The sequence below is a fragment of the Oncorhynchus gorbuscha genome, linkage group LG19 (genome assembly GCF_021184085.1).
Source record: "Oncorhynchus gorbuscha isolate QuinsamMale2020 ecotype Even-year linkage group LG19, OgorEven_v1.0, whole genome shotgun sequence".
Taxonomy (NCBI): domain Eukaryota; kingdom Metazoa; phylum Chordata; class Actinopteri; order Salmoniformes; family Salmonidae; genus Oncorhynchus; species Oncorhynchus gorbuscha.
The window spans coordinates 45,454,903-45,526,991 of NC_060191.1; the positions used below are offsets into that span (position 1 = coordinate 45,454,903).

The 72,089-nt window shown below is 43.8% G+C and overlaps 5 protein-coding genes across 5 annotated transcripts; all 5 read left to right on the forward strand.

The window, feature by feature from the left end:
• Positions 1-10,437: 10,437 nt before the first annotated feature.
• LOC124004902 (olfactory receptor 11A1-like) lies at positions 10,438-11,370 on the forward strand. Its single transcript, XM_046313722.1, has one exon. The coding sequence runs from the start codon at positions 10,438-10,440 to the stop codon at positions 11,368-11,370; it is 933 nt and encodes a 310-aa protein (XP_046169678.1).
• A 17,003-nt stretch (positions 11,371-28,373) lies between these two features.
• Positions 28,374-29,306, forward strand: LOC124004903 (olfactory receptor 11A1-like). The gene has a single exon (XM_046313723.1). It carries the CDS (start codon positions 28,374-28,376, stop codon positions 29,304-29,306), a length of 933 nt encoding a protein of 310 aa, XP_046169679.1.
• A 1,018-nt stretch (positions 29,307-30,324) lies between these two features.
• LOC124004904 (olfactory receptor 52E4-like) lies at positions 30,325-31,527 on the forward strand. The gene is made up of 2 exons (XM_046313724.1): positions 30,325-30,393; positions 30,503-31,527. The coding sequence occupies exon 2, from the start codon at positions 30,508-30,510 to the stop codon at positions 31,525-31,527; it is 1,020 nt and encodes a 339-aa protein (XP_046169680.1). The 5' UTR covers positions 30,325-30,393; positions 30,503-30,507.
• Positions 31,528-46,513: 14,986 nt separating this feature from the next.
• LOC124006427 (olfactory receptor 56A5-like) lies at positions 46,514-48,091 on the forward strand. Its single transcript, XM_046316437.1, has 2 exons — positions 46,514-46,582; positions 46,692-48,091. Exon 2 carries the CDS (start codon positions 46,697-46,699, stop codon positions 47,714-47,716), a length of 1,020 nt encoding a protein of 339 aa, XP_046172393.1. The 5' UTR covers positions 46,514-46,582; positions 46,692-46,696; the 3' UTR covers positions 47,717-48,091.
• Positions 48,092-60,890: 12,799 nt separating this feature from the next.
• LOC124004646 (olfactory receptor 52K2-like) lies at positions 60,891-62,466 on the forward strand. Its single transcript, XM_046313310.1, is given in 3 exon segments — positions 60,891-60,959; positions 61,069-61,557; positions 61,560-62,466. Coding segments are annotated over 2 exon segments (1,017 nt in total). The 5' UTR covers positions 60,891-60,959; positions 61,069-61,073; the 3' UTR covers positions 62,093-62,466.
• The last annotated feature ends 9,623 nt before the right edge of the window (positions 62,467-72,089 follow it).

Genomic DNA, 72,089 nt, shown 5'->3' on the forward strand with positions numbered 1-72,089 from the left:
ATTCTAATCTTTGGTGACTTTAATATTCACATGGAAAAGTCCACAGACCCCCTCCAAAAGGCTTTCGGAGCCATCATCGACTCAGTGGGTTTTGTCCAACATGTCTCTGGACTGTCACAGTCTTACACTGGGCCTAGTTTTGTCCCATGGAATAAATGTTGTGGATTTTAATGTTTTTCCTCATAATCCTGGACTATCGGACCACTATTTTATTATGTTTGCAATTGCAACAAATAATCTGCTCAGACCCCAACCAAGGAACATCAAAAGCCGTGCTATAAATTCACAGACAACACAAAGATTCCTTGATGTCCTTCCAGATTCCCTCTGTCTACCCAAGGACGCCAGAGGACAAAAATCAGTTAACCACCTAACTGAGGAACTCAATTTAACCTTGCGCAATACCCTAGATGCAGTTGCACCCCTAAAAACTAAAACAATTTCTCATAAGAAACTAGCTCCCTGGTACACAGAAAATACCCGAGCTCTGAAGCAAGCTTCCAGAAAATTGGAACGGAAATGGCACCATACCAAACTGGAAGTCTTCCGACGAGCTTGGAAAGACAGTACCGTGCAGTATCGAAGAGCCCTTACTGCTGCTACACCAAACTGGAAGTCTTCCGACCAGCTTGGACCACCTAACTGACAGTACCGTGCAGTACCGAAGAGCCCTTACTGCTGCTCGATCATCCTATTTTTCTAACTTAATTAATTAATAAGAACAATCAGAAATTCCTTTTTGATACTGTCGCAAAGCTAACTAAAAAGCAGCATTCCCCAAGACAGGATGACTTTCACTTTAGCAGTGATAAATTCATGAACTTCTTTGAGGAAAAGATTATTATTAGAAAGCAAATTACGGACTCCTCTTTAAATCTGCGTATTCCTTCAAAGCTCAGTTGTCCTGAGTCTGCACAACTCTCCCAGGACCTAGGATCAAGAGAGACGCTCAAGTGTTTTAGTACTATATCTCTTAACACAATGATGAAAATAATCATGGCCTCTAAACCTTCAAGCTGCATACTGGACCCTATTCCAACTAAACTACTGAAAGAGCTGCTTCCTGTGCTTGGCCCTCCTATGTTGAACATAATAAACGGCTCTCTATGCACCGGATGTGTACCAAACTCACTAAACGTGGCAGTAATAAAGCCTCTCTTGAAAAAGCCAAACCTTGACCCAGAAAATATAAAAAACTATCGGCCTATATCAAATCTTCCATTCCTCTCAAAAGTTTTAGAAAAGGCTGTTGCGCAGCAACTTACTGCCTTCCTGAAGACAAACAATGTATACGAAATTCTTCAGTCTGGTTTTAAACCCCATCATAGCACTGAGACGGCACTTGTGAAGGTGGTAAATGACATTTTAATGGCATCGGACCGAGGCTCTGCATCTGTCCTCATGCTCCTAGACCTTAGTGCTGCTTTTGATACCATCGATCACCACATTCTTTTGGAGAGATTGGAAACCCAAATTGGTCTACACGGACAAGTTCTGGCCTGGTTTAGATCTTATCTGTCGGAAAGATATCAGTTTGTCTCTGTGAATGGTTTGTCCTCTGACAAATCAACTGTAAATTTTGGTGTTCCTCAAGGTTCCGTTTTAGGACCACTATTGTTTTCACTATATATTTTACCTCTTGGGGATGTTATTCGAAAACATAATGTTAACTTTCACTGCTATGCGGATGATACACAGCTGTACATTTCAATGAAACATGGTGAAGCCCCAAAATTGCCCTTGCTAGAAGCATGTGTTTCAGACATAAGGAAGTGGATGGCTGCAAACTTTCTACTTTTAAACTCGGACAAAACAGAGATGCTTGTTCTAGGTCCCAAGAAACAAAGAGATCTTCTGTTGAATCTGACAATTAATCTTAATGGTTGTACAGTCGTCTCAATGATCATGATGATGTAAACTCAGCAAATAAAGAAACGTCTTCCCACTTTCAACTGCGTTTATTTTCAGCAAACTTAACATATGTAAATATTTGTATGAACATAACAACATTCAACAATGGAGACAAAAACTGAACAAGTTCCACAGACAAGTGACTAACAGAAATGGAATAATGTGTCCCTGAACAAAATAAAAGTAACAGTCAGTATCCGGTGTAGCCAACAGCTGCATTAAGTACTGCAGTGCATCTCCTCCTCATGGATTTGCCAGTTCGTGCTGTGAGATGTTACCCCACACTTCCACCAAGGCACCTGCAAGTTCCCAGACATTTCTGTTGGAAATGGCCCTAGCCCTCACCCTCCGATCCAACAGGTCCCAGACATGCTCAATGGGATTGAGATCCGGGCTCTTCGCTGGCCATGGCAGAACACTGACATTCCTGTCTTGCAGGAAATCACTCACAGAACGAGCAGTATGGCTGGTGGCATTGTCATGCTGGAGGGTCATGTCAGGATGAGCCTACAGGAAGGGTACCAAATGAGGGAGGAGGATGTCTTCCCTGTAACGCACATCGTTGAGATTGCCTGCAATGACAACAAGCTCAGTCTGATGATGCTGTGACACACCGGCCCAGACCATGACGGACCCTCCACCCCCAAATCAATCCCGCTCCAGAGTACAGAAATCGTTGTAACGCTCATTCCTTCAACTATAAACTTGAATCTGACCGTCACCCCTGGTGAGACAAAACCCCGACTCATCAGTGAAGAGCACCTTTTGCCAGTCCTGTCTTGTCCAATGACGGTGAGTTTGTGCCCATTGGCGAAGTTGTTGCCTGTGATGTCTGGTGAGGACCTGCCTTACAGTCTGAGCACTGATGTTATGCAGGTGAATGAGGACCCAAAAGCGACTTGGCGAAAACAGAGTCTTTATTCCAGTAAAGGAAATAGGCAATACTCCTAGACAAATCAGAGCAGAAAACAAAACATAAAAAACTAATTCCACTCGTAGTGACGAGGACAGACTGGAGACTCGACCATAAACTGTAGGTTGCCTCGGGAAGGCACCGACCGTAGCAGACTCAGACACCTGCTCACACGCAGCATCTGAGGGAAACAAGACACAGCACGGCGAACAATATACAAGGATCCGACAGGACAGAAACGGAAGACAAGGGAAGAAATAGGGACTCTAATCAGAGGGCAAGATATGGAACAGGTGTGAAAAGATTAGATGATTGAGTAGGGGAATAGGAACAGCTGGGAGCAGGGACGGAATGATAGAGAGAAGAGAGAGAGGGAGGGAGATAGAAAAAAGGGAACGAACCTAAAAAGACCAGCAGGGGGAAACGAACAGAAGGGAAAGCATAATGACAAGACAATATAAGACAAAACATGACAGTACCCCCCCACTCACCGAGCGCCTCCTGGCGCTCTCGAGGAGGAACACTGGCGGCAACGGAGGAAATCATAGATCACAAACGGTCCAGCACGTCCCGAGAAAGAACCCAACTCCTCTCCTCAGGACCGTAACGGAAAACGATAAAAAGGGAAACTAGGGTACTATTCTAAAAAAAAAAGAGACACGGGTAGAGAACTGAAAGCTTTAGAGCAAACAGGACCAAACAGGCCAGGAGAGTAACAACTAGGGACAGACTGAGACACAGCAAGGGCAGGAACAAGACCAGGAGAGATGCGGTGGCAGGGAACAGACTGAGAACCAGCAAGACCAGGAGCAGAAGCAGAAAAAAAATTACCAGACTTATTCTGCGCGCAGTCCGAACACGCAGCCACGAAACGGCGCGTGTCACGCTCCTGAGTAGGCCACCAAAAGCGCTGGCGAATAAAAGCAAGAGTACCTCGAACGCCGGGATGGCCAGCTAACTTGGCAGAGTGAGCCCACTGAAGAACAGCCAGACGAGTAGAAACAGGAACGAAAAGAAGGTTACTAGGACAAGCGCGCGGCGACGCAGTGTGCGTGAGTGCTTGCTTAACCTGTCTTTCAATTCCCCAGACTGTCAACCTGACAACACGCCCAACAGGAAGGATCCCCTCGGGATCGGTAGAAGCCACAGAAGAACTAAAGAGACGGGATAAAGCATGAGGCTTGGTGTTCTTAGTACCCGGCAATAAGAAATAACGAACTCGAAACGAGCGAAAAACAACGCCCAACGAGCATGACGCGCATTCAGTCGTTTGGCAGAACGGATGTACTCAAGGTTCCTTTGGTCAGTCCAAACGACAAAAGGAACGGTCGCCCCTCCAACCACTGTCGCCATTTGCCTAGGGCTAAACGGATGGCGAGCAGTTCGCGGTTAGCCACATCATAGTTACGTTCCGACGGTGACAGGCGATGAGAAAATACGCACAAGGGTGGACCCCATCGTCAGTATCGGAGCGCTGGGACAGAATGGCTCCCACGCCCACCCCCGACGCGTCAACCTCAACAATAAACTGTTTAGTGACGTCAGGTGCAACAAGGATAGGAGCGGATGCAAACGCTTCTTGAAGAGATCAGAACAACAATCATACGACCGGTGAGGAGGAAGGGAGTTGGTTCTGGACCGACTGAAGACCGTGCGCAGACCATGATATTCCTCCGGCACTCCTGTCAAATCACCAGGTTCCTCCTGAGAAGAGGGGACAGAACAAACAGGAGAAATAGCAGACATTAAACACTTCACATGACAAGAAACGTTCCAGGAAAGGATAGAATTACTAGACCAATCAAAAGAAGGATTATGACACACTAGCCAGGGATGACCCAAAACAACAGGTGTAAAAGGTGAACAAAAAATCAAAAAAGAAATGGTCTCACTATGGTTACCAGATACAGTGAGGGTTAAAGGTAGTGTTTCACATAATATACTGGGGAGAGGACTACCATCCAAGGCGAACATGACCGTGGGCTCCCTAACTGTCTGAGAGGAATGTCATGTTCCCGAGCCCAGGCTTCGTCCATAAAACAGCCCTCCGCCCCAGAGTCTATTAATGCACTGCAGGAAGCTGCCGATCCGGTCCAGCGTAGATGGACCGATAAGGTAGTACAGGTACTTGACGGAGAGGACCGTCTAGTAGCGCTTATCAGTCGCCCTCCGCTTACTGATGAGCTCTGGCCTTTAACTGGACATGAAATGACAAAATGACCAGCGGAACCGCAATAGAGACAGAGGCGGTTGGTGATTCTCCGTTCCCTCTCCTTAGTCGAAATGCGAATACCCCCCAGCTGCATGGGCTCAACACCAGAGTCAGTGGGGAAAGATGGTAGTGTCGGAGAGAGGGGAGACACAGTTAACGCGAGCTCTCTTCTATGAGCTCGGTGACGAAGGTCTACCCGTCGTTCAATGCGAATAGCGAGTTCAATCAAAGAATCCACGCTGGATGGAACCTCCCGAGAGAGAATCTCATCCTTAACCTTAGCGTGGAGTCCCTCCAGAAAACGAGCGAGCAACGCCTGCTCGTTCCAGTTACTGGAGGCAGCAAGAGTGCGAAACTCTATAGAGTAATCCGTTATGGATCGATTACCTTGACATAGGGAAGACAGGGACCAGGAAGCTTCTTTCCCAAAAACTGAACGATCAAAAACCCTTATCATCTCCTCTTTAAAGTTCAGATAATCGTTAGTGCACTCAGCGCTTGCCTCCCAGATAGCTGTGCCCCACTGCCGAGCCCGACCAGTAAGGAGTGATATGACGTAGGCAATCCGAGCTCTCTCTCTTGAGTATGTGTTGGGTTGGAGAGAGAACACTATATCACACTGGGTGAGAAAGGAGCGGCACTCAGTGGGCTGCCCAGAATAACATGGTGGGTTATTAACCCTAGGTTCCGGAGGCTCGGAAGACCCGGAAGTAGCTGGTGGCACGAGACGAAGACTCTGATACTGTCCTGAGAGGTCGGAGACCTGAGCGGCCAGGGTCTCAACGGCATGCCGAGCAGCTGACAATTCCTGCTCGTGTCTGCCGAGCATCGCTCCCTGGAACTCGAGAGTAGAGTAGAGAGAATCCATAGTCGCTGGGTCCATTCTTGGTCGGATCCTTCTGTTATGCAGGTGAATGAGGACCCAAAAGCGACTTGGCGAAAACAGAGTCTTTATTCCAGTAAAGGAAATAGGCAATACTCCTAGACAAATCAGAGCAGAAAACAAAACATAAAAAACTAATTCCACTCGTAGTGACGAGGACAGACTGGAGACTCGACCATAAACTGTAGGTTGCCTCGGGAAGGCACCGACCGTAGCAGACTCAGACACCTGCTCACACGCAGCATCTGAGGGAAACAAGACACAGCACGGCGAACAATATACAAGGATCCGACAGGACAGAAACGGAAGACAAGGGAAGAAATAGGGACTCTAATCAGAGGGCAAGATACGGAACAGGTGTGAAAAGATTAGATGATTGAGTAGGGGAATAGGAACAGCTGGGAGCAGGGACGGAACGATAGAGAGAGGAGAGAGAGGGAGGGAGAGAGAAAAAAGGGAACGAACCTAAAAAGACCAGCAGGGGGAAACGAACAGAAGGGAAAGCATAATGACAAGACAATATAAGACAAAACATGACAACTGATGGAGGGATTGTGTGTTCCTGATGTAGCTCGGCCAGTTGTTGCCATCCTGTGCCTGTCCCACAGGTGTGATGTTCGGATGTACCGATCCTGTGCAGGCGTTGTTACACATGGTTTACCACTGCAAGGATGATCAGCTGTCTCCCTGTAGCGCTTTCTTAGGCGTCTCACAGTATGGACACATCTGCAGTCCTTATGCATCCTTGCAGCATGCCTAAGGCATGTTCACGCAGATAAGTAGGGACTCTGTGCATCTTTCTTTTGGTGTTTTTCAGAGTCAGTAGAAAAGCCTCTTTAGTGTCCTAAGTTTTCATAACTGTGACCTTAATTGCCTACCATTTGTAAGCTGTTAGTGTCGTAACGACCATTCCACAGGTGCATGTTCATTAATTGTTTATGGTTCATTGAACAAGTGTCATGCAGGTGAAAGAGGACCCAAAAGCGACTTGGCGAAAACAGAGTCTTTAATCCAGTAAAGTAAATACAAACAAAAAACACAACTTTCACTCGAAATGACGAGGACAAACTGGAGACTCGATCTTGAACAGCAGGTGAACAGCAGGTTGCCTCGGGAAGGCACTTGAACCAGACAGACTCAGACACCTGCTCACCACGCAGCATCTGAGGAAAACACGACACGACAGGGCGATACACAAACACAGCACGGTGAATTCTAGACAAGGAACCGACAGGACAGGAACGGAACACAAAGGAAGAAATAGGGACTCTAATCAGGGGGAAAGGATCGGGAACAGGTGTGGGAAGACTAAATGATTGATTAGGGGAATAGGAACAGCTGGGAGCAGGAACGGAACGATAGAGAGAAGAGAGAGCGAGAGAGTGAGAGAGGGAGGGGGAGAGAGAGGGATAGAAAGAGGGAAAGAACCTAATAAGACCAGCAGAGGGAAACGAATAGAATGGGAAGCACAGGGACAAGACAAGATAATAAATGACAAAACATGACAACAAGTATGGGAAACAGTGTTTAAACCCTTTACAATGAAGATCTGTGTTTTTAACGAATTATCTTTGAAAGACAGGGTCCTGAAAAAGGGATGTTTTGATACACTGCCGTCTCTCACAGTTGAAGTGTACCTATGATAAAAATTACAGACCTCTACATGCTTTGTAAGTAGGAAAACCTGCACAATCGGCAGTGTATCAAATACTTGTTCTCCATACTTTATGAGACACGTTGTTCATGTACTCCATTAATACTTTTCCATGGGGAAATGTTTATTGAGTCATTAGGTTCCAGGTCATTAGTCCACTATATTGCCTTGTTCCCTAGGAACCAATTAATGCAGCTATTAACCTGTAGAGACCCGAGGGGCACCGGGAGAGGCACGGCTGGTCTTGATTGCATCCCAAATGGTAACCTATTCCCTATATATATATTCCCTATTCCCTATATTAGCCAGAAGCCTCTCGTCAAAAGTAGTGCACTATAAAGGCAATAGGGTGCCATTTGAGACTCATGCATTCTGTCATCCCCTCTGGTTGGATAGGCACGGAAAGTGTACTGTAGGTCTAAAGAAGCCAAGAGTGATAATAAGGATCATCACTTTTACCTGAGCAGGAAAAGCTTTGGGCCTAGGTTTTAGACTATAGCTAGGACTCAGGCTGCTGAGTTATTCTATGTTTTCCCTGGTTAGATCAAATGGTCAGGAAAAACGACAGTACCCTAACTGTATATTCTGGGTACCAGTATGTTTGTGCTATTAGTCCACCCCTTGTCATGCCAATCATGACAAGGAGCTAGAATGATAGCACAAAAATATGTGGGTCCAGGCTACCAATGATGACCTCTCCTCAGACTGTTGTGTTGCACCCTCATTCTGACTATAGCTAGCAAGGTAGCCCCTCAACAGTACCCAGCTACCTCCCTGAATTACAGGACGCAGATCAAGACTGGTCATAGAATAAATAGAATAAAAATTGCTCAATAGAGAATCTCCATTGACAGTGTGTTTTAGTCCAGGAGTAGACTTGATCTGCGTCTGGGTAACCTTCCCTTTGTCAGAAGCTTTGCATTGGTTCGACTGAATTATTTATTTATTATGCACAGTACATAGAACACAAACTCCTGGAAGGTTAATGTGAGAGCTGATAGCATTGCCTACACAGCAGGTTGGTGATGTCACATAATTCTTCTACATTTTGTCGAAGTGCCAGGCTAGAAGGTCCCAACACATCAAATAAAATCAAATTGTATTTGTCACATGCACCGAATTAAACAGATGAAGACCTTACTGTGAAATTCTTGCTTACAAGCCCTCAAACAACAATTTAGTTTTAAGAAAAATAAGAGTTAAGAAAAATATATATTAAATTAACTAAAGTAAAAAAGAAAAGAGCAACAATAAAATAACAATAATGAGGCCACCGGTACTAAGTCAACATGCCGGAGTACTGGTTAGTTTGTACATGTAGGTAGGGGTAAAGTGACTACGCATGGATAATAAACAGCGAGTAGCAGCAGCATAAAGGGGGGGGGGGGTTCAATACAAATAGTCTGGGTAGCGATATGATTAGATGTCCAGGAGTCTTATGGTTTGGGGGTAGAAGAAGTTAAAAATGATTTTGGACCTAGACTTGGCGCTCCGGTATCGTTTGTCGTGCGGTACCAGAGAGAACAGTCTATGACTAAGGTGGTTGGAGTCTTTGGCAATTTTTAGGACCTTCCTCTGACACAGCGTGGTTTAGAGGTGCTGGATAACAGGAAGCTTGGCCCCAGTGATGTAATGGGCTGTACGCAGTACCCTCTGTTGCGCCTTGCGGTCAGAGGCCGAGCAGTTGCCATACCAGGCAGTGATGCAACCGGTCAGGATGCTCTCGATGGTGCAGCTGTAAAACTTTTTGAGGATCTGAGGACCAATGCCAAATATTTTCAGTCTCCTGAGGGGGAATAGGCATTGTCGTGCCCTCTTCACGAGTGTCTTGGTGTGTTTGGACCATGTTTGTTTGTTTGTTTCTGATGTGGACACCAAGGAATTGAAGCTCTCAACCTGCTCCACTTTAGCCACATCTATGGGTGAATGCTCGGCTCTCCTTTTCCTGTAGTCCCCGATCATACATTGTTGTAACAGCATCATAGGCCACTAACAAAGCCTACCAGTACACATGTCCCTCTTACCATGTGTACTGTAACAGTATTGCTTCCAACCCCTGCCTTACCCCAACCTAGGCTAAAACCAGGGACCCTCTGACCACATCAAGAACCGTCACCCACGAAGCATCGTTACCTGTCAATCCACAAAAGCCACGGCCCTTGCAGAGCAAGGGAAACAACTACTTCTAGGTCTCAGAAAGAGTGACGTCACCGATTGAACAAAAGACAGCACTGCCAACAAGCTAGCCATTTCACATCAGTTGTACATGCCTTGTGTAATCTACTTTTCTCTATGAGTTACTGTAGTTTGTATAGATTTTAAGAAAGTCTTTGCACCTTCTCCCTAGAGGGCCTGTGTTACAAAATGGTGTCTGTTTTTCTCTGGACGGTTTCCTTGACTCTGAGAATATCTCATTTTCCCCAGGTATTGGTGTACACTTGCCTATCACACCATGGCAGGTGTTTTTTTTAACATATATATAAGTATAGGAATCGTTTGAGGAGTTTAAGCAGGTCATCATGGATTAGCAATGGTCTGTCAAAATGTTGGATTTAGCATACTTTACAGGTAATCAATTATTTATTTTCCATTTCATTTTGATAAGTAACATGAGTGCCGGATACAACGTATAATATTGTTTGTTTTAGGAAATGAATTATTTTATCAGAAGAATCTAAAGCTGTCTGAATTGGTGAGTATAGATGTGAGCAAATGTATCTCTGAATGAACAAGTCAAGGAATTATCCATTTAGGTTGTTTGATGTTTATGATTTCATGATTTTAATATATATTTAAGCTTCAGTAGGAGGATTTGCTCCTCTTCTTCAAACATTGACAGCACATCTTTACCAACTCCCAGGACCATGGAAAACTCTACTCACTACGAGGTCTTCAGGCTTGCTGCATACGGTGATATCGGACAATTGAAGTATTGCTACTTTACTGTAGTAACTGTTTTATATTTTGTCATCATTCTTGCCAATGCTTTACTTATTGGAGTTATCTGCATTGAAAGAAGCCTTCATGAACCCATGTATATGTTTCTATGTGCTTTGTTTGTTAATCAGTTGTATGGGAGCACTGGTTTGTTTCCTGCTCTCATGTTTTACTTGCTGTCTGACACACATGATATTTCCCTTCTTTATTGTTATCTCCAGATTTATGTGTTGTACACATATGCTATAACAGAATTTTGTAATTTAGCAGTTATGTCCTATGACAGGTACATCTCTATTTGTTATCCTCTACAGTATAACAATATTATGACACCTAAAATAATCTGTGGCTTAATTCTACTGCCCTGGGTGTATTCTTTTTTCATCAACGCCATCATTATCTCCCTGAGTTTGCGACTGCAATTTTGTGGTAACATTCTAGACAGAGTGTATTGTGACAACTACACAGTCGTCAAGCTTGCCTGTTCAAATACTATGCTGAATAACATATGGGGTCTTGTTGTCACTGCGCTTTCTTTTTCTTGTACTTTATTTCCTACCATATACTCATATGTAAGAATTCTACGAATATGTTTAAAGTCTTCTAAAGAGACGAAACAGAAAGCATTTAACACCTGTACACCACATTTAGCCTCTTTGCTGAACTTCTTATTTGGCTGTTTATTTGTGATTCTACAAGGCAGATATGAAACTGCACATCTTCCACCTATACTTCGCACTATTTTATTAGTTTATTTTCTGATGTGTCCACCACTTTTCAATCCTATTATGTATGGCATTAGGATGGTTAATATCAGGCAGGCTTGTAAAAAGGTACTAGGACTTTACCCTAAAACATAAACAGATTATATTGAATTGTGTTTTGTTACTTATAGTTGCTATCATTGACTGTGCAAATATGTATAATTTTGCCATAATTTCTCTGTAGACCAATGATTCAAGTTTATAATGTATTGTAACTGAGAATGTTTTGTGTCATATTAGCTAGTTAACTGCATAACTACAGAGCATCAAGGGGCGCTGCCCTCCCTACCTTCAGGTTGTGCTCAAACAGATGCTAACAGGGATCTTTGGGACGACCCTACACCCCAACCAGCTCTGCCACCTCTGTTCTCTTGGCCCATCAAATGTTTATCACAATCTATGTTTTTTTTGTGATGACTAAGCAATTGTTAAACTCTCCTGTTTTGAAAGTGAGCTGAGCAGCCTGTGTGGTACTGTATATCTACCATATCAAGTCTAGTGGTTTTACGTTTTGTGTTAGTTGTGCTCTCATATGTCAAAATAGTAAAGCCTCAAAGGAGTAATGAAAGAAGACTTTTAATGTGTGTTCTCCCCACTAGAACATATTCATCAACTTCTCAGCAAGCCATCCTTTTTGCTGTTGTTTACAACAGGCACAGAGGTTAATGTATTAATAGCAGTACAGTTCATTATTTTCCCACCACTGGTACACCCTATCATATATGGTATTAGGACCAAGAAGATCAGGACATGTGTTACAAAAATTATAAGAAGAATATTTCCGAACTCTTGATTTTCCTCATCGTAAATCTGAACCTAAACTGGTACCAATTATGACTTTAGATATTACCGCAGCAGGGCAGGGTTGATGGTTTAAATCCCAGGTCTGACAGGATCATCTGCTAGAACTGAATATTTATACATGTGTTTTTATCATCAACCCAATCTCTTCTCCTTTGTGTTGCATTCTATTTCTGTGAATTCTTCTGCATTTCTTTTAAATGTATTTTACTGTTGTAAAGTCAAATGAGTGATGCTGCTGTGTGTTCTTCTAGCATGTCAATGGACATGTATGTGTGTTTCAGTGGGGTTGGGGACAAAGTAAAATTATGTAATAAATTCTGTTTCAACAAATGGGCAATAAAGTATTATTCTAGAAGTGACAGTTCTAGCAGATCCTTTTGATATTTAGATGAAATTTGAATTAGCAAGTGAAATACCCATAACTTCCTGTAAAATAAAAGGGATGAATACAATTTCTTGATCAAACAGTTGTTTATTCATTTAGTCATGCTACACTGAATAAAACATTGCATTATTTATTGTAAATTAAAATGCTTCAAATGCATTTTTGAAAGAGATTCATGTACAATGAGGAAGATCAGCCCAATATGGGCTGCATGGCGTCTAAGATCACTGGAAGCGCCATACTCCATTTTGAAGTAGTCCATTTCCTTCTTCTACTTCTACAAGTTTTTTAACAGGTATGAAGCCAAGTTTTGCTATTTATTGCCACCTGCAGTTATGGAATGTTTGTGATCCTTCCTTAACCCATATGAAGTCCCACCCAGTTACTACTCTAGTGACGTTTGGCCACTTGAGTCCTATATCTATCTCTACGCTTGCAAACTTTTTAGACTGGGCGCTGAGCTAAAGGAATGACCCATCTGGCATTTGCCGTAATTACCTGGCCAGTCTGTTTCTGCTTAATTCTTAAATATATGTTCACTCCACAGGAGGTTGGTGGCAACTTAATTGGGGAGAATGGGCTTGAGCGACATACAGTTGAAGTAGGAAGTTTACACCAATTACACCAATTACTTTGCAGGCAGAGTTCAGTGTGTCAAATCGGAGGGCATGCTGTCCGGTCCTCTGGCAGTCTCTATGGGGGTGCCACAGGGTTCAATTCTCGGGCCAACTCTTTTCTCTGTATATATCAATGATGTTGCTCTTGCTGCGGGCGATTCCCTGATCCACCTGTACGCAGACGACAGCATTCTATATACTTCCGGCCCGTCCTTGGACACTGTGCTATCTAACCTCCAAACAAGCTTCAATGCCATACAACACTCCCTCCGTGGCCTCCAACTGCTCTTAAACGCTAGTAAAACCAAATGCATGCTTTTCAACCGTTCGCTGCCTGCACCCGCACGCCTGACCAGCATCACCACCCTGGATGGTTCCGACCTTGATAATGTGGACATCTATAAGTACCTAGGTGTCTGGCTAGACTGTAAACTCTCCTTCCAGACTCATATCAAACATCTCCAATCGAAAATCAAATCAAGAGTCTGCTTTCTATTCCGCAACAAAGCCTCCTTCACTCACGCCGCCAAACTTACCCTAGTAAAACTGACTATCCTACCGATCCTCGACTTCGGTGATGTCATCTACAAAATTGCTTCCAACACCCTACTCAGCAAACTGGATGCAGTTTATCACAGTGCCATCCGTTTTGTCACTAAAGCACCTTATTCCACCCACCACTGCGACCTGTATGCTCTAGTCGGCTGGCCCTCGCTACATATTCGTCGCCAGACCCACTGGCTCCAGGTCATCTACAAGTCCATGCTAGGTAAAGCTCCGCCTTATCTCAGTTCACGATGGCAACACCCACCCGTAACACGCGCTCCAGCAGGTGCATCTCACTGATCATCCCTAAAGCCAACACCTCATTCGGCCGCCTTTCGTTCCAGTTCTCTGCTGCCTGTGACTGGAACGAATTGCAAAAATCGCTGAAGTTGGAGACTTTTATCTCCCTCACCAACTTCAAACATCTGCTATCTGAGCAGCTAACCGATTGCTGCCGCTGTACATAGTCTATCGGTAAATAGCCCACCCATTTTTACCTACCTCATCTCCATACTGTTTTTATTTATTTTAATTTCTGCTCTTTTGCACACCAATATCTCTACCTGTACATGACCATCTGGTCATTTATCACTCCAGTGTTAATCTACAAAATTGTAATTATTCACCTACCTCCTCATGCCTTTTGCACACAATGTATATAGACTCTCCTTTTTTCTACTGTATTATTGACTTGTTAATTGTTTACTCCATGTGTAACTCTGTGTTGTCTGTTCACACTGCTATGCTTTATCTTGGCCAGGTTGCAGTTGCAAATGAGAACTTGTTCTCAACTAGCCTACCATGTTAAATAAAGGTGAAATAAAATAAAATAAACATACACCTAGGATGGAGTCATTAAAACTAGCTATTCAACCAATCCACAACTTTATTGTTAACAAACTACAGTTTGGGCAAGTTCGTTAGGACAAAAACAATCTACTTTGGACCCAAGTAATTTTTCCAACAATTGTTTACAGACAGATTATTTCGCTGTATCACAATTCCTGTGGGTTTCTGTGGGTCAAAAGTTCTGTGGGTCAAAATTCCTGTGGGTCCTGTGCCTTTAGACAACTTGGAAAATTCCCGATAATTATGTCATGGTTTTAGAAGCTTCCGATAGGCTAATTGACATAATGAGTCAATTGGATGTGTACCTGTGGATGTATTTCAAGGCCTACCTTCAACCTCAGCGCCTCTTTGCTTGACATCATGCGAAAATCAAAAGAAATCATTCAAAAAAATTGTAGACCTCCACAAGTCTGGTTCATCCTTGGGAGCAATTTCCAAACGCCTTATTAAGGTACCACATTCATCTGTACAAACAATAGTACCCAAGTATAAACAGAAATGTATGCAAATGTATAAAATAAAAAACAGATAACTTATTTACATAATTATTCAGACACTCAAATTTAGCTCAGTTGCATCCTGTTTCCATTGATCATCCTTGAGAAATTCCTACAACTTGATTGGAGTCCACCTGTGCTAAATTCAATTGATTGGACATGATTTGGAAAGGCATACACCTGTCTACATAAGGTCTCACATTTGACAGTGCATGTCAGAGCAGAAACCAAGCCATGAGGTCGAAGGAATTGTCCGTAGAGCTCTGAGACAGTATTGTGTCGAGGCACAGATCTGGGAAAGGGTAGCAAAACATTTCTGCAGCTTTGAAGGTCCTCAAGAACACAGTGGCCTCCCAACATTCTTAAATGGAAGAAGTTTGGAACCACCGATACTCTTCCAGGGCATTGGTCAGGGAGTTGACTATGACAGAGCTCCAGAGTTCCTCTGTGGAGATGGGAGAACCTTCCAGAAGGACAACCATCTCTGCAGCACTCAACAAGCACTCTTATGGCTAAAGGTTCCGCTAGCAGCACCCCCAACATTCCACTGAAAAGGCAGCACGCCAAATTCAAAAATATATTTTTTAAATATGTAACTTTCACACATTAACATGTGCAATACACCAAATGAAAGAAACTTATTTTTAATCTACCCATCGTTTCCGATTTCTAAAAGGCTTTACAGCAAAAGCACAACATATGATTATGTTAGGTCAGAGCCAAGTCACAAATACACACACAGCCATTTTTCCAGCCAAAGAAAGGAGTCACAAAAAGAAATATAGATACAATTAATCACTAATCTTTGATGATCTTCATCAGTTGACACTCATAGGACATCATGTTACACAATACATGTATGTTGTAACGAAATTCGTCTTCCTCTGACGAGGAGTATGACAGATCGGACCAATGTTCAGCGTGGTAAGTGTTCGTCATTTTTAATGAAAAGACACTGCACACAAAAATACAAAATAACAAAGTGAAAGACAGACACGAAAAACAAAACAGTTCTGTCTGGTGAAGGCACAGAGACAAAAACAATCACCCACAACTAAAATGGGGAAAACAGGCTACCTAAGTATGATTCTCAATCAGAGACAATGAACGACACCTGCCTCTGATTGAGAACCATACCAGGCCAAACACATAAACACAACATAGAAAAAAGAACATAGACTACCCACCCCAACACGCGCCCTGACCAAACTAACACAAAGACATAATAAAGGAACTAAGGTCAGAACGTGACATATGTTTTGTTCGATAAAGTGCATATTTATATCCAAAAATCTCAGTTTACATTGGCGCGTTACGTTCAGTAATGGTTTGCTTCCAAAACATCCGATGATTTTGCAGAGAGCCACATCAATTTACAAAAATACTTATAATAAACATTGATAAAAGATACAAGTGTTATTCACAGAATTAAAGATAGACTTCTCCTTAATGCAACCGCTGTGTCAGATTTCAAAAAAACTTTATGGAAAAAGCACACCATGCAATAATCTGAGTACGGCGCTCAGAGACCAAACCAGTCAAAGAAATATCTGCCATGTTGTGGAGTCAACATTAGTCAGAAATAGCATTATAAATATTCACTTACCTTTGATGATCTTCATCAGAATGCACTCCCAGGAATCTCAGTTCCACAATAAATGTTTGATTTGTTCGATAAAGTTTATCATTTATGTCCAAATTCCTCCTTGTTGTTAGCGCGTTCAGCCCAGTAATCCATCTTCATGAAGCGCGAGATCAAGGTCCAGACGAAAAGTCCAAAAGTTCCGTTACAGTCCGTAGAAACATGTCAAACGATGTATAGAATAAATCTTTAGGATGTTTTTAACATAAATCTTCAATAATGTTCCAACCGAAGAATTCCTCTGGCTTCAGAAATGCAATGGAATGCGAACTACCTCTCACGTGAACGAGCGTCACGAGCTTGTGGCACTCTGTCAGACCACTGACTCAGAGCCCTTATGAGTCCCTTCTTTACAGTAGTAGCCTCAAACAACGTTCTAAAGACTGTTGACATCTAGTGGAAGTCTTAGGAAGTGCAATTTGACCCCATAGACACTGTTTATTCAATAGGCCAAGCGTTGAAAAACTACAAACCACAGATTTCCCACTTCCTGGTAGGATTTTTCTCAGGTTTTCGCCTGCCATATGAGTTCTGTTATACTCACAGACATCATTCAAACAGTTTTAGAAACTTCAGCGTGTTTTCTATCCAAATCTACTAATAACATAAATATATTAGCAACTGGGACTGAGTAGCAGGCAGTTTACTCTGGGCACGCTTTCATCCAAATGTGAAAATGTTGCCCCCTATCCCGAACAGGTTTTAAGAACAAATTAGTTTTTACAATGACGGCCTACCAAAAGGCAAAAGGCCTCCTGCAGGGATGGGGGCTGGGATGAATTTTTGTAATTTATTAAGTAAAAATATAGGACAAAACACATGTCACGACAAGAGAGACAACACAACACTACATAAAGAGAGACCTAAGACAACAACATAGCATGGCAGCAACACCTGACAACACAGCATGGTAGCAACACAACATGGCAGCAGCACAAAACATGTCACACAAACATTATTTGGCACAGACAACAGCACACACGGCAAGAAGGTAGAGACAACAATACATCACGCAGAGCAGCCACAACTGTGAGTAAGAGTGTCTATGATTGAATTTTTGAATGAAGAGATTTGAGGGTGTTTGCAGCTCTTCCAGTCGCTAGCTGCAGCGACCCAGGGATGTGTGGGATTAGGGGACCTTTAACAGAATGTGACTGGCAGAACGGGTGTTGTATGTGGAGGATGAGGGCTGCAGTAGATATCTCAGACAGGGGAGTGCCGCCTAGGAGGGTTTTATAAATAAGCACCAACCAGTGGGTCTTGCGAAGAGTATACAGAGATGACTAGTTTACAGAGGATAAAGGAGTGCAGTGATGCGTCCTATAAAGAGCATTGGTGGCAAATATGATGGCCAGAATGGTAAAGAATGTTGTGCCAAGCTTGTAGCATCATACCCAAGAAGACATGAGGCTGTAATCGCTGCTAAAGGTGCTTCAACAAAGTACTGAGTGAAGGGTCTGAATAGTTGTGTAAATGTAATACTGTATATATAACTAGCAACTCATAAGCAGGCCATGTCGTATTTGTTTCATTGTCGATGTATAATCATATTTCATTACAGTGTAACGGTTAGCTTTGTTTACAGAAGGATGAAAGAACACAATATGTCTGTCAGGGAATGCTATTCTGATATGTCAGCAGAACAATGGGCCATGTGTAGATGGTGCAAGTATCATTGCCAGAATGATCCAGCATTGTTGCATTGCTCTGCAAAAATGCTCTGTTCCCCTACTCTGTTTCTCTGCTCCCCTGCACCCCTGTGTCTAGTCCACATTGATACAAATCATACATTGATAAGGTATTAAGACGTATGATGTCTCCATCAAATCTAACCTTTTTATTCTTACTTATTCCAAGACAATATTCGATGATGTATGAAATTGGAGTTGTTCATCATCAACTGGTAATACATAAATAATGAAGTAGGTTAATAGGTTAAACATTTCACTTTTAATTCCAATGCTTTTTTTAAAGATACAGCAGGTAAGTATACTAATGAACAACCACAATAATATTAATATTTCTGTGCTGTATTGACGTATCCTGAAAATGACATCTGATGATTTAGATTGAAGTGTCATATCGCAGTGATTGCTTTCATATACATCAATAAGAAGCTATTTTCTTTACTTCAGAGTGCGAGCTGATCAAGTGGTCGAAAATGAAAATATAGTTATTGCCAGATGTTCACTGTCCGAGGATCAGGCCGCGGAAGCTTTATTGCTGGCAAAAGTGTCCATAACCAGAGGTAATTAAACTGTTCTGTGTTCTTTTTCTCTCTTCCTCTCTGCCTGTCTTGATGTACATGGAACCTGTCTCACATGCACAGTTTGGAGGAAGAAGGATACATTGACCTGTCGAATTTCATCCATCTCTTCTGTGTGGGATATTTGTCCCTACCTCGTCTGTGGGCAGATCTGCAACATTTCACAGAGAGTTGGAATAATCACCCTTTAAATAAAGAGGTACACATAACACCTCACCAGCTGTGGCATATCGGAATTCTCCAAACACCTGAGCACATTTTTGATTTTGCCTTAGTACTACACAGCTGATTAAAATGATCAAGTCATCATCAAGCATCATAAAGTACTCTTTGGACACTTAGTTTGGACACCAGGTGAGACAATACACACAATAACAGTCTCTCTCCTTCACTTCATTCCTCACCGCCTTCTCCCTAATTCCTCTAGGTTATATTAGCTGTGTCAGTGAACCCCTCCCGCATCTGAACTGGCTGACACAGAGGGCACATCATGATCATAGGCGAGAGGCCAGGTCAACAGGAAGTATTATTAAAGAGATGCTTTACATTGAAATACAGGTAGAGATGTAGTAGTTCTAGAGTTAATGATCCACGCTCAGTTTTGCATTTCACCTCCTGATGATTATGATGAATGACTGTGTTAGAATAAAAAAACAAGGCTTAATCATACTCTCTCTATCCATAAGTCTCGTCTGCAAGTATGTTTTGATGTGAGAGAGATAGCCAGGCCTGTCATGGCCACCTCACCCGCTCTTAAGATAACCTTCGGGCTACCTGGGGGCCCAAGGCTGGTTAGGAGACACCGCTAGAGACACTGTAATTGTGGTGAACTGAGAGAATACTAGGGTAGCACTGTAATTCATTAATCATATGCTGTCTGCCTCTGTTCTTACCTATTTCCCTTTCTGTCTTCTACACCTCTCCCCCCATCTCGTCTTTCTTCCTCGTTTTATAATGCACACCATATGTGCATTGAAGTACAGATTGAATTTTTATTTATAATATCACAATTATGATAATTATAATGCATGTATTGTGTATTTATAACACCTGGAAATGAACTTCTTTCCATAAAGTGTTTCACATTCTCCACTGGTTGAAATTAAGTATCTCATTGAAATACTATCCTGTGTCCTCAGATTAATGCAGATGAAGGTAGTGAGATATGCATCTTCTTTCTGTTTTATATGAATTACAAATCAGCCTTTACTTAAATCATGTTTCTAGTCTATTGTGTGGTTACAATGTGTAATAATTTATGTCCCGGGAGCAGGAGTGGTAAACACTGTTGAAGTGTATACTTGTAATACATACATGCAGACACAGCATCATTCAAAGACTGGAGTTTGATACACCTGGTATTGGATATGACTGAAAAAGAATGTCTCAGAGAATCATACCTGAACCACACCTTTATTTGCCAAGGAAGAGTATGTGATCAGTGAATATATTCACTGTACAGGCTACAATGTGGGGCTCTCATGCGTGGTAATAACTACAGTACATGCATATAGGACTTGCATACTTGGCACAAAGTTATTATATTATATTCAATCCATAGGCTTCATTAATGCCTTTCAGACCTGACGTTGACACAACAACTATGATAGCTAAGGTTCATAGATTGGTATGAATATTGTAACGTCGTTCATCTGTTGTAAGAAGAGAGTCAGACCGAAATGCAGCGTGTAGGTTACTCATGACTTTAATGAAAGTAAACGGTACATGAAATAACTGAACTAAATACAAAACAACAAAACGGAACGTGAAACTAATTACAGCCTATCTGGTGACTACTACACAGAGACAGGAACAAACACCCACAAAATACAAAGCGAAAGTCAGGCTGTCTAAATACGGTTCTCAATCAGAGACAACGATGAGCACCTGACTCTGATTGAGAATTGCCCCAGGCAGCCAAGCCTAACTAGACACACCCCTAATCAGCCGCAATCCCAAATAATACAAAACCCCAATACGAATACAACATATAAACCCATGTCACACCCTAGCCTACCCAAACATATAACAAAAACACAAAATACAATGACCAAGGCGTGACAGGACCCCCCCCCCCCCCCCCCCCACATAAGGTGCGGACTCCGGGACACACCTCAAGAGCATAGGGAGGGTCCGGGTGGGCGTCTGTCCGTGGTGGCGGTTCTGGCTCGGGACGTGGACCCCACTCCATAAATGTCCTATTTCCTCCCCTTCGCGTCCTGGGATAATCCATCTTCTCCGCCGACCATGGCCTAATAGTCCTCACCCAGATCCCCACATAACTGAGGGGCAGCTCGGGTCAGAGGGGCAGCTCGGGACAGAGGGGCAGCTCAGGACAGAGGGGCAGCTCAGGACAGAGGAGCATCTCGGGACAGAGGGGCATCACTGGAGGCCTGGTGCGTGGTGCTGGAACTGGTGGTACTGGATCTAGGACACGCACAGGAAGCCTGGTGCGGGGAGCTGCTACCGGAGGACTGGTGTGTAGAGGTGGCTCTGGATAGACCGGACCGTGCAGGCGCACTGGAGCTCTTGAGCACCGAGCCTGCCCAAGCTTACCTGTCTCGATGCCCACTCTAGCCCGGCCAATAGGAAGGGCTGGTATGTGCCGCAGCTGGCTCTGCACCCGCACTGGAAACACTGTGCGCTCCATAGGATAACACAGTGCCTGCCCGGTCTCTCTAGCCCAACGGTGAGCACAGGGAGTATGCGCAGGTCTCCTACCTGGCATAACTATTCTCCCTTCTAGCCCCCACCCAATACATTTTTTGGAGTGACTTTCCGGTTTCCAACCGCGTCGCCGTGCTGCTTCCTCATACCTGCGCCTCTCCGCTTTAGCTGCTTCTATTTCTTCCTTGGGACGGTGATATTCTCCCGGCTGCGCCCAGGGTCCTTTTCCATCTAATTCCTCCTCCCATGACCAGAAGTCCTCATATTGCTGCTCCTCACAATTAACAGGGAGAGTAGGCTCAGGTCTGACTCCTGACTCAGCCACTCTCTCTCTGCGCTTTCCCCCGTTACTTTCGGTTTTCGCAATGTATAGCCGTGCTTTCCTTTTCGACTCCATACGTCTATAGCCCTCTTCGCATTGCTGTAGGGAATCCCAGGCGGGCGCCTGCACTCTCTCTGGGTCGGCCGCCCACCTGTCGATTTCTTACCACGTCGTATAATCCATGCTTCTGCCGTCCATAACGTCCTCCTTTAGATCCTGCCAGTTCACACGCTGCTCGGTCTGTGAGTGGTGGGTGTTTCTGTAACGTCTTTCGTCTGTTGTAAGAAGAGAGTCAGACCGAAATGCAGCGTGTAGGTTACTCATGACTTTAATGAAAGTAAACGGTACATGAAATAACTGAACTAAATACAAAAACAACAAAACGGAATGTGAAACTAATTACAGCCTATCTGGTGACTACTACACAGAGACAGGAACAAACACCCACAAAATACAAAGCGAAAGTCAGGCTGTCTAAATACGGTTCTCAATCAGAGACAACGACAAGCACCTGACTCTGATTGAGAATCGCCCCAGGCAGCCAAGCCTAACTAGACACACCCCTAATCAGCCGCAATCCCAAATAGTACAAAACCCCAATACGAATACAACATATAAACCCATGTCACACCCTGGCCTACCCAAACATATAACAAAAACACAAAATACAATGACCAAGGCGTGACAAATATTAGTTTGGAACCTAACGTTTTGGGGTGCATACACAGATCGGCTACTTACTGTAGCTAGTTACACATCCATAGGCATGCAGTTATGTGTATCCTCCACTACACAATAAGCAAGTAAATAGTTTGCTAACGTTAGCTATGTTACATCAGATGCATTGCACGGTGTCAGGATTTGTCCAAGATTGTTCAGGTTTTGGTCACTAGATGCCCCCATTGTGGGTCAACCTTTTGTTTTTCCCTTGTTCTAGTTATTAGTTGCACCTGTGCCTCATTTCCCTTGAATGTATTTAAACCCTTAGTGTTCCTCAGTTCTTTGGTCGGTGTTTGTATGTTAGCACCCAGCCATGCTGTGAACTTTTGTTTCTCTAGTTGGATTTTCTTGAGGTACTCTGGTTTTGTTCTTGTTTATTTTGTATTGTTCTTTTGAGGTTTGTTCTTTCCCTGCTGTTCTTACCACTTTGTGGATTTTCCTTGTGCCCTGGACGATATACATTTTTTTCTCTTGGAATTACATTTGACGTTGTGGATTTATATTTTTGCCTGAAGATCTTTTTCTTTATTAAATCACCGTCTCAAGTACTGCTGTGTCTGCCTCGTCTTCTGGGTTCTGCCGACTATTAGTGGCTCAGTTTACTAAGTGACTGTTTCTCACACCGGAGACCCGAGTTCGTAACGGGGTCCTGACACACGGCAAGGCAAACTTACACAATTGCACATTAAATTTGCAGTAAATTATTTAGCTAGCTAGATTCTTTACATCCACTGTTTTCCAAGACAGCCAGGTTTGCTAGTTTTCTCAGGATGTTTTTCTCTTTTCTCAGTAGTCCCTAAAATATTAAACAACAAGAATTACAATGTCATACTGTACTCATGTCATAACGCCAGCTAGCTAGCTGGCTAATGTTAGCTAGTCAGTTAACTTCATAAATCACATTTATGACAAAAATATATGCACAATCATTTGTCTCTACATTAACTAACATATTCCTCTCAATTGTACATTTTTAGCTTGACTCGTTATGACGTTATAAATAGTTACATCTGCTTCCCCTGTAATGTTCTGTCAGCCATCTTCATTGAAGAAAGCCACCAAGTATGGGTGGCTTGCGTCAAATTGGTCATTGGAACTACTCGATATGATTGGTCATATAAAAACCTTGGGACCCATAGCCGTCTTTGTATCAAAGATAATTGTGTAGTCTAGAGCGATTTTCTAGGTTAGCTAGCCAGCTATTGTCGTTCTTTTAACGCAACGTAACGTAAACAACACTGCTAGCTAGCCAGCTAGCCCCCGAATAGCAGCACTGTCGAAACTATTACACTCAACGGAACGACTTGATTAGTGTAGTGTCAACAACGCACCCACTGCCAGCTAGCCTACTTCAGCAGTACTGTATCATTTTAATCATTTTAGTCAATAAGATTCTTGCTACGTAAGCTTAACTTTCTGAACATTCGAGACGTGTAGTCCACTTGTCATTCCAATCTCCTTTGCATTAGCGTAGCCTCTTCTGTAGCCTGTCAACTATGTGTCTGTCTATCCCTGTTCTCTCCTTTCTGCACAGACCATACAAACGCTCCACACCACGTGGCCGCGGCCATCCTAATCTGGTGGTCCCAGCGCGCACGACCCACGTGGAGTTCCAGGTCTCCGGTAGCCTCTGGAACTGCCGATCTGCGGCCAACAAGGCAGAGTTCATCTCAGCCTATGCCTCCCTCCAGTACCTCGACTTCTTGGCACTGACGGAAACATGGATCACCACAGACAACACTGCTACTCCTACTGCTCCCTCTTCGTCCGCCCACGTGTTCTCGCACACCCCGAGAGCTTCTGGTCAGCGGGGTGGTGGCACCGGGATCCTCATCTCTCCCAAGTGGTCATTCTCTATTTCTCCCCTTACCCATCTGTCTATCGCCTCCTTTGAATTCCATGCTGTCACAGTTACCAGCCCTTTCAAGCTTAACATCCTTATCATTTATCGCCCTCCAGGTTCCCTCGGAGAGTTCATCAATGAGCTTGATGCCTTGATAAGCTCCTTTCCTGAGGATGGCTCACCTCTCTACCTTTGACTCATTCCTCTCTGCCTCCTTCTTTCCACTCCTCTCCTCTTTTGACCTCACCCTCTCACCTTCCCCCCCTACTCACAAGGCAGGCAATACGCTCGACCTCATCTTTACTAGATGCTGTTCTTCCACTAACCTCATTGCAACTCCCCTCCAAGTCTCCGACCACTACCTTGTATTCTTTTCCCTCTCGCTCTCATCCAACACCTCCCACACTGCCCCTACTCGGATGGTATCGCGCCCTCCCAACCTTCGCTCTCTCTCTCCCGCTACTCTCTCCTCTTCCATCCTATCATCTCTTCCCTCTGCTCAAACCTTCTCCAACCTATCTCTTGATTCTGCCTCCTCAACCCTCCTCTCCTCCCTCTCTGCATCCTTTGACTCTATGTCCCCTATCCTCCAGGCCGGCTCGGTCCTCCCCTCCCGCTCCGTGGCTCGATGACTCATTGCGAGCTCACAGAACAGGGCTCCGGGCAGCCGAGCGGAAATGGAGGAAAACTCGCCTCCCTGCGGACCTGGCATCCTTTCACTCCCTCCTCTCTACATTTTCCTCCTCTGTCTCTGCTGCTAAAGCCACTTTCTACCACTCTAAATTCCAAGCATCTGCCTCTAACCCTAGGAAGCTCTTTGCCACCTTCTCCTCCCTCCTGAATCCTCCTCCCCCCCCTCCTCCCTCTCTGCAGATGACTTCGTCAACCATTTTGAAAAGAAGGTCGACGACATCCGATCCTCGTTTGCTAAGTCAAACGACACCGCTGGTTCTGCTCACACTGCCCTACCCTGTGCTCTGACCTATTTCTCCCCTCTCTCTCCAGATGAAATCTTGCGTCTTGTGACGGCCGGCCGCCCAACAACCTGCCCGCTTGACCCTATCCCCTCTCTTCTCCAGACCATTTCCGGAGACCTTCTCCCTTACCTCACCTCGCTCATCAACTCATCCCTGACCGCTGGCTACGTCCCTTCCGTCTTCAAGAGAGCGAGAGTTGCACCCCTTCTGAAAAAACCTACACTCGATCCCTCCGATGTCAACAATTACAGACCAGTATCCCTTCTTTCTTTTCTCTCCAAAACTCTTGAACGTGCCGTCCTTGGCCAGCTCTCCCGCTATCTCTCTCTGAATGACCTTCTTGATCCAAATCAGTCAGGTTTCAAGACTAGTCATTCAACTGAGACTGCTCTCCTCTGTATCACGGAGGCGCTCCGCACTGCTAAAGCTAACCCTCTCTCCTCTGCTCTCATCCTTCTAGATTTATCGGCTGCCTTCGATACTGTGAACCATCAGATCCTCCCCTCCACCCTCTCCGAGTTGGGCATCTCCGGCGCGGCCCACGCTTGGATTGCGTCCTACCTGACAGGTCGCTCCTACCAGGTGGCGTGGCGAGAATCTGTCTCCTCACCACGCGCTCTCACCACTGGTGTCCCCCAGGGCTCTGTTCTAGGCCCTCTCCTATTCTCGCTATACACCAAGTCACTTGGCTCTGTCATAACCTCACCTGGTCTCTCCTATCATTGCTATGCAGACGACACACAATTAATCTTATCCTTTCCCCCTTCTGATGACCAGGTGGCGAATCGCATCTCTGCATGTCTGGCAGACATATCAGTGTGGATGACGGATCACCACCTCAAGCTGAACCTCGGCAAGACGGAGCTGCTCTTCCTCCCGGGGAAGGACTGCCCGTTCCATGATCTCGCCATCACGGTTGACAACTCCATTGTGTCCTCCTCCCAGAGCGCTAAGAACCTTGGCGTGATCCTGGACAACACCCTGTCGTTCTCAACCAACATCAAGGCGGTGGCCCGTTCCTGTAGGTTCATGCTCTACCACATCCGCAGAGTACGACCCTGCCTCACACAGGAAGCGGCGCAGGTCCTAATCCAGGCACTTGTCATCTCCCGTCTGGATTACTGCAACTCGCTGTTGGCTGGGCTCCCTGCCTGTGCCATTAAACCCCTTCAACTCATCCAGAACGCCGCAGCCCGTCTGGTGTTCAAACTTCCCAAGTTCTCTCACGTCACCCCGCTCCTCCGTTCTCTCCACTGGCTTCCAGTTGAAGCTCGCATCCACTACAAGACCATGGTGCTTGCCTACGGAGCTGTGAGGGGAACGGCACCTCAGTACCTCCAGGCTCTGATCAGGCCCTACACCCAAACAAGGGCACTGCGTTCATCCACCTCTGGCCTGCTCGCCTCCCTACCACTGAGGAAGTACAGCTCCCGCTCAGCCCAGTCAAAACTGTTCGCTGCTCTGGCCCCCCCAATGGTGGAACAAACTCCCTCACGACGCCAGGACAGCGGAGTCAATCACCACCTTCCGGAGACACCTGAAACCCCACATCTTTAAGGAATACCTAGGATAGGATAAGTAATCCCTCTCACCCCCCCCCTTTAAGATTTAGATGCACTATTGTAAAGTGACTGTTCCACTGGATGTCATAAGGTGAATGCACCAATTTGTAAGTCGCTCTGGATAAGAGCGTCTGCTAAATGACTTAAATGTAATGTAAAATGAATAATGAGTGCTCTAACTCCCCCTTGTGGTGGTCTTGAGCAACGAAGCCGTGACGCTTGGTACCTCTAAGTCCCGCGATGTAAGCTCACAACTTTTAAAGGAGGAACCACTGTATATAATAATAATAATAATATATATACAGTACATACACATACACTACATGACCAAAGGCATGTGGACACCTGCACGAACATCTCATTCCAAAACCATGGGCATTAATATGGAGTTGGTCCCTCCTTTGCTGCTATAACAACCTGTCTGTGTGCCAGCTATCTGACAGATGGCCAGATACCATTTTTGAAATAAGGAATCTTGTTTGTCCAGGGTCACTGTGAGATATGTGTGTCCAAAATAATCCAGGAACGGTCATTATGTATTTATAAGACACATTGGACAATGTATTCCATCCATCCTGTAAAAATGATGAAAAACAGTTGTAGTGTGCCATTTGGGACAACTTCTGTCATCTCCTCTGGGACGATAAGCCCTGAAAGTGTACTGCAGGACTAGGGAAGCCCAGAATGACAAACATTTACCTGAGCAGGAAAGCTCCGGGCCTAGGTCTTAGACCATAACTAGAAATCATGGTCTGGAGTGATTCTCTGTTTTCCCTGATTAGTGTAGACTGCCAGGCTTGAGGGTCCCAACACATATATTGTTTTAACAGGATTAGATTCTACTAACACAGCCGGTTCAATAAAATAAGTTTAAAGATGTGTCTTCTTCTGATGTGCTGCATTATCCTACCAAACTTCTCTCTTTATTTAAGAATTAATTTCCTTGACCGAGAATATCAAATTTGCCCCAGGTATTGGGGACTATTTGCATATGACACCGAGGCAGGCACTTTTTTTTCATCCCACAAGTATAAGAATCAAGTGAGGAGCTGAGTTTCAGGAGTTCATCATGGTTTAGAAATGGTCAGTCTAAACGTTACATCAATTTTATCAATATATTTAGCATTTTAATGCAATAAATAATAAGTGTAGGATACAAAATATAATATTGTTTGATTTAGGTTATGAATTATGTTATCCGGAGAATGAAAAGCCATCTATATTGGTGAGAACAGCAATGGTAAAATTTATCAAGGTAACATGAACAGGTCAAGGTTATCAATTTAGGTCGTCTGGTCTTTGTGATTTCATTGTTTTAACTTATAATGAAGTTACAGTACTATAGAGGTTTTGCTCCTCTTCTTCAAACATTGACAGCACATTTTTACCAACTCCCAGGACCATGGAAAACTCTACTCACTACGAGGTCTTTAGGCTTGCTGCATACGGTGATATCGGACAATTGAAGTATTGCTACTTTGCTGTAGTAACTTTATTATATTTTGTCATCATTCTTGCCAATGCTTTACTTATTGGAGTTATCTGCATTGAAAGAACCCTTCAGGAACCCATGTATCTGTTTCTATGTGCTTTGTTTGTTAATCAGTTGTATGGGAGCACTGGTTTGTTTCCTGCTCTCATGTTTTACTTGCTGTCTGACACACATGATATTTCCCTTCTTTATTGTTATCTCCAGATTTATGTGTTGTACACATATGCTATAACAGAATTTAGTAATTTATCAGTTATGTCCTATGACAGGTACATCTCTATTTGTTATCCTCTACATTATAACAATATTATGACACCTAAAACCATTTGTGGCTTAATTCTACTGCCCTGGGTGTATTCTTTTTTCCTCAATGCCATCGTTATCTCCCTGAGTTTGCGACTGCAATTTTGTGGTAACATTCTAGACAGACTGTATTGCGACAACTACTCAGTAGTCAAGCTTGCCTGTTCAAATACTACACTGAATAACATATGGGGTCTTGTTGGCACTGTGCTTTCTTTTTCTTGTACTATATTTCCTACCATATACTCATATGTAAGAGTTCTACAAATTTGTTTAAAATCTTCTAAAGAGACGAAACAGAAAGCATTTAACACCTGTACACCACATATAGCCTCTATGCTGAACTTCTCCTTTGGCTGTTTATTTGTGATTCTACAAGGCAGATATGAAACTAAAGATCTTCCACCTATACTTCGCACTATTTTATTAGTTTATTTTCTAATATGTCCACCACTTTTCAATCCTATTATGTATGGCATTAGGATGGTTAATATCAGGCAGGCTTGTAAGAAGTTACTAGGCCGTCACACTAAAACATAACCTGGTTGTAATTTTTTATAACATTTTACACAAAGACAGAAAACAATCACCCACCAAACACAGGTGGGAAAAGGCTACCTAAGTATGATTCTCAATCAGAGACAACTAACGACACCTGCCTCTGATTGAGAACCATATCAGGCCAAACGCAAAACACAACATAGAAAAACGAACATAGACAACCCATCCCAACTCACGCCCCGACCAACCTAAAACAAAGACATAACAAAAGAACTAAGGTCAGAACGTGACTCCTGTTTCTCATGGTCAGCTCCATTGAAACAAGTCTAAATGTTTTTGTTCCACTTGGCTGTAATTGAAAGTTCTTCAGTCTGTCCAAAGATCATCAGATACCTCCTCGTGGGAATCCAAGATATCTCGCTTGACTGTTTAATCCAATCTCTTTCAGTAGAGTCTATTCATATCTGATTCTAACAGTGATGGCCTGTGACCGGTTTGACTCTATTTGTAAGCCCTTGCAGTACCACACCATTAAGACCCCTAATAAAGTCAACCTGTTGTTGGCGGTGGTATATATCGTCCAAATTCATAGAAGCAAAAGGACTGACCATCCATGATATCAAAATCATAGTTTTAACCATGTTTTGAGGCTATACAGTGTTTGTTTTCAGTTATATTGTTTATAAACAATGGAGTGAAACAAGCTTATATTTTGGGTTCTTATGGGGTAAGACAGTTGACTCAGCCCATGAGGCATTCATAAGTTACATTTTTCAAGAATCAATGGGTGTATATGATTCTTTTAAAAGTTTGAAAATGTAAGATTGCCCATTTAAGTGAACCAAAATAATTGGAATACAGTCAAACAAACACAAACACCTCCCTGATCTCAAACGAAGTGATACAAATACATCCTTAATTAATGCCATTGGGTGACATCTCTCGAAGACATTGCTTTAATTTGGAAAATACTAAAAATACTCATGTCAATTATGATATGGTGAAGGTATAAAACAGGCTCAAATGTATCACGCCAGCCAACATCTTACTTGGAAGACTGTTCATTTTAGAATGTTCTCATCTTCATCAAATTCATTCACACCAACTCTAGTGTATTAACCTGATGGTAACTATTTTGACATTTGCACATTTTCTAAACGTTTATTTTAGTACTGCATTTTATTATATGTAAAATGATGTCTGATAACTTCTGATTATAATTGTCTTTTCCTCAGGAAATATGAACCAAACTGTGTTGCATAGCACTGTATTTTTCACTGCGTATGGACCTCCAGGCCCACTCAACTACGCAGCTTTTTTCTTCACATTTTTGCTTTTCTTCATTACAATATTTGCCAACATCAGTCTCATGCTTGTCATCTACTTAGAATCACACTTACACAAGCCCATGTACATATTTCTCTTCAACTTGGCGGTGAATGGACTGATTGGGTGTTTATCCGTCTGTCCGAAGATCATGGACAATCTTGTTAATGACATAAAGGACATCTCTCACAAAGGTTGTTTATTGCAGGTGTTTTTCAGCAGTGTATATGCAACGTGTGCTTACGTTATTCTAGCAGTGATGGCATATGACAGGTATGTCTCAATTTGTAAGCCATTGCAATATCATAGCATTATGACCCCTTCTAAAGTGAAGATGTTGGTAGCATTGGTATATTTTATTCCCATAACTATGGTTGCTTTTCAAATATTTATCACTTCTAGGCTGCCTGTGTGCAGCTACAATATCAACAAGCTTTTTTGTGATAACTTAGCAGTTGTTAAACTCTCCTGTGTTGAAAGTGCACTGAGTAACCTGTATGGTATATGTATGATAGCAAGTCTAGTGGTTTTACCTTTTGTGTTAAATGTGCTTTCATATGTCAAAATATTACTTGTTTGCTTGAAAGTCTCAAAGGAGTCACGAACTAAGGCTTTTAATACATGTGCTCCCCACTTGATCACTTTCATCAACTTCTCAACAGCCATCATTTTTTCTGTTATTTACAACAGGCACAGCACAGTTAGCAAGGATGTTAATGTATTAATATCAGTACAGTTCATTCTTTTCCCACCACTGGTACACCCTATCATATATGGTATTAGGACCAAGGAGATCAGAACATGTATTACAAAAATTATAAGAACAAGAATCTTTCCTAACTCTCTTGATTTTCCTAATCTAAAATCTGAACGTAAACTGGTACCAATTATGACTTTAGATGGTACAGCAGCAGGGCAAGGGTTGCCGGTTTGAATCCCAGGTATCACAAGAACTGGATGTTTTTATCATCAACCTAATCGCTTGTTTCTCCTTTGTATTGCATTTTTTTGTGAATTATTATGCATTTTGTTAAGCCTATTTTACTATAGGAAAGTCAAATAAGGGATGGTGCTGTGTCGCTGATCCTTCCACTTTAGCATGTCAGTGGGCATGTATGTGTGTTTCAGGGGGGTTGGAGAAAGAGAAAAAGGATGTAAGGATGCAATAAGTTCTGTTTCCACAAATGGGCAGTAAAGTATTCTTCCAGACATGACGGATCTAGTAGATACTTTTGCTATTTTGGAGAAATGTGAATTAGAAAGTAAAATAAACAAATCATTTCCGGTAAAAAAAGGGATGTATGCATTTTCTTGATCAAATAGTTTATTAATTTCGTCATCCTAAAATAAATACAACTATTTTTGCATCATTTATTGTTTATGTAATTGAAAATAATTCAAATGCATTTTTTAAATAGCTTCATGTAAAATGAGGAAGTTCAGCCCAATTCCCCACTCAAATACACTTAATCTAAAGACACCTCAGTTTGTGTTACAAACATAGATGTCAGCGTATCTGTCACAATAGGACGTCGGTGAAGTTGTCAATTTTCTTCTTCTACTACTTCTATGAGTTGGCAAACAATCTGAAAGGTTGCATAATGCCACTCGGAGAGTGTTGTTTGAACAGGTGTAAAGTTGGTGATTTACTGCCACCTGCAGTTTGCCCACAAGTATGATTCATTGGCTGATCCCTCATGGTGACCTTCATGGAATTATGTGATCCTTCCTTAACCCATATGAAGTCCCACCCAGTTACTACTCTAGTGACTTTTGGCCACACGAGTTCTCTATCTCTATGCTTTCAAACTTTTTATACCGGCCACTGAGCTAAAGATTGTCCAGCCCATCTGGCATTTGCCCTAACTGCCTGGCCAGTCTGCTTCTGCCTAATTCTTCAAGATATGCACACACTGTAATTTAAGCACAGGTGTTGTTTCACACCAATATTCCATGATAATGTCCCTGAGAGGAAAGGTTTGTGGGGTGTGTCAGTGTTAACATGGAGAACACCTCTGGTACAGTGTAACATTCTAAGTGAACCACAGTGTGATTCTACTTCATCTGAAATTGATTGAATTACTGCCTTTGTGCTGAATATGAAGATGATATGGCAAGAGACATGTAAAGGTTAAATACAATGCAACCTGATGCAAACATTTAATAGTCTTTGAGCAACTGTGAAAGTCCATTGCCATGTGTAGGGTCAGTGATTACAACTATAAGCAAATAGCCACTAAATTCAATGGCACAATGAAGCAATCATGAAGATTCAAATTTCAGGGTTCAGATCTAGTATGTTTTTACAAGCATGTCTTATTTTGGCCAGCCTCTCACCATATATAATAGGATTGAAAATTGGTGGGCATATTATAAAATAGTGAAGCATAGGTGGTACACATGTCTCGAGTGGGCTCCGGGCAGCCGAGCGGAAATGGAGGAAAACTCGCCTCCCTGCGGACCTGGCATCCTTTCACTCCCTCCTCTCTACATTTTCCTCCTCTGTCTCTGCTGCTAAAGCCACTTTCTACCACGCTAAATTCCAAGCATCTGCCTCTAACCCTAGGAAGCTCTTTGCCACCTTCTCCTCCCTCCTGAATCCTCCGCCCCCTCCCCCCCCTCCTCCCTCTCTGCAGATGACTTCGTCAACCATTTTGAAAAGAAGGTCGACGACATCCGATCCTCGTTTGCTAAGTCAAACGACACCGCTGGTTCTGCTCACACTGCCCTACCCTGTGCTCTGACCTCTTTCTCCCTCTCTCTCCAGATGAAATCTCGCGTCTTGTGACGGCCGGCCGCCCAACAACGTGCCCGCTTGACCCTATCCCCTCCTCTCTTCTCCTGACCATTTCCGGAGACCTTATCCCTTACCTCACCTCGCTCATCAACTCATCCCTGACCGCTGGCTACGTCCCTTCCGTCTTCAAGAGAGCGAGAGTTGCACCCCTTCTGAAAAAACCTACACTCAATCCCTCCGATGTCAACAATTACAGACCAGTATCCCTTCTTTCTTTTCTCTCCAAAACTCTTGAACGTGCCGTCCTTGGCCAGCTCTCCCGCTATCTCTCTCTGAATGACCTTCTTGATCCAAATCAGTCAGGTTTCAAGACTAGTCATTCAACTGAGACTGCTCTCCTCTTTATCACGGAGGCGCTCCGCACTGCTAAAGCTAACTCTCTCTCCTCTGCTCTCATCCTTCTAGATCTATCGGCTGCCTTCGATACTGTGAACCATCAGATCCTCCTCTCCACCCTCTCCGAGTTGGGCATCTCCGGCGCGGCCCACGCTTGATTGCGTCCTACCTGACAGGTCGCTCCTACCAGGTGGCGTGGCGAGAATCTGTCTCCTCACCACGCGCTCTCACCACTGGTGTCCCCCAGGGCTCTGTTCTTGGCCCTCTCCTATTCTCGCTATACACCAAGTCACTTGGCTCTGTCATAACCTCACATGGTCTCTCTTATCATTGCTATGCAGACGACACACAATTAATCTTCTCCTTTCCCCCTTCTGATGACCAGGTGGCGAATCGCATCTCTGCATGTCTGGCAGACATATCAGTGTGGATGACGGATCACCACCTCAAGCTGAACCTCGGCAAGACGGAGCTGCTCTTCCTCCCGGGGAAGGACTGCCCGTTCCATGATCTCGCCATCACGGTGGACAACTCCATTGTGTCCTCCTCCCAGAGCGCCAAGAACCTTGGCGTGATCCTGGACAACACCCTGTCGTTCTCAACCAACATCAAGGCGGTGGCCCGTTCCTGTAGGTTCATGCTCTACAACATCCGCAGAGTACGACCCTGCCTCACACAGGAAGCGGCGCAGGTCCTAATCCAGACACTTGTCATCTCCCGTCTGGATTACTGCAACTCACTGTTGGCTGGGCTCCCTGCCTGTGCCATTAAAACCCTTCAACTCATCCAGAACGCCGCAGCCCGTCTGGTGTTCAACCTTCCCAAGTTCTCTCACGTCACCCCGCTCCTCCGTTCTCTCCACTGGCTTCCAGTTGAAGCTCGCATCCGCTACAAGACCATGGTGCTTGCCTACGGAGCTGCGAGGGGAACGGCACCTCAGTACCTCCAGGCTCTGATCAGGCCCTACACCCAAACAAGGGCACTGCGTTCATCCACCTCTGGCCTGCTCGCCTCCCTACCACTGAGGAAGTACAGCTCCCGCTCAGCCCAGTCAAAACTGTTCGCTGCCCTGGCCCCCAATGGTGGAACAAACTCCCTCACGACGCCAGGACAGCGGAGTCAATCACCACCTTCCGGAGACACCTGAAACCCCACCTCTTTAAGGAATACCTAGGATAGGATAAGTAATCCCTCCCCCCCCCTAAGTTTTAGATGAACTATTGTTAAGTGACTGTCCCACTGGATGTCATAAGGTGAATGCACCAATTTGTAAGTCGCTCTGGATAAGAGCGTCTGCTAAATGACTTAAATGTAATGTAAATGAGTGCAAACAGTGAGGAGGACATAGGAAAGCTAATTCCCCTGTTTTGGGAAAAGTTCATCATTCAATTCTAACTTAAATAGGCTTGTTTATGATCATTATATTGATTGGGCCTTACTGTGCCACATATGAAGTGCTTAGTATTGTGTATGGACGGATGCTTTGATCAAGGGAGTATGCATAGAATTCTAACTTGAAAAATACATTTGGATCTTCGCAATTTTTTGCCTCAATCGTGCAGTTATGTCAATGGGAAAAATGAACATTCAGGCCTATGAGAGAGGAAGGCAGTGTTTTACGGTGGCTTGATGTTTGAGTAAATCTCCCCAAAGACAAACATGACTTTTTATCAGTCAGAGGATTAGACACAAGATCAATGTTAAAGTTAATGCTTCAACAATAGGTGGAAATGAACTTGAATCAGTAGTAGGCCTAAGATAACAATTATCCACATAACTGGCATTGTCTTCTTAAGTGAAATATAAGTACAGGATATATACAGTAGGCCTAAAACATCTATTTTCACTTCAGAACAAATTCTTATTTACAATGACGGCCTACACCGGCCAAACCCGGACGATGCTGTGCCAAATGTGCACTTCCCTATGGGACTCCCAATCACAGCCGGTTCTGATACAGCCTGGATTCGAACCAGGGAGTCTGTAGTTGTAACGGCATTCAGAGGTGGAAGATGGATCGGACCAAAGCGCAGCGTAATAAGTGTTCATGATGATTTATTCAAAACGAACTGAACACAAAAATACAAAACAATAAACGATGTGAACAAAAAAAAAAAACGAAACAGTACCGTGTGGCCCAAACACTCACACGGAAACAAACACCCACAAACCAAAAGTGAAACCCAGGCTACCTAAGTATGATTCTCAATCAGAGACAAGTAACGACACCTGCCTCTGATTGAGAACCATACTAGGCCGAACACAAAAACCAACATAGTCCCCCCCAAAGGTGCGGACTCCGGCTGCAAAACCTGAACCTATAGGGGAGGGTCTGGGTGGGCGTCTGTCAGCGGTGGCGGCTCTGGCGTGGGACGTGGACCCCACTTCACCACAGTTTTTGTCCGCCTCCTCAACCACCCCCGTGGCCTCTTACGAGCGGCGACCCTCGCCGCCGACCTCCGACTGGGGACCCTAGCCATGGGTCCCGAATGGACGGAGAATTCCGGCAGCGCCAGACAGGCGGGAGACGCCGGACAGGCGGGAGACTCCGGCAGCTCCGGAGTGAAGGACGGCTCTGGCAGCTCCTGGCTGGCTGACGGCTCTGGCAGCTCCTGGCTGGCTGACGGCTCTGGAAGCTCCTGGCTGGCTGACGGCTCTGGAGGCTCCTGGCTGGCTGACGGCTCTGGCGGCTCCTGGCTGGCTGACAGCTCTGGCGGCTCCTGGCTGGCTGATGGCTGAGGACAGACTGGCGGCTCTGGCAGCTCAGGACAGACTGGTGGCTCTGGCGACTTAGGACAGACTGGTGGCTCTGGTGGCTCAGGACAGACGTGTGACTCTGGCGGCTCAGGACAGACAGGAGGCTCTGGCGGCTCAGGACAGACGGGAGACTCTGAAAGCGCTGAGCAGGAGGAAGGCTCTGAAAGCGCTGGACAGGCGGGAGCACCTGTAGGGAGAAGACGGAGAGACAGCCCGGTGCGGGGGCTGCCACTGGAGGGCTGGTGCATGGAGGTGGCACCGGATAGACCGGACCGTGCAGGCGCACTGGAGCTCTTGAGCACCGAGCCTGCCCAACCTTACCTGGTTGAATGCTCCCCGTAGCCAGGCCAGTGCTGGCGAACCAGGGACACCATGCGTAAGGCTGGTGCCATGTACGCCGGCCCGAGGAGACGCACTGGAGACCAGATGCATAGAGCCGGCTTCATGGCACCTGGCTCGATGCCCACTCGAGCCCGGCCGATAAGAGGAGCTGGAATGTACCGCACCGGGCTATGCACACGCACCGGGGACACCATGCGCACCACCGCATAACACGGTGCCTGCCCGGTCCCTCTTACTCTCCGGTAAGCACGGAGAGTTGGCGCAGGGCTCCTACCTGCCTTAGCCACACTCCCCGTGTGCTTCCCCCCAAGACATTTTTGGGGCTGCCTCTCGGGCTTCCTTGCTAGCCGTGTTCCCTCCTATTGCTGGCTCCTCTCCTGAGCTACCCCTCAGGCCTGAGCTACCCCTCGGTCATGAGCTACCCTTCAGTCCTGAGCTATCCCTCAGTCCTGAACTACCTCAGTCCCGAGCTGCCCCTCAGTCCAGTGGGGTCCCTTGTTAGGGTTCCTAGGCCAAGGTCGGCGGCGAGGGTCGCCACTCAAAGGACGCTAAGGAGGTGGACAAAGACAATGATGGAGTGGGGTCCACGTCCAGCACCAGAGCCGCCACCGAGGACAGATGGCCACCCAGACCCTCCCCTATAGGTTCAGGTTTTGCGTCCGGAGTCCGCACCTTGGGAGGGGGTACTGTCATATTCTGACCCTATTATTTGTGTTATTTGGATTGGCCAGGACGTGAGTTGGGTGGGCATTCCATGTTTTGTGTTTCTAGGTTGGTTTTCTGTGTTCGGCTTAGTATGGTTCTCAATCAGAGGCAGGTGTCGTTAGTTGTCTCTGAAACCCAGGCTACCTAAGTATGATTCTCAATCACTGTTTGTTTGTGGATGATTGTTTCCGTGGCTGTGCTTTTCACCACATGGTACTGTTTTCGGTTTTCGGTTTTCACATTTGTTGTTTTTGTAAATTGAAGTGTTCATTTTTGTCTTCATTAAATACATTATGGACACTTACCACGCTGCATCTTGGTCCGATCCTTGCGACACTCTTCAGACGAAGAGGAGGAAAACCCTTACAACATGCCACAATATCACATCTTAGATCCGTATATCCCAGGCATATTATCTGGGTTTCTCATAACCGGGATACAACTTGTTTCGGGTAATTATAAACAGCATATGTCTATATGGATCAACTCAAAAACAGAATACTTGCGTATCCCGATTAATATTGGGATAATAGTGCTCAAGTAAGCATGGTAATTGTTACAGGCTTTGGTTTTTGATTTCGATGTTGGTTTTTGGGTGTGGATGTGCACTGATTGGAGTCGTCCTTGTTGGCCAGGATGTGTTGCACCTGTCTCCTCATTAGTTTCACCTGTGCTGGCAGAGACAATGCTCCTAGTGGTGTGTTTGGTTTGCTCCATGTTTACTTTCACTCCCTAACCTAAAGGTGGTGTGGGTTTTCTTTTAGTTTGTCTTTTCTTTTAGTTTGTCTTTTCTTTTAGTTTAGTTTCAGGGGGGTTGGAGAAAGAGAAAAAGGATGTAAGGATCTAATAAATTCTGTTTCCACAAATGGGCAGTAAAGTATTCTTCCAGACATGACGGATCTAGTAGTGTCACGTTCTGACCTTTATTTCCGTCTTTATTTAGTATGGTCAGGGCATGAGTTGGGGTGGGCAGTCTATGTTTGTTTTTCTATGTTTGGTTTCTGTTTCGGCCTAGTATGGTTCTCAATCAGAGGCAGGTTTCGTTAGTTGTCTCTGATTGAGAATCATATTTAGGTAGCCTGGGTTTCACTGTTGGTTTGTGGGTGTTTGTTTCCATGTGTGTGTTTGTCGCCACATGGTACTGTTTCGGTTGTTGTGGATTTCACTTTATTGTTTTTGTTCAAGTGTTCATTTGTCTTTATTAAAAACCATTATGGACACTTACCATGCTGCATCTTAGTCCGATCCTTACTCCTCTTCAGAGGAAGAGGAGATCTGCCGTTACAAGTAGATCCTTTTGATATAAGGATTTTGTTTCTTGTCCTAGTACAATACACACAATTTCCTGTACAATAAAAGGGATGAATCCATTCACATGATAAAAAAGCTGTTTATTAATTTAATCATGCTACAATGAATACATCTTTGCATTACTTATTGTATATATGAATTAAAATAATTCCAATTCATTTTGGAGCTTCATGTACAATGACAAAGATCAGCCCAATTCCCCACTCAATTACACTTCACCCAAACCTCAGTTTGTGTAACAAACATGGACTCAGATAGACATTGCATCAGTGTATCTGTCCCATTATGGTATCTGTGAGAGCACTGGAAGCTTCATTAAGGCCATCTCCATTTTGAAATAGTAATTTTTTTTCTACTACTTCTACGATCTGACAAACAAACTGGAATGGTACATACTGCCACTGTGAATAAAGCCAAGGTTGGCTCCTAGGAATAATTAATTGGCTAATCCCCCCTGGTGACCTGTATGGAATTACTACTTAAAAATGGTGAAAGTCCTCAATGGCGCAGCCCATGCTAAAATTGGCTTTTGGGCACGAGAGTCCTCTATCTACCTCTATGGTTACAAAATTCTTAGACCGGTAACTGAGCTAAGGAAGGACCAGCCAGTCTGGAATTTGCCCTAACTACATGGTCCACCTGTTTCTGCTTTATTCTTAAATATCTCCCCAGATATTAGCAGAATGGCGCTGGAGAGGATGGTTGACGTTTTACGTGCTCCTAACCAACTGGGTTATTTGATTCATTTTTTGCCGTTGTTTGTAACTTATTTTGTACATAATGTTGCTGCTACCGTCTCTTATGAACGAAAATAACTTCTGGACCTCAGAACAGCGATTACTACTGGAAGAAGCTTTTTCCTTTAATGAGTCCAACAAAAACTGTAATATCATATGTTTTACCAAGTCGTGGCTGAACGACGACATGAAGAACATAGAGCTGGCAGGTTTTACACTATATCGGCAGGATAGAACAGAAACCTATGGTAAGACAAGGGGTGGTGGTCTATGTATATTTGTAAACAACAGCTGGTGCAGGATAAGGAAGTCTCAAGGTTTTGCTCACCTGAGGTAAAGTATGTCATAAGCTGTAGACCACACTATCTACCTAGAGAGTTTTCATCTGTATTTTCGTAGCTGTCCACATACCACCACAGACAGATGCTGGCACTAAGATCGCAGTCAATGAGCTGTATACCGCCATAAGGAAACAGGAAAACACTCACCCACAGGTGGCGCCCCTACTGTCCGGGGACTTTAATGCAGGGAAACTTAAATCCTTTTTACCAAATTTCTACTAGCATGTGAAATGTGCAACCAGAGGGAAAAACTCTAGACCACCTTTACTCCAAACAAAGAGACACGTACAAAGCTCTCCCTCGCCCTCCATTTGGCAAATATGACCATAATTCTATCCTCCTAATTCCTGTTTACATGCAAAAATGTAAATGAGGAAGTACCAGTGACCCGGTCAATAAAAAAGTGGTCAGATGAAGAATATGCTAAGCTAAAGGACAGTTTTGCTAGAATGGTGTATTCATCAATGCATCAAGATTCTTCCGATGGAATTGAGGTGTACACCACATCAGTCACTGGCTTCATCAATAAGTGCATCGATGACGTCATCCCCACAGTGACTGTACGTACATACCCCAACCATAAGCCATGTATTGGCAACAGGCAACATTCGCGTAGAGCTGCAGCTTTCAAGGAGCAGGACTCTAATCTGGAAACGTATAATAAATTCCAATATGCCCTCCGACAAACCATCAAACAGGCAAAGCATCAATACAGGACCAAGAACGAATCATACTACACCGGCTCCGATGCTCATCGGATGTGGTAGGGCTTGCAAACAATTACAGACTACAAAGGAAAGCACAGCTGAGAGCGGCCCAGTGACACGAGCCTGCCAAGTTAAGAGCCTGCTAAGTTACTTCTATGCTCGCTTCGAGGAAAGTAACACTGAAACATGCATGAGAGCATCAGCTGTTCCAGATGAATGGGTGATCACGCTCTCCACAGCCGATGTGAGTAAGATCTTTAAACAGGTCAACATTCACAAGACAAACTACCAGGACGTGTACTCTGAGCATGCGCTGACCAACTGGCAAGTGTCTTCACTGACATTTTCAACCTCTCCTTGTCTGAGTCTGTAATAACAACATGTTTCAAGCAGACCACCATAGTCCCTGGGCCCAACAATACCAACATGTTTCAAGCAGACAACCATAGTCCCTGTGCCCAAGAACACTAAGGTAACCAGCCTAAATGACTGGCGACCCGTAGAACTCACGTCTGTAGCCATGAAATGCTTTGAAAGGCTGGTCATGTTTCACATCAACACCATTATCCTAGAAACCCTGGACCCACTTCAATTTGCCTACCGCCCTAACAGATCCACAGATGATGCAATCTCTATTGCAGTTCACACTGCCCTTTCTCACCTGGACGAAAAGGAACAATGCTATTCATTGACTACAAATCAGCGTTCAACACCATATTGCCCTCAAAGCTCATCACTAAGCTAAGGACCCTGGGACGAAACACCTCCCTATGCAACTGGATCCTGGACTTCCTGGACTTCCTGACGGGCTGCCCCCAGGTAGTAAGGGTAGGTAACAACACATCCGACACTCTGATCCTCAACACAGGGACCCCACAGGGGTGCGTGCTCAGGCCCCTCCTGTACTCCCTGTTCACTCATGACTGGTCAGGCACGACTCCAACACCATCATTAAGTTTGCTGATGACACAGCAGTGGTAGGCCTGATCACTGACAACAACGAGACAGTCTATAGGGAGGAGGTCAGAGACCTGCCGCCAGGACAACAACCTCTCCCTCAACGTGATCAAGACAAAGGAGATGATTGTGGACAATGAGAAAAGGAGGACCGAGGATGCCCCCATTCTCATCGACAGGGCTGTAGTGGAGAAGGTTGAGAGCTTCAGGTTCCTAGGTGTCCACATCACCAACAAACAAACATGGTCCAAGCACACCAAGACAGTCATGAAGAAGGCACGACAAAACCTATTCCCCCTCAGGAGACTGAAAAGATTTGCATGGGTTCTCAGATCCTCAAAAGGTTCTACAGCTGCACCATCGAGAGCATCCTGACTGGTTGCATCACTGCCTGGTATGGCAACTGCTTGGCCTCAGACCGCAAGGCACTACAGAGGGTAGTGTACATCACTGGGGCCAAGCTTCCTGCCATCCAGGACATCTATACCAGGCGGTGTCAGAGGAAATTTTCAAAGACTCCAGCCACCCTAGTCATAGACTGTTCTCTCTGCTACCGCACGGCAAGTGGTACCGGAGCGCCAAGTCTAGGTTCAAAAGGCTTCTTCACTGCTTCTACCTCCAAGCCATAATACTCCTGAACAGCTAATCAAAGGGCTACCCAGACCTCTCTTGTACGCTGCTGCTACTCTCTGTTTATTATCTATGCATAATCACTTTAACTATATCTACATGTACATTTTACCTCGACTAACCAGTGCCCCGCACATTGACTCTGTACCGGTACCCACAGTATATATCCTCGCTATTGTTACTTTACTGCTTTTACTGTTGAATTATTTGTTACTTTTATTTTATATTTTTTACTTATCGCTTATTTTTCTTAACTTCTTAAACCATTGTTGGTTAAGGGCTTACAAGTGAGCATTTCACTGTAAGGTCTACACCTGTTGTATTCGGCAGATGTGACAAGTGTAATTTGATTTGTTTTGAGATACAAACATGCCTGTTTATCAGGGATATGATTAGACACAAGATCGATATAAAAGTTAGTGCTTCAACAATCAATTTCTTTGAGACTGTGGTCCCAGCTTTCTTCAGGTCATTGACCAGGTCCTGCCATGTAGTTCTGGGCTGATCCCTCACCTTCCTCATGATCATTGATGCCCCACGAGGTGAGATGTTGCATGGAGCCCCAGACCGAGGGTGATTGTCCGTCCTCATCTTGAACTTCTTCCATTTTCTAATAATTGCGCCAACAGTTGTTGCGCCAACAGTTGTTCTCACCAAGCTGCTTGCCTATTGTCCTGTAGCCCATCCCAGCCTTGTGCAGGTCTACAATTTTATCCCTGATGTCCTTACACAGCTCTCTGGTCTTGGCCATTGTGGAGAGGTTGGAGTCTGTTTGATTGAGTGTGTGGAGAGGTGTCTTTCAAACAGGTGTAGTTAATACAGGTAATGAGTGGAGAACAGGAGGGCTTCTTAAAGAAAAACTAAAAGGTCTGTAAGAGCCGGAATTCTTACTGGTTGGTTGGTGATCAAATACTTATGTCATGCAATAAAATGCAAATTAATTACTTAAAAATCATACAATTGATTTTCCCGATTTTTTTTAAAGATTCCGTCTCTCACAGTTGAAGTGTACCTATGATAAAAATTACAGACCTCTACATGCTTTGTAAGTAGAAAAACCTGCAAAATCGGCAGTGTATCAAATACCTGTTCTCCCGACTGTATAAGAGCAGGATATATACAGTAGGCCTATGAACAGCTATTTTCACTTAAAGGTCAAATGCAGCCATTTTTATCTCAATATCGTATGATTTTTGGATAACAATTTAAGTACGTTACTGTGATTATGTTTGAAGCAACATCTCAAGACATCAGTCAGGAAGTTAAAGCATGGTCCCAAATGGGTCTTCCAAATGGACAATGTCCCTAAGCATACTTCCAAAGTTGTGGCAAAATGGCTTAAGGACAACAAAGTCAAGGTATTAGAGTGGCCATCACAAAGCCCTGACCTCAAGCCTATAGAAAATTTGAGGGCAGAACTGAAAAAGCGTGTGCGAGCAAGGAGGCCTACATACCCAACTCAATTACACCAGCTCTGTCAGGAGGAATGGGCCAAATACTAATTGAGTGTATGCAAACTTCTGACCCACTGGGAATGTGATGAAAGAAATAAAAGCTGAAATAAATAATTCTCTCTACTTCTAACATTTCACATTCTTGAAATAAAGTGGTGATTCGAACTCACAGGGAATCTTTTACTATGATTAAATGTCAGGAATTGTGAAAAACTGAGTTTAAATGTATTTGGTTAAGGTGTATGTAAAATTCAGACTTCAACTGTATATTTCTGTTTGATGTACAGTGGGGCAAAAAAGTATTTAGTCAGCCACCAATTGTGCAAGTTATACCACTTAAAAAGATGAGAGAGGCCTGTAATTTTCAACATAGGTACACTTCAACTATGACAGACAAAATCAGAAGAAAAAAAATCCAGAAAATCACATTGTAGGATTTTTTATGAATTTATTTGCAAATCATGGCGGAAAATAAGTATTTGGTCAATAACAAAAGTTTCTCAATACTTTGTTATATACCCTTTGTGGGCAATGACAGAGGTCAAACGTTTTCTGTAAGTCTTCACAAGGTTTTCACACACCCAGCCACATTTCATCTTCAATGCCCTTGCTGATGGAAAGAGGTTTTCACTCAAAATCTCACGATACATGGCCCCATTCATTCTTTCCTTTACACGGATCAGTCATCCTGGTCCCTTTGCAGAAAAACAGCCCCAAAGCATGATGTTTCCACCTCCATGCTTCACAGTAGGTATGGTGTTCTTTGGATGCAACTCAGCATTCTTTGTCCTCCAAACACGACGAGTTGAGTTTTTACCAGAAAGTTATATTTTGGTATCATCTGACCATATGACATTCTCCCAAACTTCTTCTGGATCATCCAAATGCTCTCTAGCAAACTTCAGACGGGCCTGGACATGTACTGGCTTAAGCAGGGGACACGTCTGGCACTGCAGGATTTGAGTCCCTGGCGGCGTAGTGTGTTACTGATGGTAGACTTTGTTACTTTGGTCCCAGCTCTCTGCAGGTCATTCACTAGGTCCCCCGTGTGGTTCTTGGATTTTTGCTCGCCGTCCTTGTTATCATTTTGACCCCACGGGGTGAGATCTTGCGTGGAGGCCCAGATCGAGGGAGATTATCAGTGGTCTTGTATGTCTTCCATTGCCTAATAATTGCTCCCACAGTTGATTTCTTCAAACCAAGCTGCTTACCTATTGCAGATTCAGTCTTCCTAGCCTGGTGAAGGTCTACAATTTTGTTTCTGGTGTCCTTTGACAGCTCTTTGGTCTTGGCCATAGTGGAGTTTGGGGTGTGACTGTTTGAGGTTGTGGACAGGTATATTTTATACTGATAACAAGTTCAAACAGGTGCCATTAATACAGGTAACGAGTGGAGGACACAGGAGCCTCTTAAAGAAGAAGTTACAGAAGAAGTTACAGGTCTGTGAGAGCCAGTAATCTTGCTTGTGTGTAAGTGACCAAATACTTATTTTCGACCATCATTTGCAAATAAATTCATTAAAAATCCTACAATGTGATTTTCTGGATTTTTTTCCCTCATTTTGTCTGTCATAGTTGAAGTCTACCTATGATGAACATTATAGGCCTCTCATATTTTTAAGTGGGAGAACTTGCACAATTGGTGGCTGACTAAATACTTTTTTGCCCCACTGTATGTCTAAACTTTGTCTCTTAACCTGTTGTATCGTTCGTCGTCCTTGTCTGAGGAGTATGAAGGATCGGAGGACCAATGTGCAGCATGGTACGTGTTCATGATGAATTTATTAAACACAGAACACTAAAACAAAAATAACAAAGAGAATGACACGAAACGAAACCGTCCTGTCTGGTGACATACACAAAGACAGAAAACAATCACCCACCAAACACAGGTGGGAAAAGGCTACCAAAGTATGATCCTCAATCAGAGACAACTAACGACACCTGCCTCTGATTGAGAACCATATCAGGCCAAACGCAAAACACAACATAGAAAAACGAACATAGACAACCCATCCCAACTCACGCCCTGACCAACCTAAAACAAAGACATAACAAAAGAACTAAGGTCAGAACGTGACTCCTGTTTCTCATGGTCAGCTCCATTGAAACAAGTCTAAATGTTTTTGTTCCACTTGGCTGTAATTGAAAGTTCTTCAGTCTGTCCAAAGATCATCAGATACCTCCTCGTGGGAATCCAAGATATCTCGCTTGACTGTTTAATCCAATCTCTTTCAGTAGAGTCTATTCATATCTGATTCTAACAGTGATGGCCTGTGACCGGTTTGACTCTATTTGTAAGCCCTTGCAGTACCACACCATTAAGACCCCTAATAAAGTCAACCTGTTGTTGGCGGTGGTATATATCGTCCAAATTCATAGAAGCAAAAGGACTGACCATCCATGATATCAAAATCATAGTTTTAACCATGTTTTGAGGCTATACAGTGTTTGTTTTCAGTTATATTGTTTATAAACAATGGAGTGAAACAAGCTTATATTTTGGGTTCTTATGGGGTAAGACAGTTGACTCAGCCCATGAGGCATTCATAAGTTACATTTTTCAAGAATCAATGGGTGTATATGATTCTTTTAAAAGTTTGAAAATGTAAGATTGCCCATTTAAGTGAACCAAAATAATTGGAATACAGTCAAACAAACACAAACACCTCCCTGATCTCAAACGAAGTGATACAAATACATCCTTAATTAATGCCATTGGGTGACATCTCTCGAAGACATTGCTTTAATTTGGAAAATACTAAAAATACTCATGTCAATTATGATATGGTGAAGGTATAAAAAAGGCTCAAATGTATCACGCCAGCCAACATCTTACTTGGAAGACTGTTCATTTTAGAATGTTCTCATCTTCATCAAATTCATTCACACCAACTCTAGTGTATTAACCTGATGGTAACTATTTTGACATTTGCACATTTTCTAAACGTTTATTTTAGTACTGCATTTTATTATATGTAAAATGATGTCTGATAACTTCTGATTATAATTGTCTTTTCCTCAGGAAATATGAACCAAACTGTGTTGCATAGCACTGTATTTTTCACTGCGTATGGACCTCCAGGCCCACTCAACTACGCAGCTTTTTTCTTCACATTTTTGCTTTTCTTCATTACAATATTTGCCAACATCAGTCTCATGCTTGTCATCTACTTAGAATCACACTTACACAAGCCCATGTACATATTTCTCTTCAACTTGGCGGTGAATGGACTGATTGGGTGTTTATCCGTCTGTCCGAAGATCATGGACAATCTTGTTAATGACATAAAGGACATCTCTCACAAAGGTTGTTTATTGCAGGTGTTTTTCAGCAGTGTATATGCAACGTGTGCTTACGTTATTCTAGCAGTGATGGCATATGACAGGTATGTCTCAATTTGTAAGCCATTGCAATATCATAGCATTATGACCCCTTCTAAAGTGAAGATGTTGGTAGCATTGGTATATTTTATTCCCATAACTATGCTTGCTTTTCAAATATTTATCACTTCTAGGCTCCCTGTGTGCAGCTACAATATCAACAAGCTTTTTTGTGATAACCTATCAGTTGTTAAACTCTCTTGTGTTGAAAGTGCACTGAGTAACCTGTATGGTATATGTATGATAGCAAGTCTAGTGGTTTCACCTTTTGTGTTAGTTGTGCTCTCATACATCAAAATATTACTTGTTTGCTTGAAAGTCTCAAAGGAGTCACGAACTAAGGCTTTTAATACATGTGCTCCCCACTTGATCACTTTCATCAACTTCTCAACAGCCATCATTTTTTCTGTTATTTACAACAGGCACAGCACAGTTAGCAAGGAGGTTAATGTATTAATAGCAGTACAGTCCATTCTTTTCCCACCACTGGTACACCCTATCATATATGGTATTAGGACCAAGGAGATCAGAACATGTATTACAAAAATTATAAGATCAAGAATCTTTTCTAACTCTCTTGATTTTCCTCATGTAAAATCTGAACGTAAACTGGTACCAATTATGACTTTAGATGGTACAGCAGCAGGGCAAGGGTTGCCGGTTTGAATCCCAGGTATCACAAGAACTTATGACAGAATGTGAGCCGCCAGAACTGGATGTTTTTATCATCAACCTAATCTCTTGTTTCTCCTTTTTATTGCATTTTTTTTGTGAATTATTATGCATTTTGTTAAGCCTATTTTACTATAGGAAAGTCAAATAAGGGATGGTGCTGTGTCGCTGATCCTTCCACTTTAGCATGTCAGTGGGCATGTATGTGTGTTTCAGGGGGGTTGGAGAAAGAGAAAAAGGATGTAAGGATGCAATAAGTTCTGTTTCCACAAATGGGCAGTAAAGTATTCTTCCAGACATGACGGATCTAGTAGATCCTTTTGATATTTTGAAGAAATGTGAATTAGAAAGTAAAATAAACAAATAATTTCCGGTAAAAAAAAGGGATGTATGCATTTTCTTGATCAAATAGTTTATTAATTTCGTCATCCTAAAATAAATACAACTATTTTTGCATCAGTTATTGTTCATGTAATTGTAAATAATTAAAATGCATTTTTTAAATAGCTTCATGTAAAATGAGGAAGTTCAGCCCAATTCCCCACTCAAATACACTTAATCTAAAGACACCTCAGTTTGTGTTACAAACATAGATGTCAGCGTATCTGTCACAATAGGATGTCGGTGAGAGTACGGGCAGCGCCATTGAGGCCATCTACATTTTGAAGTTGTCAATTTTCTTCTTCTACTACTTCTATGAGTTGGCAAACAATCTGAAAGGTTGCATAATGCCACTCGGAGAGTGTTGTTTGAACAGGTGTAAAGTTGGTGATTTACTGCCACCTGCAGTTTGCCCACAAGTATGATTCATTGGCTGATCCCTCATGGTGACCTTCATGGAATTATGTGATCCTTCCTTAACCCATATGAAGTCCCACCCAGTTACTACTCTAGTGAATTTTGGCCACACGAGTTCTCTATCTCTATGCTTTCAAACTTTTTATACCGGCCACTGAGCTAAAGATTGTCCAGCCCATCTGGCATTTGCCCTAACTGCCTGGCCAGTCTGTTTCTGCCTAATTCTTCAAGATATGCACACACTGTAATTTAAGCACAGGTGTTGTTTCACACCAATATTCCATGATAATGTCCCTGAGAGGAAAAGTTTGTGGGGTGTGTCAGTGTTAACATGGAGAACACCTCTGGTACAGTGTAACATTCTAAGTGAACCACAGTGTGATTCTACTTCATCTGAAATTGATTGAATTACTGCCTTTGTGCTGAATATGAAGATGATATGGCAAGAGACATGTAAAGGTTAAATACAATGCAACCTGATGCAAACATTTAATAGTCTTTGAGCAACTGTGAAAGTCCATTGCCATGTGTAGGGTCAGTGATTACAACTATAAGCAAATAGCCACTAAATTCAATGGCACAATGAAGCAATCATGAAGATTCAAATTTCAGGGTTCAGATCTAGTATGTTTTTACAAGCATGTCTTATTTTGGCCAGCCTCTCACCATATATAATAGGATTGAAAATTGGTGGGCATATTATAAAATAGTGAAGCATAGGTGGTACACATGTCTCGAGTGCAAACAGTGAGGAGGACATAGGAAAGCTAATTCCCTGTTTTGGGAAAAGTTCATCATTCAATTCTAACTTAAATAGGCTTGTTTATGATCATTATATTGATTGGGCCTTACTGTGCCACATATGAAGTGCTTAGTATTGTGTATGTACGGATGCTTTGATCAAGGGAGTATGCATAGAATTCTAACTTGAAAAATACATTTGGATCTTTGCAATTTTTTGCCTCAATCGTGCAGTTAGGTCAATGGGAAAAATGAACATTCAGGCCTATGAGAGAGGAAGGCAGTGTTTTACGGTGGCTTGATGTTTGAGTAAATCTCCCCAAAGACAAACATGACTTTTTATCAGTCAGAGGATTAGACACAAGATCAATGTTAAAGTTAATGCTTCAACAATAGGTGGAAATGAACTTGAATCAGTAGTAGGCCTAAGATAACAATTATCCACATAACTGGCATTGTCTTCTTAAGTGAAATATAAGTACAGGATATATACAGTAGGCCTAAAACATCTATTTTCACTTCAGAACAAATTCTTATTTACAATGACGGCCTACACCGGCCAAACCCGGACGATGCTGTGCCAAATGTGCACTTCCCTATGGGACTCCCAATCACAGCCGGTTGTGATACAGCCTGGATTCGAACCAGGGAGTCTGTAGTTGTAACGGCATTCAGAGGTGGAAGATGGATCCGACCAAAGCGCAGCGTAATAAGTGTTCATGATGATTTATTCAAAACGAACTGAACACAAAAATACAAAACAATAAACGATGTGAACAAAAAAAAAAACGAAACAGTACCGTGTGGCCTAAACACTCACACGGAAACAAACACCCACAAACCAAAAGTGAAACCCAGGCTACCTAAGTATGATTCTCAATCAGAGACAAGTAACGACACCTGCCTCTGATTGAGAACCATACTAGGCCGAACACAAAAACCAACATAGAAAAACAAACAGACTGCCCACCCCAACTCACGCTATGACCACACTAAAACAAAGAATAAAATAACAGTACCTATGGTCAGAACGTGACAGTACCCCCCCCAAAGGTGCGGACTCCGGCTGCAAAACCTGAACCTATAGGGGAGGGTCTGGGTGGGCGTCTGTCAGCGGTGGCGGCTCTGGCGTGGGACGTGGACCCCACTTCACCACAGTTTTTGTCCGCCTCCTCAACCACCCCCGTGGCCTCTTACGAGCGGCGACCCTCGCCGCCGACCTCCGACTGGGGACCCTAGACATGGGTCCCGAATGGACGGAGAATTCCGGCAGCGCCAGACAGGCGGGAGACGCCGGACAGGCGGGAGACTCCGGCAGCTCCGGAGTGAAGGACGGCTCTGGCAGCTCCTGGCTGGCTGATGGCTCTGGCAGCTCCTGGCTGGCTGACGGCTCTGGAAGCTCCTGGCTGGCTGACGGCTCTGGAGGCTCCTGGCTGGCTGACGGCTCTGGCGGCTCCTGGCTGGCTGACAGCTCTGGCGGCTCCTGGCTGGCTGATGGCTGAGGACAGACTGGCGGCTCTGGCAGCTCAGGACAGACTGGCGGCTCTGGCGACTTAGGACAGACTGGTGGCTCTGGTGGCTCAGGACAGACGTGTGACTCTGGCGGCTCAGGACAGACAGGAGGCTCTGGCGGCTCAGGACAGACGGGAGACTCTGAAAGCGCTGAGCAGGAGGAAGGCTCTGAAAGCGCTGGACAGGCGGGAGCACCTGTAGGGAGAAGACGGAGAGACAGCCCGGTGCGGGGGGCTGCCACTGGAGGGCTGGTGCATGGAGGTGGCACCGGATAGACCGGACCGTGCAGGCGCACTGGAGCTCTTGAGCACCGAGCCTGCCCAACCTTACCTGGTTGAATGCTCCCCGTAGCCAGGCCAGTGCTGGCGAACCAGGGACACCATGCGTAAGGCTGGTGCCATGTACGCCGGCCCGAGGAGACGCACTGGAGACCAGATGCATAGAGCCGGCTTCATGGCACCTGGCTCGATGCCCACTCGAGCCCGGCCGATAAGAGGAGCTGGAATGTACCGCACCGGGCTATGCACACGCACCGGGGACACCATGCGCACCACCGCATAACACGGTGCCTGCCCGGTCCCTCTTACTCTCCGGTAAGCACGGAGAGTTGGCGCAGGGCTCCTACCTGCCTTAGCCACACTCCCCGTGTGCTTCCCCCCAAGACATTTTTGGGGCTGCCTCTCGGGCTTCCTTGCTAGCCGTGTTCCCTCCTATTGCTGGCTCCTCTACTGAGCTACCCCTCAGGCCTGAGCTACCCCTCGGTCATGAGCTACCCTTCAGTCCTGAGCTATCCCTCAGTCCTGAACTACCTCAGTCCCGAGCTGCCCCTCAGTCCAGTGGGGTCCCTTGTTAGGGTTCCTAGGCCAAGGTTGGCGGCGAGGGTCGCCACTCAAAGGACGCTAAGGAGGTGGACAAAGACAATGATGGAGTGGGGTCCACGTCCAGCACCAGAGCCGCCACCGAGGACAGATGGCCACCCAGACCCTCCCCTATAGGTTCAGGTTTTGCGTCCGGAGTCCGCACCTTGGGAGGGGGGTACTGTCATATTCTGACCCTATTATTTGTGTTATTTGGATTGGCCAGGACGTGAGTTGGGTGGGCATTCCATGTTTTGTGTTTCTAGGTTGGTTTTCTGTGTTCGGCTTAGTATGGTTCTCAATCAGAGGCAGGTGTCGTTAGTTGTCTCTGAAACCCAGGCTACCTAAGTATGATTCTCAATCACTGTTTGTTTGTGGATGATTGTTTCCGTGGCTGTGCTTTTCACCACATGGTACTGTTTTCGGTTTTCGGTTTTCACATTTGTTGTTTTTGTAAATTGAAGTGTTCATTTTTGTCTTCATTAAATACATTATGGACACTTACCACGCTGCATCTTGGTCCGATCCTTGCGACACTCTTCAGACGAAGAGGAGGAAAACCCTTACAACATGCCACAATATCACATCTTAGATCCGTATATCCCAGGCATATTATCTGGGTTTCTCATAACCGGGATACAACTTGTTTCGGGTAATTATAAACAGCATATGTCTATATGGATCAACTCAAAAACAGAATACTTGCGTATCCCGATTAATATTGGGATAATAGTGCTCAAGTAAGCATGGTAATTGTTACAGGCTTTGGTTTTTGATTTCGATGTTGGTTTTTGGGTGTGGATGTGCACTGATTGGAGTCGTCCTTGTTGGCCAGGATGTGTTGCACCTGTCTCCTCATTAGTTTCACCTGTGCTGGCAGAGACAATGCTCCTAGTGGTGTGAGAGATGTTGGAAGAGCTAGACCGATGTTTAACTCTCTCTTTAAGCTTGGGGTAAACAAAGCCTTTATCGTGACTTTTTTGTTTGGTTTGCTCCATGTTTACTTTCACTCCCTAACCTAAAGGTGGTGTGGGTTTTCTTTTAGTTTGTCTTTTCTTTTAGTTTGTCTTTTCTTTTAGTTTAGTTTCAGGGGGTTGGAGAAAGAGAAAAAGGATGTAAGGATCTAATAAATTCTGTTTCCACAAATGGGCAGTAAAGTATTCTTCCAGACATGACGGATCTAGTAGTGTCACGTTCTGACCTTTATTTCCGTCTTTATTTAGTATGGTCAGGGCATGAGTTGGGGTGGGCAGTCTATGTTTGTTTTTCTATGTTTGGTTTCTGTTTCGGCCTAGTATGGTTCTCAATCAGAGGCAGGTTTCGTTAGTTGTCTCTGATTGAGAATCATATTTAGGTAGCCTGGGTTTCACTGTTGGTTTGTGGGTGTTTGTTTCCATGTGTGTGTTTGTCGCCACATGGTACTGTTTCGGTTGTTGTGGATTTCACTTTATTGTTTTTGTTCAAGTGTTCATTTGTCTTTATTAAAAACCATTATGGACACTTACCATGCTGCATCTTAGTCCGATCCTTACTCCTCTTCAGAGGAAGAGGAGATCTGCCGTTACAAGTAGATCCTTTTGATATAAGGATTTTGTTTCTTGTCCTAGTACAATACACACAATTTCCTGTACAATAAAAGGGATGAATCCATTCACATGATAAAAAGCTGTTTATTAATTTAATCATGCTACAATGAATACATCTTTGCATTACTTATTGTATATATGAATTAAAATAATTCCAATTCATTTTGGAGCTTCATGTACAATGACAAAGATCAGCCCAATTCCCCACTCAATTACACTTCACCCAAACCTCAGTTTGTGTAACAAACATGGACTCAGATAGACATTGCATCAGTGTATCTGTCCCATTATGGTATCTGTGAGAGCACTGGAAGCTTCATTAAGGCCATCTCCATTTTGAAATAGTAATTTTTTTTCTACTACTTCTACGATCTGACAAACAAACTGGAATGGTACATACTGCCACTGTGAATAAAGCCAAGGTTGGCTCCTAGGAATAATTAATTGGCTAATCCCCCCTGGTGACCTGTATGGAATTACTACTTAAAAATGGTGAAAGTCCTCAATGGCGCAGCCCATGCTAAAATTGGCTTTTGGGCACGAGAGTCCTCTATCTACCTCTATGGTTACAAAATTCTTAGACCGGTAACTGAGCTAAGGAAGGACCAGCCAGTCTGGAATTTGCCCTAACTACATGGTCCACCTGTTTCTGCTTTATTCTTAAATATCTCCCCAGATATTAGCAGAATGGCGCTGGAGAGGATGGTTGACGTTTTACGTGCTCCTAACCAACTGGGTTATTTGATTCATTTTTTGCCGTTGTTTGTAACTTATTTTGTACATAATGTTGCTGCTACCGTCTCTTATGAACGAAAATAACTTCTGGACCTCAGAACAGCGATTACTACTGGAAGAAGCTTTTTCCTTTAATGAGTCCAACAAAAACTGTAATATCATATGTTTTACCAAGTCGTGGCTGAACGACGACATGAAGAACATAGAGCTGGCAGGTTTTACACTATATCGGCAGGATAGAACAGAAACCTATGGTAAGACAAGGGGTGGTGGTCTATGTATATTTGTAAACAACAGCTGGTGCAGGATAAGGAAGTCTCAAGGTTTTGCTCACCTGAGGTAAAGTATGTCATAAGCTGTAGACCACACTATCTACCTAGAGAGTTTTCATCTGTATTTTCGTAGCTGTCCACATACCACCACAGACAGATGCTGGCACTAAGATCGCAGTCAATGAGCTGTATACCGCCATAAGGAAACAGGAAAACACTCACCCACAGGTGGCGCCCCTACTGTCCGGGGACTTTAATGCAGGGAAACTTAAATCCTTTTTACCAAATTTCTACTAGCATGTGAAATGTGCAACCAGAGGGAAAAAACTCTAGACCACCTTTACTCCAAACAAAGAGACACGTACAAAGCTCTCCCTCGCCCTCCATTTGGCAAATATGACCATAATTCTATCCTCCTAATTCCTGTTTACATGCAAAAATGTAAATGAGGAAGTACCAGTGACCCGGTCAATAAAAAAGTGGTCAGATGAAGAATATGCTAAGCTAAAGGACAGTTTTGCTAGAATGGTGTATTCATCAATGCATCAAGATTCTTCCGATGGAATTGAGGTGTACACCACATCAGTCACTGGCTTCATCAATAAGTGCATCGATGACGTCATCCCCACAGTGACTGTACGTACATACCCCAACCATAAGCCATGTATTGGCAACAGGCAACATTCGCGTAGAGCTGCAGCTTTCAAGGAGCAGGACTCTAATCTGGAAACGTATAATAAATTCCAATATGCCCTCCGACAAACCATCAAACAGGCAAAGCATCAATACAGGACCAAGAACGAATCATACTACACCGGCTCCGATGCTCATCGGATGTGGTAGGGCTTGCAAACAATTACAGACTACAAAGGAAAGCACAGCTGAGAGCGGCCCAGTGACACGAGCCTGCCAAGTTAAGAGCCTGCTAAGTTACTTCTATGCTCGCTTCGAGGAAAGTAACACTGAAACATGCATGAGAGCATCAGCTGTTCCAGATGAATGGGTGATCACGCTCTCCACAGCCGATGTGAGTAAGATCTTTAAACAGGTCAACATTCACAAGACAAACTACCAGGACGTGTACTCTGAGCATGCGCTGACCAACTGGCAAGTGTCTTCACTGACATTTTCAACCTCTCCTTGTCTGAGTCTGTAATAACAACATGTTTCAAGCAGACCACCATAGTCCCTGGGCCCAACAATACCAACATGTTTCAAGCAGACAACCATAGTCCCTGTGCCCAAGAACACTAAGGTAACCAGCCTAAATGACTGGCGACCCGTAGAACTCACGTCTGTAGCCATGAAATGCTTTGAAAGGCTGGTCATGTTTCACATCAACACCATTATCCTAGAAACCCTGGACCCACTTCAATTTGCCTACCGCCCTAACAGATCCACAGATGATGCAATCTCTATTGCAGTTCACACTGCCCTTTCTCACCTGGACGAAAAGGAACAATGCTATTCATTGACTACAAATCAGCGTTCAACACCATATTGCCCTCAAAGCTCATCACTAAGCTAAGGACCCTGGGACGAAACACCTCCCTATGCAACTGGATCCTGGACTTCCTGGACTTCCTGACGGGCTGCCCCCAGGTAGTAAGGGTAGGTAACAACACATCCGACACTCTGATCCTCAACACAGGGACCCCACAGGGGTGCGTGCTCAGGCCCCTCCTGTACTCCCTGTTCACTCATGACTGGTCAGGCACGACTCCAACACCATCATTAAGTTTGCTGATGACACAGCAGTGGTAGGCCTGATCACTGACAACAACGAGACAGTCTATAGGGAGGAGGTCAGAGACCTGCCGCCAGGACAACAACCTCTCCCTCAACGTGATCAAGACAAAGGAGATGATTGTGGACAATGAGAAAAGGAGGACCGAGGATGCCCCCATTCTCATCGACAGGGCTGTAGTGGAGAAGGTTGAGAGCTTCAGGTTCCTAGGTGTCCACATCACCAACAAACAAACATGGTCCAAGCACACCAAGACAGTCATGAAGAAGGCACGACAAAACCTATTCCCCCTCAGGAGACTGAAAAGATTTGCATGGGTTCTCAGATCCTCAAAAGGTTCTACAGCTGCACCATCGAGAGCATCCTGACTGGTTGCATCACTGCCTGGTATGGCAACTGCTTGGCCTCAGACCGCAAGGCACTACAGAGGGTAGTGTACATCACTGGGGCCAAGCTTCCTGCCATCCAGGACATCTATACCAGGCGGTGTCAGAGGAAATTTTCAAAGACTCCAGCCACCCTAGTCATAGACTGTTCTCTCTGCTACCGCACGGCAAGTGGTACCGGAGCGCCAAGTCTAGGTTCAAAAGGCTTCTTCACTGCTTCTACCTCCAAGCCATAATACTCCTGAACAGCTAATCAAAGGGCTACCCAGACCTCTCTTGTACGCTGCTGCTACTCTCTGTTTATTATCTATGCATAATCACTTTAACTATATCTACATGTACATTTTACCTCGACTAACCAGTGCCCCCGCACATTGACTCTGTACCGGTACCCACAGTATATATCCTCGCTATTGTTACTTTACTGCTTTTACTGTTGAATTATTTGTTACTTTTATTTTATATTTTTTACTTATCGCTTATTTTTCTTAACTTCTTAAACCATTGTTGGTTAAGGGCTTACAAGTGAGCATTTCACTGTAAGGTCTACACCTGTTGTATTCGGCAGATGTGACAAGTGTAATTTGATTTGTTTTGAGATACAAACATGCCTGTTTATCAGGGATATGATTAGACACAAGATCGATATAAAAGTTAGTGCTTCAACAATCAATTTCTTTGAGACTGTGGTCCCAGCTTTCTTCAGGTCATTGACCAGGTCCTGCCATGTAGTTCTGGGCTGATCCCTCACCTTCCTCATGATCATTGATGCCCCACGAGGTGAGATGTTGCATGGAGCCCCAGACCGAGGGTGATTGTCCGTCCTCATCTTGAACTTCTTCCATTTTCTAATAATTGCGCCAACAGTTGTTGCGCCAACAGTTGTTCTCACCAAGCTGCTTGCCTATTGTCCTGTAGCCCATCCCAGCCTTGTGCAGGTCTACAATTTTATCCCTGATGTCCTTACACAGCTCTCTGGTCTTGGCCATTGTGGAGAGGTTGGAGTCTGTTTGATTGAGTGTGTGGAGAGGTGTCTTTCAAACAGGTGTAGTTAATACAGGTAATGAGTGGAGAACAGGAGGGCTTCTTAAAGAAAAACTAAAAGGTCTGTAAGAGCCGAATTCTTACTGGTTGGTTGGTGATCAAATACTTATGTCATGCAATAAAATGCAAATTAATTACTTAAAAATCATACAATTGATTTTCCCGATTTTTTAAAGATTCCGTCTCTCACAGTTGAAGTGTACCTATGATAAAAATTACAGACCTCTACATGCTTTGTAAGTAGAAAAACCTGCAAAATCGGCAGTGTATCAAATACCTGTTCTCCCGACTGTATAAGAGCAGGATATATACAGTAGGCCTATGAACAGCTATTTTCACTTAAAGGTCAAATGCAGCCATTTTTATCTCAATATCGTATGATTTTTGGATAACAATTTAAGTACGTTACTGTGATTATGTTTGAAGCAACATCTCAAGACATCAGTCAGGAAGTTAAAGCATGGTCCCAAATGGGTCTTCCAATGGACAATGTCCCTAAGCATACTTCCAAAGTTGTGGCAAAATGGCTTAAGGACAACAAAGTCAAGGTATTAGAGTGGCCATCACAAAGCCCTGACCTCAAGCCTATAGAAAATTTGAGGGCAGAACTGAAAAAGCGTGTGCGAGCAAGGAGGCCTACATACCCAACTCAATTACACCAGCTCTGTCAGGAGGAATGGGCCAAATACTAATTGAGTGTATGCAAACTTCTGACCCACTGGGAATGTGATGAAAGAAATAAAAGCTGAAATAAATAATTCTCTCTACTTCTAACATTTCACATTCTTGAAATAAAGTGGTGATTCGAACTCACAGGGAATCTTTTACTATGATTAAATGTCAGGAATTGTGAAAAACTGAGTTTAAATGTATTTGGTTAAGGTGTATGTAAAATTCAGACTTCAACTGTATATTTCTGTTTGATGTACAGTGGGGCAAAAAGTATTTAGTCAGCCACCAATTGTGCAAGTTATACCACTTAAAAAGATGAGAGAGGCCTGTAATTTTCAACATAGGTACACTTCAACTATGACAGACAAAATCAGAAGAAAAAAAATCCAGAAAATCACATTGTAGGATTTTTTATGAATTTATTTGCAAATCATGGCGGAAAATAAGTATTTGGTCAATAACAAAAGTTTCTCAATACTTTGTTATATACCCTTTGTGGGCAATGACAGAGGTCAAACGTTTTCTGTAAGTCTTCACAAGGTTTTCACACACCCAGCCACATTTCATCTTCAATGCCCTTGCTGATGGAAAGAGGTTTTCACTCAAAATCTCACGATACATGGCCCCATTCATTCTTTCCTTTACACGGATCAGTCATCCTGGTCCCTTTGCAGAAAAACAGCCCCAAAGCATGATGTTTCCACCTCCATGCTTCACAGTAGGTATGGTGTTCTTTGGATGCAACTCAGCATTCTTTGTCCTCCAAACACGACGAGTTGAGTTTTTACCAGAAAGTTATATTTTGGTATCATCTGACCATATGACATTCTCCCAAACTTCTTCTGGATCATCCAAATGCTCTCTAGCAAACTTCAGACGGGCCTGGACATGTACTGGCTTAAGCAGGGGGACACGTCTGGCACTGCAGGATTTGAGTCCCTGGCGGCGTAGTGTGTTACTGATGGTAGACTTTGTTACTTTGGTCCCAGCTCTCTGCAGGTCATTCACTAGGTCCCCCGTGTGGTTCTTGGATTTTTGCTCGCCGTCCTTGTTATCATTTTGACCCCACGGGGTGAGATCTTGCGTGGAGGCCCAGATCGAGGGAGATTATCAGTGGTCTTGTATGTCTTCCATTGCCTAATAATTGCTCCCACAGTTGATTTCTTCAAACCAAGCTGCTTACCTATTGCAGATTCAGTCTTCCTAGCCTGGTGAAGGTCTACAATTTTGTTTCTGGTGTCCTTTGACAGCTCTTTGGTCTTGGCCATAGTGGAGTTTGGGGTGTGACTGTTTGAGGTTGTGGACAGGTATATTTTATACTGATAACAAGTTCAAACAGGTGCCATTAATACAGGTAACGAGTGGAGGACACAGGAGCCTCTTAAAGAAGAAGTTACAGAAGAAGTTACAGGTCTGTGAGAGCCAGTAATCTTGCTTGTGTGTAAGTGACCAAATACTTATTTTCGACCATCATTTGCAAATAAATTCATTAAAAATCCTACAATGTGATTTTCTGGATTTTTTTCCCTCATTTTGTCTGTCATAGTTGAAGTCTACCTATGATGAACATTATAGGCCTCTCATATTTTTAAGTGGGAGAACTTGCACAATTGGTGGCTGACTAAATACTTTTTTGCCCCACTGTATGTCTAAACTTTGTCTCTTAACCTGTTGTATCGTTCGTCGTCCTTGTCTGAGGAGTATGAAGGATCGGAGGACCAATGTGCAGCATGGTACGTGTTCATGATGAATTTATTAAACACAGAACACTAAAACAAAAATAACAAAGAGAATGACACGAAACGAAACCGTCCTGTCTGGTGACATACACAAAGACAGAAAACAATCACCCACCAAACACAGGTGGGAAAAGGCTACCAAAGTATGATCCTCAATCAGAGACAACTAACGACACCTGCCTCTGATTGAGAACCATATCAGGCCAAACGCAAAACACAACATAGAAAAACGAACATAGACAACCCATCCCAACTCACGCCCTGACCAACCTAAAACAAAGACATAACAAAAGAACTAAGGTCAGAACGTGACTCCTGTTTCTCATGGTCAGCTCCATTGAAACAAGTCTAAATGTTTTTGTTCCACTTGGCTGTAATTGAAAGTTCTTCAGTCTGTCCAAAGATCATCAGATACCTCCTCGTGGGAATCCAAGATATCTCGCTTGACTGTTTAATCCAATCTCTTTCAGTAGAGTCTATTCATATCTGATTCTAACAGTGATGGCCTGTGACCGGTTTGACTCTATTTGTAAGCCCTTGCAGTACCACACCATTAAGACCCCTAATAAAGTCAACCTGTTGTTGGCGGTGGTATATATCGTCCAAATTCATAGAAGCAAAAGGACTGACCATCCATGATATCAAAATCATAGTTTTAACCATGTTTTGAGGCTATACAGTGTTTGTTTTCAGTTATATTGTTTATAAACAATGGAGTGAAACAAGCTTATATTTTGGGTTCTTATGGGGTAAGACAGTTGACTCAGCCCATGAGGCATTCATAAGTTACATTTTTCAAGAATCAATGGGTGTATATGATTCTTTTAAAAGTTTGAAAATGTAAGATTGCCCATTTAAGTGAACCAAAATAATTGGAATACAGTCAAACAAACACAAACACCTCCCTGATCTCAAACGAAGTGATACAAATACATCCTTAATTAATGCCATTGGGTGACATCTCTCGAAGACATTGCTTTAATTTGGAAAATACTAAAAATACTCATGTCAATTATGATATGGTGAAGGTATAAAAAAGGCTCAAATGTATCACGCCAGCCAACATCTTACTTGGAAGACTGTTCATTTTAGAATGTTCTCATCTTCATCAAATTCATTCACACCAACTCTAGTGTATTAACCTGATGGTAACTATTTTGACATTTGCACATTTTCTAAACGTTTATTTTAGTACTGCATTTTATTATATGTAAAATGATGTCTGATAACTTCTGATTATAATTGTCTTTTCCTCAGGAAATATGAACCAAACTGTGTTGCATAGCACTGTATTTTTCACTGCGTATGGACCTCCAGGCCCACTCAACTACGCAGCTTTTTTCTTCACATTTTTGCTTTTCTTCATTACAATATTTGCCAACATCAGTCTCATGCTTGTCATCTACTTAGAATCACACTTACACAAGCCCATGTACATATTTCTCTTCAACTTGGCGGTGAATGGACTGATTGGGTGTTTATCCGTCTGTCCGAAGATCATGGACAATCTTGTTAATGACATAAAGGACATCTCTCACAAAGGTTGTTTATTGCAGGTGTTTTTCAGCAGTGTATATGCAACGTGTGCTTACGTTATTCTAGCAGTGATGGCATATGACAGGTATGTCTCAATTTGTAAGCCATTGCAATATCATAGCATTATGACCCCTTCTAAAGTGAAGATGTTGGTAGCATTGGTATATTTTATTCCCATAACTATGCTTGCTTTTCAAATATTTATCACTTCTAGGCTCCTGTGTGCAGCTACAATATCAACAAGCTTTTTTGTGATAACCTATCAGTTGTTAAACTCTCTTGTGTTGAAAGTGCACTGAGTAACCTGTATGGTATATGTATGATAGCAAGTCTAGTGGTTTCACCTTTTGTGTTAGTTGTGCTCTCATACATCAAAATATTACTTGTTTGCTTGAAAGTCTCAAAGGAGTCACGAACTAAGGCTTTTAATACATGTGCTCCCCACTTGATCACTTTCATCAACTTCTCAACAGCCATCATTTTTTCTGTTATTTACAACAGGCACAGCACAGTTAGCAAGGAGGTTAATGTATTAATAGCAGTACAGTCCATTCTTTTCCCACCACTGGTACACCCTATCATATATGGTATTAGGACCAAGGAGATCAGAACATGTATTACAAAAATTATAAGATCAAGAATCTTTTCTAACTCTCTTGATTTTCCTCATGTAAAATCTGAACGTAAACTGGTACCAATTATGACTTTAGATGGTACAGCAGCAGGGCAAGGGTTGCCGGTTTGAATCCCAGGTATCACAAGAACTTATGACAGAATGTGAGCCGCCAGAACTGGATGTTTTTATCATCAACCTAATCTCTTGTTTCTCCTTTTTATTGCATTTTTTTTGTGAATTATTATGCATTTTGTTAAGCCTATTTTACTATAGGAAAGTCAAATAAGGGATGGTGCTGTGTCGCTGATCCTTCCACTTTAGCATGTCAGTGGGCATGTATGTGTGTTTCAGGGGGGTTGGAGAAAGAGAAAAAGGATGTAAGGATGCAATAAGTTCTGTTTCCACAAATGGGCAGTAAAGTATTCTTCCAGACATGACGGATCTAGTAGATCCTTTTGATATTTTGAAGAAATGTGAATTAGAAAGTAAAATAAACAAATAATTTCCGGTAAAAAAAGGGATGTATGCATTTTTCTTGATCAAATAGTTTATTAATTTCGTCATCCTAAAATAAATACAACTATTTTTGCATCAGTTATTGTTCATGTAATTGTAAATAATTAAAATGCATTTTTTAAATAGCTTCATGTAAAATGAGGAAGTTCAGCCCAATTCCCCACTCAAATACACTTAATCTAAAGACACCTCAGTTTGTGTTACAAACATAGATGTCAGCGTATCTGTCACAATAGGATGTCGGTGAGAGTACGGGCAGCGCCATTGAGGCCATCTACATTTTGAAGTTGTCAATTTTCTTCTTCTACTACTTCTATGAGTTGGCAAACAATCTGAAAGGTTGCATAATGCCACTCGGAGAGTGTTGTTTGAACAGGTGTAAAGTTGGTGATTTACTGCCACCTGCAGTTTGCCCACAAGTATGATTCATTGGCTGATCCCTCATGGTGACCTTCATGGAATTATGTGATCCTTCCTTAACCCATATGAAGTCCCACCCAGTTACTACTCTAGTGAATTTTGGCCACACGAGTTCTCTATCTCTATGCTTTCAAACTTTTATACCGGCCACTGAGCTAAAGATTGTCCAGCCCATCTGGCATTTGCCCTAACTGCCTGGCCAGTCTGTTTCTGCCTAATTCTTCAAGATATGCACACACTGTAATTTAAGCACAGGTGTTGTTTCACACCAATATTCCATGATAATGTCCCTGAGAGGAAAAGTTTGTGGGGTGTGTCAGTGTTAACATGGAGAACACCTCTGGTACAGTGTAACATTCTAAGTGAACCACAGTGTGATTCTACTTCATCTGAAATTGATTGAATTACTGCCTTTGTGCTGAATATGAAGATGATATGGCAAGAGACATGTAAAGGTTAAATACAATGCAACCTGATGCAAACATTTAATAGTCTTTGAGCAACTGTGAAAGTCCATTGCCATGTGTAGGGTCAGTGATTACAACTATAAGCAAATAGCCACTAAATTCAATGGCACAATGAAGCAATCATGAAGATTCAAATTTCAGGGTTCAGATCTAGTATGTTTTTACAAGCATGTCTTATTTTGGCCAGCCTCTCACCATATATAATAGGATTGAAAATTGGTGGGCATATTATAAAATAGTGAAGCATAGGTGGTACACATGTCTCGAGTGCAAACAGTGAGGAGGACATAGGAAAGCTAATTCCCCTGTTTTGGGAAAAGTTCATCATTCAATTCTAACTTAAATAGGCTTGTTTATGATCATTATATTGATTGGGCCTTACTGTGCCACATATGAAGTGCTTAGTATTGTGTATGTACGGATGCTTTGATCAAGGGAGTATGCATAGAATTCTAACTTGAAAAATACATTTGGATCTTTGCAATTTTTTGCCTCAATCGTGCAGTTAGGTCAATGGGAAAAATGAACATTCAGGCCTATGAGAGAGGAAGGCAGTGTTTTACGGTGGCTTGATGTTTGAGTAAATCTCCCCAAAGACAAACATGACTTTTTATCAGTCAGAGGATTAGACACAAGATCAATGTTAAAGTTAATGCTTCAACAATAGGTGGAAATGAACTTGAATCAGTAGTAGGCCTAAGATAACAATTATCCACATAACTGGCATTGTCTTCTTAAGTGAAATATAAGTACAGGATATATACAGTAGGCCTAAAACATCTATTTTCACTTCAGAACAAATTCTTATTTACAATGACGGCCTACACCGGCCAAACCCGGACGATGCTGTGCCAAATGTGCACTTCCCTATGGGACTCCCAATCACAGCCGGTTGTGATACAGCCTGGATTCGAACCAGGGAGTCTGTAGTTGTAACGGCATTCAGAGGTGGAAGATGGATCCGACCAAAGCGCAGCGGCCGTAAGTGTTCATGATGATTTATTCAAAACGAACTGAACACAAAAATACAAAACAATAAACGATGTGAACAAAAAAAAAACGAAACAGTACCGTGTGGCCTAAACACTCACACGGAAACAAACACCCACAAACCAAAAGTGAAACCCAGGCTACCTAAGTATGATTCTCAATCAGAGACAAGTAACGACACCTGCCTCTGATTGAGAACCATACTAGGCCGAACACAAAAACCAACATAGAAAAACAAACAGACTGCCCACCCCAACTCACGCTATGACCACACTAAAACAAAGAATAAAATAACAGTACCTATGGTCAGAACGTGACAGTACCCCCCCCCAAAGGTGCGGACTCCGGCTGCAAAACCTGAACCTATAGGGAGGGTCTGGGTGGGCGTCTGTCAGCGGTGGCGGCTCTGGCGTGGGACGTGGACCCCACTTCACCACAGTTTTTGTCCGCCTCCTCAACCACCCCCGTGGCCTCTTACGAGCGGCGACCCTCGCCGCCGACCTCCGACTGGGGACCCTAGACATGGGTCCCGAATGGACGGAGAATTCCGGCAGCGCCAGACAGGCGGGAGACGCCGGACAGGCGGGAGACTCCGGCAGCTCCGGAGTGAAGGACGGCTCTGGCAGCTCCTGGCTGGCTGACGGCTCTGGCAGCTCCTGGCTGGCTGACGGCTCTGGAAGCTCCTGGCTGGCTGACGGCTCTGGAGGCTCCTGGCTGGCTGACGGCTCTGGCGGCTCCTGGCTGGCTGACAGCTCTGGCGGCTCCTGGCTGGCTGATGGCTGAGGACAGACTGGCGGCTCTGGCAGCTCAGGACAGACTGGCGGCTCTGGCGACTTAGGACAGACTGGTGGCTCTGGTGGCTCAGGACAGACGTGTGACTCTGGCGGCTCAGGACAGACAGGAGGCTCTGGCGGCTCAGGACAGACGGGAGACTCTGAAAGCGCTGAGCAGGAGGAAGGCTCTGAAAGCGCTGGACAGGCGGGAGCACCTGTAGGGAGAAGACGGAGAGACAGCCCGGTGCGGGGGCTGCCACTGGAGGGCTGGTGCATGGAGGTGGCACCGGATAGACCGGACCGTGCAGGCGCACTGGAGCTCTTGAGCACCGAGCCTGCCCAACCTTACCTGGTTGAATGCTCCCCGTAGCCAGGCCAGTGCTGGCGAACCAGGGACACCATGCGTAAGGCTGGTGCCATGTACGCCGGCCCGAGGAGACGCACTGGAGACCAGATGCATAGAGCCGGCTTCATGGCACCTGGCTCGATGCCCACTCGAGCCCGGCCGATAAGAGGAGCTGGAATGTACCGCACCGGGCTATGCACACGCACCGGGGACACCATGCGCACCACCGCATAACACGGTGCCTGCCCGGTCCCTCTTACTCTCCGGTAAGCACGGAGAGTTGGCGCAGGGCTCCTACCTGCCTTAGCCACACTCCCCGTGTGCTTCCCCCAAGACATTTTTGGGGCTGCCTCTCGGGCTTCCTTGCTAGCCGTGTTCCCTCCTATTGCTGGCTCCTCTCCTGAGCTACCCTCAGGCCTGAGCTACCCCTCGGTCATGAGCTACCCTTCAGTCCTGAGCTATCCCTCAGTCCTGAACTACCTCAGTCCCGAGCTGCCCCTCAGTCCAGTGGGGTCCCTTGTTAGGGTTCCTAGGCCAAGGTCGGCGGCGAGGGTCGCCACTCAAAGGACGCTAAGGAGGTGGACAAAGACAATGATGGAGTGGGGTCCACGTCCAGCACCAGAGCCGCCACCGAGGACAGATGGCCACCCAGACCCTCCCCTATAGGTTCAGGTTTTGCGTCCGGAGTCCGCACCTTGGGAGGGGGGTACTGTCATATTCTGACCCTATTATTTGTGTTATTTGGATTGGCCAGGACGTGAGTTGGGTGGGCATTCCATGTTTTGTGTTTCTAGGTTGGTTTTCTGTGTACGGCTTAGTATGGTTCTCAATCAGAGGCAGGTGTCGTTAGTTGTCTCTGAAACCCAGGCTACCTAAGTATGATTCTCAATCACTGTTTGTTTGTGGATGATTGTTTCCGTGGCTGTGCTTTTCACCACATGGTACTGTTTTCGGTTTTCGGTTTTCACATTTGTTGTTTTTGTAAATTGAAGTGTTCATTTTTGTCTTCATTAAATACATTATGGACACTTACCACGCTGCATCTTGGTCCGATCCTTGCGACACTCTTCAGACGAAGAGGAGGAAAACCCTTACAACATGCCACAATATCACATCTTAGATCCGTATATCCCAGGCATATTATCTGGGTTTCTCATAACCGGGATACAACTTGTTTCGGGTAATTATAAACAGCATATGTCTATATGGATCAACTCAAAAACAGAATACTTGCGTATCCCGATTAATATTGGGATAATAGTGCTCAAGTAAGCATGGTAATTGTTACAGGCTTTGGTTTTTGATTTCGATGTTGGTTTTTGGGTGTGGATGTGCACTGATTGGAGTCGTCCTTGTTGGCCAGGATGTGTTGCACCTGTCTCCTCATTAGTTTCACCTGTGCTGGCAGAGACAATGCTCCTAGTGGTGTGAGAGATGTTGGAAGAGCTAGACCGATGTTTAACTCTCTCTTTAAGCTTGGGGTAAACAAAGCCTTTATCGTGACTTTTTTGTTTGGTTTGCTCCATGTTTACTTTCACTCCCTAACCTAAAGGTGGTGTGGGTTTTCTTTTAGTTTGTCTTTTCTTTTAGTTTGTCTTTTCTTTTAGTTTAGTTTCAGGGGCGTTGGAGAAAGAGAAAAAGGATGTAAGGATCTAATAAATTCTGTTTCCACAAATGGGCAGTAAAGTATTCTTCCAGACATGACGGATCTAGTAGTGTCACGTTCTGACCTTTATTTCCGTCTTTATTTAGTATGGTCAGGGCATGAGTTGGGGTGGGCAGTCTATGTTTGTTTTTCTATGTTTGGTTTCTGTTTCGGCCTAGTATGGTTCTCAATCAGAGGCAGGTTTCGTTAGTTGTCTCTGATTGAGAATCATATTTAGGTAGCCTGGGTTTCACTGTTGGTTTGTGGGTGTTTGTTTCCATGTGTGTGTTTGTCGCCACATGGTACTGTTTCGGTTGTTGTGGATTTCACTTTATTGTTTTTGTTCAAGTGTTCATTTGTCTTTATTAAAAACCATTATGGACACTTACCATGCTGCATCTTAGTCCGATCCTTACTCCTCTTCAGAGGAAGAGGAGATCTGCCGTTACAAGTAGATCCTTTTGATATAAGGATTTTGTTTCTTGTCCTAGTACAATACACACAATTTCCTGTACAATAAAAGGGATGAATCCATTCACATGATAAAAAAGCTGTTTATTAATTTAATCATGCTACAATGAATACATCTTTGCATTACTTATTGTATATATGAATTAAAATAATTCCAATTCATTTTGGAGCTTCATGTACAATGACAAAGATCAGCCCAATTCCCCACTCAATTACACTTCACCCAAACCTCAGTTTGTGTAACAAACATGGACTCAGATAGACATTGCATCAGTGTATCTGTCCCATTATGGTATCTGTGAGAGCACTGGAAGCTTCATTAAGGCCATCTCCATTTTGAAATAGTAATTTTTTTTCTACTACTTCTACGATCTGACAAACAAACTGGAATGGTACATACTGCCACTGTGAATAAAGCCAAGGTTGGCTCCTAGGAATAATTAATTGGCTAATCCCCCCTGGTGACCTGTATGGAATTACTACTTAAAAATGGTGAAAGTCCTCAATGGCGCAGCCCATGCTAAAATTGGCTTTTGGGCACGAGAGTCCTCTATCTACCTCTATGGTTACAAAATTCTTAGACCGGTAACTGAGCTAAGGAAGGACCAGCCAGTCTGGAATTTGCCCTAACTACATGGTCCACCTGTTTCTGCTTTATTCTTAAATATCTCCCCAGATATTAGCAGAATGGCGCTGGAGAGGATGGTTGACGTTTTACGTGCTCCTAACCAACTGGGTTATTTGATTCATTTTTTGCCGTTGTTTGTAACTTATTTTGTACATAATGTTGCTGCTACCGTCTCTTATGAACGAAAATAACTTCTGGACCTCAGAACAGCGATTACTACTGGAAGAAGCTTTTTCCTTTAATGAGTCCAACAAAACTGTAATATCATATGTTTTACCAAGTCGTGGCTGAACGACGACATGAAGAACATAGAGCTGGCAGGTTTTACACTATATCGGCAGGATAGAACAGAAACCTATGGTAAGACAAGGGGTGGTGGTCTATGTATATTTGTAAACAACAGCTGGTGCAGGATAAGGAAGTCTCAAGGTTTTGCTCACCTGAGGTAAAGTATGTCATAAGCTGTAGACCACACTATCTACCTAGAGAGTTTTCATCTGTATTTTCGTAGCTGTCCACATACCACCACAGACAGATGCTGGCACTAAGATCGCAGTCAATGAGCTGTATACCGCCATAAGGAAACAGGAAAACACTCACCCACAGGTGGCGCCCCTACTGTCCGGGGACTTTAATGCAGGGAAACTTAAATCCTTTTTACCAAATTTCTACTAGCATGTGAAATGTGCAACCAGAGGGAAAAAACTCTAGACCACCTTTACTCCAAACAAAGAGACACGTACAAAGCTCTCCCTCGCCCTCCATTTGGCAAATATGACCATAATTCTATCCTCCTAATTCCTGTTTACATGCAAAAATGTAAATGAGGAAGTACCAGTGACCCGGTCAATAAAAAAGTGGTCAGATGAAGAATATGCTAAGCTAAAGGACAGTTTTGCTAGAATGGTGTATTCATCAATGCATCAAGATTCTTCCGATGGAATTGAGGTGTACACCACATCAGTCACTGGCTTCATCAATAAGTGCATCGATGACGTCATCCCCACAGTGACTGTACGTACATACCCCAACCATAAGCCATGTATTGGCAACAGGCAACATTCGCGTAGAGCTGCAGCTTTCAAGGAGCAGGACTCTAATCTGGAAACGTATAATAAATTCCAATATGCCCTCCGACAAACCATCAAACAGGCAAAGCATCAATACAGGACCAAGAACGAATCATACTACACCGGCTCCGATGCTCATCGGATGTGGTAGGGCTTGCAAACAATTACAGACTACAAAGGAAAGCACAGCTGAGAGCGGCCCAGTGACACGAGCCTGCCAAGTTAAGAGCCTGCTAAGTTACTTCTATGCTCGCTTCGAGGAAAGTAACACTGAAACATGCATGAGAGCATCAGCTGTTCCAGATGAATGGGTGATCACGCTCTCCACAGCCGATGTGAGTAAGATCTTTAAACAGGTCAACATTCACAAGACAAACTACCAGGACGTGTACTCTGAGCATGCGCTGACCAACTGGCAAGTGTCTTCACTGACATTTTCAACCTCTCCCTGTCTGAGTCTGTAATAACAACATGTTTAAAGCAGACCACCATAGTCCCTGGGCCCAACAATACCAACATGTTTCAAGCAGACAACCATAGTCCCTGTGCCCAAGAACACTAAGGTAACCAGCCTAAATGACTGGCGACCCGTAGAACTCACGTCTGTAGCCATGAAATGCTTTGAAAGGCTGGTCATGTTTCACATCAACACCATTATCCTAGAAACCCTGGACCCACTTCAATTTGCCTACCGCCCTAACAGATCCACAGATGATGCAATCTCTATTGCAGTTCACACTGCCCTTTCTCACCTGGACGAAAAGGAACAATGCTATTCATTGACTACAAATCAGCGTTCAACACCATATTGCCCTCAAAGCTCATCACTAAGCTAAGGACCCTGGGACGAAACACCTCCCTATGCAACTGGATCCTGGACTTCCTGGACTTCCTGACGGGCTGCCCCCAGGTAGTAAGGGTAGGTAACAACACATCCGACACTCTGATCCTCAACACAGGGACCCCACAGGGGTGCGTGCTCAGGCCCCTCCTGTACTCCCTGTTCACTCATGACTGGTCAGGCACGACTCCAACACCATCATTAAGTTTGCTGATGACACAGCAGTGGTAGGCCTGATCACTGACAACAACGAGACAGTCTATAGGGAGGAGGTCAGAGACCTGCCGCCAGGACAACAACCTCTCCTCAACGTGATCAAGACAAAGGAGATGATTGTGGACAATGAGAAAAGGAGGACCGAGGATGCCCCCATTCTCATCGACAGGGCTGTAGTGGAGAAGGTTGAGAGCTTCAGGTTCCTAGGTGTCCACATCACCAACAAACAAACATGGTCCAAGCACACCAAGACAGTCATGAAGAAGGCACGACAAAACCTATTCCCCCTCAGGAGACTGAAAAGATTTGCATGGGTTCTCAGATCCTCAAAAGGTTCTACAGCTGCACCATCGAGAGCATCCTGACTGGTTGCATCACTGCCTGGTATGGCAACTGCTTGGCCTCAGACCGCAAGGCACTACAGAGGGTAGTGTACATCACTGGGGCCAAGCTTCCTGCCATCCAGGACATCTATACCAGGCGGTGTCAGAGGAAATTTTCAAAGACTCCAGCCACCCTAGTCATAGACTGTTCTCTCTGCTACCGCACGGCAAGTGGTACCGGAGCGCCAAGTCTAGGTTCAAAAGGCTTCTTCACTGCTTCTACCTCCAAGCCATAATACTCCTGAACAGCTAATCAAAGGGCTACCCAGACCTCTCTTGTACGCTGCTGCTACTCTCTGTTTATTATCTATGCATAATCACTTTAACTATATCTACATGTACATTTTACCTCGACTAACCAGTGCCCCCGCACATTGACTCTGTACCGGTACCCACAGTATATATCCTCGCTATTGTTACTTTACTGCTTTTACTGTTGAATTATTTGTTACTTTTATTTTATATTTTTTACTTATCACTTATTTTTCTTAACTTCTTAAACCATTGTTGGTTAAGGGCTTACAAGTGAGCATTTCACTGTAAGGTCTACACCTGTTGTATTCGGCAGATGTGACAAGTGTAATTTGATTTGTTTTGAGATACAAACATGCCTGTTTATCAGGGATATGATTAGACACAAGATCGATATAAAAGTTAGTGCTTCAACAATCAATTTCTTTGAGACTGTGGTCCCAGCTTTCTTCAGGTCATTGACCAGGTCCTGCCATGTAGTTCTGGGCTGATCCCTCACCTTCCTCATGATCATTGATGCCCCACGAGGTGAGATGTTGCATGGAGCCCCAGACCGAAGGTGATTGTCCGTCATCTTGAACTTCTTCCATTTTCTAATAATTGCGCCAACAGTTGTTGTGCCAACAGTTGTTCTCACCAAGCTGCTTGCCTATTGTCCTGTAGCCCATCCCAGCCTTGTGCAGGTCTACAATTTTATCCCTGATGTCCTTACACAGCTCTCTGGTCTTGGCCATTGTGGAGAGGTTGGAGTCTGTTTGATTGAGTGTGTGGAGAGGTGTCTTTCAAACAGGTGTAGTTAATACAGGTAATGAGTGGAGAACAGGAGGGCTTCTTAAAGAAAAACTAAAAGGTCTGTAAGAGCCGGAATTCTTACTGGTTGGTTGGTGATCAAATACTTATGTCATGCAATAAAATGCAAATTAATTACTTAAAAATCATACAATTGATTTTCCCGATTTTTTTAAGATTCCGTCTCTCACAGTTGAAGTGTACCTATGATAAAAATTACAGACCTCTACATGCTTTGTAAGTAGAAAAACCTGCAAAATCGGCAGTGTATCAAATACCTGTTCTCCCGACTGTATAAGAGCAGGATATATACAGTAGG

Excerpts from the sequence above, each read along its gene's own strand:
- LOC124004902 (XM_046313722.1), top strand. The coding sequence starts at position 10,438 with ATGGAAAACTCTACTCACTACGAGGTCTTCAGGCTTGCTGCATACGGT.
- LOC124004903 (XM_046313723.1), top strand. The coding sequence starts at position 28,374 with ATGGAAAACTCTACTCACTACGAGGTCTTTAGGCTTGCTGCATACGGT.
- LOC124004904 (XM_046313724.1), top strand. The coding sequence starts at position 30,508 with ATGAACCAAACTGTGTTGCATAGCACTGTATTTTTCACTGCGTATGGA.
- LOC124006427 (XM_046316437.1), top strand. The coding sequence starts at position 46,697 with ATGAACCAAACTGTGTTGCATAGCACTGTATTTTTCACTGCGTATGGA.